The following is a 72089-nucleotide window of genomic DNA, read 5'->3' on the forward strand; positions in this document are numbered from 1 at the left end:
TTTACACTTCTTAATATTATTAATAATCAAAGGATTTAAAGCCTCAAAGTTTTATATTATAATTACATATATGAGAAATCATCTTTTAGAAATTCTTGTATTGAGAAAAAACATTTTTTTAATAGATATTGTTTTATAGTAAATTTATATTGCAGTAAAAAACTTGGTAGGTAACAGTTTAATGGTAGCAGGGAGAGCATTATAGAGTTTGGGACCATAGAAGGAAACCCCACACTTAACCTTGTATATCCTATAAAAATCTGTATATATATGTTCTGTATTTCTTGTGAAATGATCATGTACATTTTTGTTAGTGGAGTAATCGCTAATATGTTGTTAATTATGTATCAAACTGTGTAATATATAAATAATTCTCTGTAAGGAAACTATCTTTGATACCTAAGTAATAAAGAATATTAAACCACAACAATAAGATAAAAAAAAGTCTCTCCAGTTTTAGATTGGTTTTTTCTGCTTCTTTTCACCACCATCTTCCACCTTATCATGAATTCAATACTTGAAACATCTTGCTGCTAGAATCTGCATTCCTCCCATTGGATAGTGCCACAACTGGATGCTATCAACTGCTTCGGTTATCCTCTTAGATTTTTAAAGCCTGCCATCTCGCTGACCTGAGCAGTCAGACTAAGTGGCCTGCTACCAGTCAGAAGCAAAAACATTAAGATACCCTTGTATGGACACTCATTGTTAGATCATACAGATATCTATTTGTTATTCATATTTTACTAGGGACACATAAATGTAGTTGAATTTTCTTTCTTTTAAGGTTACACACACCTCTTGCTTGAAATGCTGACAACTTATAATATATGCAAGGTGTAATATAACATTTACAGCGTCTAGTTAAGCGAAAATTTGCCAATCTTCAACATTTTGGACCTTATTCCAACTTATAAGTGCAATATTTTTTCCTTTTTGGTATTATTATTTATTTACTTAGTACATGACACTCATGACAGAGGTTAGGTTGTCATTGCATTAAAGCTCACATTACATTAAGGCTTACCTTTAAGGCTTGCGTTTTCTTTACAACTTATTCAAATAATAACAATGATCCACAGTTAGATTTTGTGGTAAAATAAATAAATAGTCCACATTAAACCTCCACTCCCGCACCCAAAATGCCATGTATGAGTCCTTTTGTCACATGAAAACACTGTCACAAGAATTATCACGGCTAAAAGAACTTGATTTGATAGAAGATATGCACATAATCGGATTCTACAGAGTCTCTTGAATAATTTCACACCAATTTCAGGAAATTCTGAGCTAATTTAAGCATTTTATCAATAAAAATAAGAAGCAAGTCCGAGCCGATACATCCACGTTGACGTTGACTGCTCACGTTGACGTCATGTCATGTTGTCAAAACCGCCGTAAAACTCGGCATCAAAATCGCGGGTAGACGTCAAAATCGACCATTTTCAGACGATGATTTCGGGTATAAGAAAAGGTTTTTACCTTATGATTTGTACATGGAAAAATAGTATAAAGCCTTAGGAACAGTTTAACATCAATTCTGGACCGATTCCAATCAGTTTTAGTAGTCAAATTTCGATTATAAAAAGGGTCTTATTTTAAGTGGAAACGGGCGAAAATCGCCGGTTTCGCTGCCATGGAGACGCGCACTTGTTGGGTGCTAGACCACATTAGTTTTTATACCCTGATCATCGGGCCCGTAGGGGTACCAATATTCAGCTGACCGATATTTTGGGACCTTTCATGGAAAATTGCATTTTCTTGGAAAATGGTGATATTTGAAACAAAACGGATTTAGTGGATTATAGCCAGATAAATTCCGCGTGTTTGAGGGCAAAAATGGTCTTCGTAGGTGGCATAGCCATTGCGGTATTAGGCCTCAAAGTCAAAAAATAGTGTAGAGCAAAAACTGCTCTGCGTAGATGATTGTAGAGTGTGTCAAAAAATTGCTTTTAAAAGGTTCTTTAAATGCTCCAATTGAATGAAACCTCTAAGTGCCTCCACTAAAAAGTTATTAATATTTGAAAAAAAAAAGTGTGAAAAAGGGTATTTTCAACTGAGGGCTTCTCACCCTGTATAAACGATAGCCTTAAACTTAATACACCGTTTTATTCGGAAAGAACGCAGGTTCAATTAATCCAAATAAATTTTTTTAAAATTTTGCACCATAAAAATTTCACAGAGAAAAAACTAAAAAAAGTCAATTTTTTAAGGTTTTTTTGGTTTTTCTCCTAAACAAAAAATTTTTTTAAAAAAAGTCCTAAATAAAAATTGTAGCTCTCGATAAGGCGCACACATCTTCTGTGAGTCACTGTTTCCGGAAAGATACCGTTAAACCGTCAGAGGGGCTAGAATATCACAAATGTTTGAAACTTTGAGCGTTAAAAAAAAATACTTCCCGTGTGCTGAGAATTACCAAAAAGTATACAGTCCATCTAGAGATGAGGTCTAATCGACCCGTTAAATTTCATAAAATTCAAACAACCGTTGCGACCTGTATCGAAACACGTGGAAAAAATCGAGCAAAAATTTTTTTTTGAGTTTTAAGGCTTCCCCCTCCTAAACAAAAAAACAAATGAAAATTTGTAGATAATAGAGTTGTAGCCTCATATATCTACATTATAAAAATATAAAAATCACTTCTCTACCCTAATTAGAAAAAAAGTTATAAGCACTTTTGTCCGCCGAGTCCCGAGGTCGTGCGAAAACTCCCCAAAAGTAGCGGCCCTCCATAAGAGCTACGCTCTTATAACAAGTACGAGCTTCGCTCGTACTTTGATCAGTTGGGACCAGTAGAAAAGCTTTTGGTCAAAGGAGACTATTTAAAAACTAAAATTTATTACATGATGTTTAACAGGTGCTCCGGCAACGCGGTCAGCAATATGTCTTACAAGTTTTTGTATTTACGGTTTTTGGGGTATCACGCTTCAGAGAATCATGATGTGATAAGAGCTCCGCTCTTATCTCTCTTATCTAAGTATGCTAAAATGCATAATATGACTGCAGCATTTGACGTAAACAGTTATACTAGAGAAACCACAAAAACCAGATTCAAAATTAACTTGACATAAATATAAGAAGGATTTTTAAATAATATTATAGTGAATAGTTAAAAATATACTCTTACCAATCTTCATAGGTCATACAGTTTCAAGGAAATACAGTTAAAATACAATTACTTGCTTTCTGTTTATATTCCTTGTATTATATGCATTACAGTATAAGTTCAATAAACTGGATAATTGGGAGATGTAAATCCTGGCAAGTCATCTTTCCTAGCCAAGGCATAATTTGAATTCCTACAAAAAAAAAATATTTTAAAAGATTTGAGAAAAAGATTGAGGCAAAAACTTACTTAATGTGGATACTGAAGCCAGGCTATACTGCTGCCATATGGATATACTGCCAACATATAGTTTCGTCCTTAGTGGGTGATACATATCCGAAAAATGTTTGATATTTTAGAAAGTAACAAATAAATGTTACCTTTTGAAATATTTTTAGGTCTAAAATGTAGAAGTAGGCATAATAATTGTGACGCGGCACGAAGAAATCCACCTAAGCATACATAGAAAAGTTTCACAGGACAGCCGTGAAATGGTCGCCTCATTTCTCGAACGAGCATACGGGAAGGAATCGGTTGTACAGGAGACGTAAGTGGAACGGGGAAAAAAGATTGCTCCGTGCGCATGTTGAAGAACAGTGGGAAATACCAAACTTTGAAATTCAGCAACTTCGTTATTTAAAGTATTACAAAATTTCGGAATGCAAAATGTCGTTAAAAATCAGCTCAAAATCTATAAGAATGAATTGAAAATGAAAAATTGGATTTTTTGACGTTTAGGTGGATTTCTTCGTGCGGCGTCAAATTTTTTTTCACATATTTCTTTCTGAGAAATTTTAAACATTAAAACTGCTGGGACACCTTTTGAGAATATTAGAAAAATGACTCCACTGCAATTTACTTTGTCAAAGCCCATTAAGATTACGTAAAGAAGAAGCTGTTCAAAATTGCCTCCATAAAGCGACTTTTACATTTGAATTAGAAAATGATTTACCACTTCACGTTAGCTCATTATAGATTGAAATTGAATGATGATGAAAATTTTAATGATTTTTTCAACCTAGAGTCAAATGTGTTGGTGAAGATTAAAACAGAAATTTAAAATCGATTTAAAATACTATCCGAAGATTCTCATGTCGATGAAGTTCCAGTATCGACCAAATGCATAGCATTTGGTTCTTACTGGTACGTAAGGTGAAGGAAGACATTATCCTAACCAAAAAGCTTAACATCCCGAGTCGTTAGTTTTCTTTTTAAATTAGAAATACGATTTCGGGATGTTATTTAAAAAAAAAAGAAAAACTTATTTTTAATATTAAAAAAAAAAGTAATTATATTGCCAGTAAAATAATATACTGCTATATTATGGCAGAGAAAAAATCAAACCATAAATAGAAATTTATGTGAATCCTACTAAGAACTAGCATTCTTGATATTTGTTTATTTTATTTTTATGAAAAAATAGAATATATGTTTTATGTAGTCTAAAATATATTAGAATATGACCATATAAATATAATGGCCCATATAATGAAGAAAATACCAGATGTTTACTGGAGGTTCTCATTAATTAAACGAGATTTTAAAAATATTCTTTATCCTTAAATTCGTCCATCCTTCTTAAATATGCTGTCAAAATCTCTGTATCGATTTTGTGCATATTGGCGTGGCGTGGCTTTGAAAAAGACATTAATCCTTAAATTCGTCCAGCCTTTTAAAATAAACATCAAAATCTCTGTATTGATTTTGTGCATATTGGCGTGGATTTAAAAAAAGACATTTATCCTCAAATTCGTCCATCCTTCTAAAATATGCTGTCAAAATCTCTGTATCGATTTTGTGCATATTGGCGTGGCGTGGATCTGAAAAACACATTAATATCCTCAAATTCGTCCATCCTTCTAAAATATGCTGTCAAAATCTCTGTATCGATTTTGTGCATATTGGCGTGGCGTGGATCTGAAAAACACATTAATATCCTCAAATTCGTCCATCCTTCTAAAATATGCTGTCAAAATCTCTGTATTGATTTTGTGCATATTGGCGTGGCGTGGATTTGAAAAAATTTTCCTCATCTTGTGTGGTCGCCTGTATAGGCTAGTAGTATCGGTTTTCATGTAGGATGATATCTAGTTTCAAAATTTAACATTTTTCCAAGACTAATAAATATACATCTTCTAAAGTATTATCGAAGCTAGATATTCTTGTTATCCGATTGTCATCGCATTTCCACCATTGATCATCATAATTTACTAAAGAAGTATAATGGCCTGATTCTATGGTATTTCCATGATGTCTAATAACACTCCTTACTTTAAATATTTGATTATCCAAATGTATACTTTCAGGGGCAAAATTGAAAAATTTGGTGTTTATCTTACTACCTTGAGGACTAATTCTCTGAAGACACACCACTAAATATTTGATGCAAACAACTACTGAGCGTGTTCTTAGATTACAATTATTACAATTAGGGCAAAGCCTATCAGAGTCTTTTAACATTAACATCGAATTAAAATCAATTACGTCATCACAGTTTTCAGGAAAATAAAGAAAATATGTGTATATCAGTTGTTCGCCCCCATTTGTATAAACATCACAACTTTGGCAATTTAAGAGTTCATAGGTGGTGGCTTTTATAAAAATCCCAAAATCATCAACATCTAATTTTTGAATCAAAGCCTGGCAAAATGATTGGGCATCCTTTTGTTGATTTTCCGCAAAATCGTCACTATGTGGTCCAGTTACTAATCGACGAACTGTTGCAGTGCAATTAATTTTTTTCAGCAAAATATCATTTAAAATGTTATTTAATGCTGTATTCTTCTTTGAAATAGAAGCGTGAAATTCGGGCAAACATAAAAAGGATTGAATGACACTATTTGCATAACAGGACACCTTATCATCGTTTACTAATGCGGGTGGTTTATTTATTACATAAGGAATAGTATCCTGATCCGAACTAAGATCTATTACGATGTCATTATTTACACTTTCATTTTGATAGATGGAATCAGATAAAACATTTTGAGTTAAAGTGTGACTAGTTCTAAATCGACTTTTCATAAGAGATTTTGTTAGATCATCGTTGTTCGCTTTATCTAACTGACGCTTTGGAATAAAACCATTGTCATAAAGACTAACCACTATTGATTTATGGTGACTATATACCGTGTTATAAATATTGTGACTTAAATTATTAAAATTACTGAATAGCCAATCAATTTGGGTTTTTGATTTAGTAGTAGACTCACCAATGTCAAGTTTTGAAGTTAAGCCTTTTGATATTAAGCAATGTTTTAGACCATTATCACAGTTATTAATAATATCCTTATTAAAATCTCCAATGATTAAAATGTCCCCTTGTTGCCCAATAAGAATTTCGTCTAAACAAATTTTTGCTTCTATAACAGTCAGTTTTGGTGGAATATAAACTGCTATAACATTTATATCATTCAAAAAAAATGAAATTGCTTGAAAAAGTATACCAGAGAAGTTTTTTACATATTTTTTCACTAATTTTATTTCCACTGGTATATCTAGTTTCTTGTAACAAATAATTCCGAAAGGTTTACTGACACTTTGATCATTAATTAAATTGGCAAAAATTTCAAAGTTATTTAATTTTAAATTTTGTTTGTTCTTATGCAACCATGTTTCAACAAATATTAATATATGTGCGTCTTTAAAAATTGGATTATTACTAATAAGACTAATATTCTTTGAGAAACTCTGCACATTATGGTAAGCAATTATGCATTTAACATTTGAATCCTTAATAAATTGAGTGTCATACTTTGATGTTATAAGTTTATTTGTTTGCATACTTACTAATTCCTTAAAAGCTGCATTATCTTCGTTTGGCGGTTTTGGAGCCTTGAAGTTTCCAACAATATAGAGGCCGCTAAGCTTAGTGGCTCGACTACAAGCAACGTAGGTACTGCTTCGGGTCATCCTACTTGAAATATGGATAGCAACTTGTTCGTAGGTTGCGCCTTGACTTTTATGAATGGTAATTCCCTCGCTGATTAACAGAGGAAATTGAAGTCGTTCAACATGTACGTTGCTGCCTTTTTTAATCTTAATAGCTCTTGCGGCTTTTTCTATTGGCGTCCAAGTGGATGGAATATGTTTGGATTTCATAAGGGATTGCGCTTTGTTTCTGCATTCTTTCCCAGATTTATCGTCGAAAAACTCAATCCAAACTCGATAAGGAATCTGGTTTTGATTATAGTCTATTTGGCGTAAAATACCTGTGGCACCATTAACTATGCCGTCACTAGTATCTATATTCATGGAGATCATGTATTTGGCATCTATTTGTAGAATTAATGTTAACATTAAGCCAAAACTTTCTTCTTTTTTTAACCCTTTAGCATGTTCCATAAATAATTGTTTTAAGCGATCAGAGCAACTTCCTTTTATGATATCGCGAGCCTCACTTACTGCCCTTTCTGTTTTATATGTGGACAGTTTTTTTTCATTAAACGCATCTACTTCCTTATTAGTGGCAAATAGGTGCATTGCATTTTCAGGAATTAGATCTGTATGAATTTCTCTTGATCTTATGAGCTCTATATCCTCATTAGTCATTTTGCCAAGAGCCATATTGTTTAGGGCTACAGCAAAAGCTTTATCTTCACTCTGTCTCATTATCTCAGTCAATTCGAAATATTTAAAATGATCCCACAAATATGTGCCACATAGCTGCTTGTACGGATTTGATTTGACTGGCAAAAATATAAATACGTCCATCACTGGTGGAAGTTGGCGAATGTCTCCACACATAATAATAGGTATATTACCAAAGACAGCATCAGATTTAAATATTTGCTGTAATCTACTATTAATATGGTCAAACATTCTGGCGCCTACCATGGAATATTCATCTATTATAATTAATTTCAAATCACATAAATTACAATAAATCGTATTAACTACGTCATGGCTCAACGGAACTAATTCTTCACCATATTGAGATATCGGAAGAGATAATGCTGAGTGTAGGGTGATGCCTCCAATATTAAAAGCGGCTTTGCCTGTCGGAGCGCAAAGCAAAACTTTTAGACTGGTAGGATTGTTTCCTGGTATCGAGTTGAAATGTCGAAGTAGCGACTGAGTGATAGCCGTGATCAGATGACTTTTGCCTGTACCAGCAGAGCCACTGAGTGTACAGTAGAAAGTTTTCCCCTCTATTATATTATCCTGCACAATATTTAAGAACTGGTATTGTTTATGGTTTAGCTTACGTATAAGTGAATCATATTCCAAGTCAGTTATTTGATGAGGTGTTGGAAATACTATGTGTTTTGCCGGAGAATCATCATCTTCACCGATACAACTAAACGGATCATATGCGGGTTTGTCTAAGCCATAAACACCAAACTCACCATCAATTTCTCCATCAAATCCTTTATGTACTAATGAATCAGATTTCTCTTCAGCAAGTTTGAGGGCGTCATCAATTGTTTTCTCATCTAACACATTAAATTTCTTACGGTTTGCAGCAAGTTCTTCAAATCGATCTTCATATATAGTTTGTTGATCTATACTGTCTTGTTCTATTTCATCTACTTCATTTCTCCATGGAAGATATAGCATTATCTGCTCCCTGTAGTAGTTTTTGGGGTCTTGTTGAAGTCCATATCGACGATACGAAATAATTTTAGCGCACTTTCTTCTTACTAAGACGCCACTCCTCCCTTTTAGTGGTAAACCATTGATTTTCGTGCTTGCCTCCTTTTTGAAAAAATCGTAGTAAGCTGCGAATTCTGCTAAACAAATATTTTCCATTTCGTCAGGTCTTGCTTCATAATGTTCTATTAGACCCTCCTGATATATGTTGGTATCATCACTGTCCATCTGGTTAAGTTCTTCCAAGCTCTTTAGCATTTTTGTTCTTTCCATGATTGGGCTTGTAGGAATGTATATGTAAGAGGTACTAGTGTCATACATGTGCAATTGCAAAACTGAGTATGCTGCTTCTTGAGCACTTACCTCACTCGCATTTAAAAAAGCTGCTGCAAGAGTCTTGAGTTTGCTTTTAATATCTAAGTTGCCTTTTTTAATTTCCTCCATTGTCTTCATTAATAGGTCGGATACCCCTCGTGACGATTTGTTGATATAGCCTACAATATAAGAGCAGCAACCGTATGGCTCATAGACCAATTGTATATCCATGTTACTTTTCATCATGGAAAAGATTTCTTCATTGAAATTATTAATAAATCCGTCTTTTGGCTGCCTCTTTAAAAACAATGTTGGTTTAAATATATTGTGCTGAATAATATTTATATATTCTTCTTTAGACATACCAAGGTCAGCCAAAAAGTGTTCAAATGATAACTCTGGTTTGGCATTAAGTTTGGTCATTATCGTAAAATACTTTTCGGACATGGCTTTACGTAGTTCTGGTTCCTTCACTCTGTCAATATTAATTGGCATAAGTATAATAGACTCATCCATTGGGAGATATGGGATATGATACCTACAAACTTTGTACCCCTTAACATCTTTTTGACATGACTTAGAATGGTGGTGTGTATTAAATTGAATAATATCACGAACACTTTCTAAGTCACTCTGGCAGGTAATATACTTATTTGCAAAATCAGCACATTCCTTGAAGCTCTCTGGCGTCACACTTAATTTGGGAGCATTAGATAACCACAATAATCCATGTACATGTGGAGACCCACGATGTTGAAATTCTACCCGATAATAGTGATGTTCTATTGGGTTCATTTTAAAAGGTCCATTGGCACTCTTCATATGTTTAAACAACAATTTAAACCGATGATCAAAGTATCTAGCACATGTTACGGGATCTTTTCTGATTAAACGAGTCTTCTCGATATAGGGTAGATTACTTGCTTCCTCAAGGTTAAGTTCCTTATTATCAACCACCTTTGCTAATATGGCAATCAATTCAGGCCATGCCGTTTCTGCCGCAGATATAGTAAAAAACAAAGTTGGAATTCCAAACTGACGAATCATACATAGCAACTTTGTTTTTTCTTGTTTCCAATAAGCAGGTGAATTTTTGACCTTACTAAGAAAATGGAAGCCTTGGTCATTTCGAATTAGTTGCTCAATAAAATTTGTTTGCCTAACTTGTCCAACTGTATATGTCCCTTTCTCATTCTTCTTTTTTCTAAGGGCTGTGTAAACAGCATTTGTCAGTTGTATCAATTGGCACTTTTTAAATGCATATAATAGAAAATCAGTTCTTGCAAATCTTCGATCCATGTGTTGCAGTAAAAGTTTAACTTCATCAGAGTAACTAAAGTTGACAAAACATTCTTTTGCATATCCACAAAATAGTGATGGAAATGACAATTCATCACTATATTTGTCCATCATTAAATGTAGAGGTGTTTTTCCTTCTCCGGGTGCGAAACAAATATTTTCTGAGTTACATTTATCTAGAAGAGTTTCTTGACCACCAGGATTTACAGGCTCATCATCTTCTAAAAATTCAGTTAAATCATAAATATTTCGCTTTTCATTTAAATTATTTTGTATTCTAGCTGGCTCAAATACGTTCGTGGAAGATGTATCTTCTCCATCAACATTCATTTTTTCAATATCAATATTCAATATCTCAGATGTTTTATTTACTTTACAGAGATCACTTTGAGTTCTTATAAAATCTTCAATATTTTGTTCCCAATCATTTGAAACACAAAGTTTTATACCTTCTGGCTGGTAAAGAGGTTGCTTACATAAATATTCAGCTGCCTTCAAGATTATATTTGGCCTTACAGTTTCAAATAGATAAGCATTTTTATAATCCAATTTACGTTTTAATTGAATCTGTATAGTTTGGGTTTCATCTAAATGTCTAGGAAGTAATGTAGTGGATGTATTTATATTCACTGGTACATTAACAATTTGTCCTGTTATGTAGCATTGTCTGGCATATCCAACTTCCCTGATTTGCATAAAGGGTATTCTTGGCGATACCATCCTTTCTTCCAGAATCGATAACCCTTTTAACTCTTCTGGTACAGCATGAACCATATTATAATTGCCACACCAGAATTTGGGTAGTTTTCCCTTGTAAAGATTTGTTAAGCAAGAGCCACAAAAATTGTAACCATTATTTACAATTTTTTGTATAAATTGGGAGCCAAACTTTTCTTCCAATCGCTGGATGTTTATTGTTTTACATATAGATGGAAACCACAATCTTAAGCAGCAACTACATGCAACCGTTGGTCCCTCTCGTATAGCCAATTCAAAAGGTGTAGGCTTATGTAATAATATAGGTATGGTAGAGTTATCTTTAGAAACCATTTCAACATCATATTCTACATTGGTCTTTTTAAGTTCCTTTTTGTTAGTGTCTATTTGTTGATTTTTTGGAATCTCTATCTTTTTAAGAGTGTCTTTAATAGAACAAACAATGGGAACCTTATCTTGTATTCCATTTGATGAATCTTTGGTCAATTTTGGTTTCTTTTTAGGTGTTAATTTATTATCTGTAGCAGTTTGTTTTCTTTTATTTGTATTTTTACATACACATGTCTCTTCAATTTGCGTTCTATTTGTGCCTTGTTCTGATGCATTATTCTTTAAGGCAATAGAACTGTCCTTGCTCTGGTTTAATATATTTTCTGCTCTTCTGGCTTTCTGTATAAGCCTTTTAGTCTTGGCTGACTGTTTCTTCACTTTAGGCATCTGAAAAATAATAATGATCGATTTCTAATGCAATAATTTAACTGATTTTTTAAACATTAGCCTCAGAATTAAAACAATAATTACATATTTATTAATTATTAAATATTCAGAACATATTCCTCTACATTTTTAATAACTGGGCATAACAAATGCCAAATACCTTATGTTTTAACCTATTTTCTACTGCAAATAAAGAAACAAACAAACAATCTGTCAAAATGTTTGCATCATGCTTATTTATTAGGAAATTAACAAAGCATAATGATAGAAAATTAAAACAATGACAACAGATGCATACAGTTAACAACTGTAAATATAAAAGCTAATGCTTGATGTGTTTTGTGGTAATATTATCTGATTTACAATTTTGGTACCAGGCATTTCTCTCAATCACTTAAGTCCTTTGTAAAGTGATTTGTCAAATCAAAGTATTAGATTTACCAGTATGCGTATGAAATATACTCTATAGGTAAGGTACTAAAATGGTGTAACAGAAGCTTTTGATGTTAAAGCTTAAATATCTATATAGAAAAATAGTTTTACTATAGAAAAGTAATTTTATTTGTTTGAAAGGTGATAAAATTATGCTGTCAGTGTTAAATACAAAACAACAACTGCATATTACATATATATACTGTGAATTAATTCTGAAATCGATTCTTGATTACCTGTTTGAAAAGAACCTAGGTCCAAAACTTATAAATCTGTAATATTTATTTCTATAACTGCATCTTTTTCTAAAATTTCATTAATAATTCCCAAGATCTACAGATTTACCAAAAATAAATAAAAACATACTGGGTGACACAGGAAAAAGGAAAAAAAAACACTTAATAACTAATTTACTGTTTAACATAAACAAATGAACCAAATGAAGAAACAAATTTGGTATATCAATGGAATTATTATAAGAGCATCTTTTGATATATTCAGTTGTTTTTCATTACTTCCAGTTTAACAGGAAGTGACAATAACTTTCTTATTTTAAATGGTATATTATTATGTATTTCGATAAAGAATAATATTCTGAAAACAATGATACCGGTTTTTCCTAATTTTGTTGGAAAGTGATGTTAATTATTGTAATTAATATGTAATCAAATATAATTCAAAATAATTAAATTCAATAAGATTACTCCTATAGAGACACCTATACCAGGTGACACAGAAAAAAGGGTCCTTTTCAAGATAAATAAATGAAATTTGGTATACCTATTGATAGAATAGTTATAAGAGCACCTGTTGAAATGTTCTATTGTTTTCCATCACTTTCCAACATAAATTAGCAAAAACCAGTATCATTGTTTTCAGAATATTATTGTCTATCGAAATACATAATAATATACCATTAGTGGTATAATATACGGTGTGTACTTATTTATAGGAATAAAATAGGAAATAAAAAAGTGAATTGGATAACCCCAAATGTTCTAATAATGTAATTTACTCTTATTTTTGACATTTCATTTTGTTTTTTTAAATAGATTTATGGAAACTCAATGTTAATAATGATTAATCATTATTTTCCAACATTGTAAATTTAGTAATAATACCACAAAACATCATACCTGAATAATAATTATTTAATATGCCTCTCATGTGCACAGTAAGTCGCCAGAATGTTAATTGTTCAAGTTGTATTCTTACCTTTAATGGATATGTAATAGTGCTAACATTTAGAAATAAAACAAAGATTTTTAGATATTAAGTTATTTGAGATGTAATAATGAATAATTTCAAATCAATTATGAATTTCCATAAAAGCCAAGTCACTTGAGATATAATAAACACAGTGAGTAAATTCAATGACCAAAAATTAATTAAATTTAATCTTACCTTACAGTTTTCTGATGTTTCCCAGTGTCCAAATGTCCAGAAATACTGTGCAGCAGATTTTATTTCAAAGGAAATGACACTTAAACTACTAACTTAAAATGAAAACCACTAACCACTAAATTCAACGTCGCATCAAACCATTGGTTTGTTATTTATAGTAGGTATAATGAATCAACTATGAGGTTGAATAGTAAAAAGTTTTTTGTGAAATACTTTAATACAACACAAACTACACTCAATACCTCAAATTCACAAATTATTAACAGGATCACCACAACTTAGAATATAAAACAAACAAAAATTCCACACAATAACACAAACTGGCCAACAACAAAGTTCTTAATAAAAGATAATGTTCCTGCTGCACAGTATTAATAGTTTAAAGTCTTTCCTGTTCTACTAAACTTGGAAAAAGAAATGACTTTCTGAACTTTCCCTTTGGCATTAACTCTGGGTGGCAGTTCACATCCACAGTACACAAAATCTAATCACTATATATTTAGGACTGATATAGAAATAAAGACTTTTGATTACAATTTATCTTCTTTTTTCACAAATAACAACAATTTACATTGGAACCGGCACCAGAGAAACCAGAGATAAATAATTTTAAGACAGGTTGGGCAGGCACCATAAACAATTTGTCATGGCAGTTGACGTTGACAAGCAATGACAGTTGGGACAGACGTGAGCAAGAAACGGCCAAAGAAAATAAATGAGCAGATTTCTATTCACCATTTTACAGTGTTGTCTAGTATACTTTTTTTTTGCAATATGAAATTTAATACAAATTTATAATAAACATTTATTTCGCGGCAGAGCAAATTTACTTCTATTTAAAAAGTCATGTTCGTCTTGTTATGTTAATTTATTTAAATTATTAACATTGAAATTCTTTAATGCTTTTATCTTCTACATAATATATTTATAGTAGGCCGTGAAAACATCAAACATTTATAAAAAACAAATGACACTCAATATTAATAAACAACGCGTATTTTTTTTGACAGAAACACTATAAAAAAAGTTATTAATAATGGACGACAAAAATATGATGAATATTGATACGGTGATGGAAGATATGCAGAACTTTTTAAACGGTTCTGCAAATACAGTAAAAGTAAGTATAACGACTTTTCAATACAACCTTGTCAATTATTTTTTCAAAGCTATTCGTAATAAAAGCTTTTAATTGGCCGTCATAACTGTAATAAATGTAAAAATAATTCCTTTTTTATGTTCTTATAAGAGTACCGAAATCGCAAAAGAAGTGCGGCTGGTGGAGATTGGCCCAAATAATCCAGCTTATTGGGCGGAAATATTCAGAAAGCAAGCCAACAATTTGCCAGAACCTCCTCGTAAGTATGACAACATGAAAAAATAAAAAATAAATATTATTCTTGTAAAACTCCTTTTCTTTTATCTACCCTAAAAAACGCTTAATCTATATAAAAAAAAAAAGATGTGATCTTTATAAAGCATTTAAATAAACTTATTTTATTCGATATGGACAAAATAAAAATATGTACCTACATACTTTTATTCCAGAAACATTTTTTTTAATAATTTTTAATAAATTTTATCCTTCTCATCAATGTATTTATTAATTTTTAGAGTATAATCGCGAAATAAGGGATAATGAACAAAATAAAAGCAATAGGAAAGCCGAAGCAGAAAAAGAAGACGAAGAAAAAGAAAGACAAATCTGGATAAGGCAGAGGAGAGAAGAAGGAAGAATGAGAGAGCAGAGAATCAGAGAGGAAAGAATGAGAGAGAAAAGAATTAGAGAGCAGAGAATAAGAAGAGAAATGGAAGTGACTCCGAGAGTGGAAGAAGATACGGGGAGGAATAGGGGAAGAATGAATAGAAGTAGGAGTAAAAGTAGAGACACATACAGCAGAAGGCGACATGAAAGACAAGAAGAAAGAAGAGAAAGGGATAGAACTAGAAGTAGGGATAGTTATGAAAGTAGGAGGGGAGATAGAGGGGAAGAAGTTCATAACAGAGGAAGGATACGTGGACGCGGCAGAGGAAGGGACGAGAGGATGGGGAACGGTGGTCGATATGTCCATCCTCATCGTGGTCGCGGACGTGGGCGTCGGGAAATTGCAAACACCCAGACATCAAGACGACAGCCACAGCAAGTTGGGTCTGGTGTTGTTGGGTGTTTGCAATTTAACAACATTGCGTCTATGGTTGAGTTTACAAAACAATTTTTCAATAAATAATTTTTTCCTTAAATCTGTACTTCTTAATACTTAATATATGTATTGTTTAAGTTTTGTTTATCATTTCTTCAAAAAAAAAATCAACGAGTGCAAAATAGATGACAATTATTATTTAAACACAAAAAGTGGTGTCTTATAAGGGCCTAGAATTCCTTCAGCTATTCTATGATTGATATGGGTAAAATAAACCGTTTAAATAAAATAAGCGTCACTTGCCTTAACAACCCCTGCAATAAAATTAATCTTATTCTACTATACTTACCCTATGTCGCCAAACCCTAAATTGAAAAACAAAAACAGAACAGAACTATATGAATTTTGCTGCCAAATTATTTAATTATATAATGTATCGAACCGACCGTGCAAAAATAAATTTAGTGCGCCCATAAGATGCCATGCTGAGAAGTCAGTCAAATTCAGATGTCAATGTCAACCCAACAAAACAATAACATAATTCACCTTGAGAAATTATTATTATTTTTTAACTAATATTTATTAAAAACACATAATTTACAACTTCTTAATTCGCATACCTATATGTATTTTATCAGTTGGTTAGGTATGATTTGTTTTCATCCTGGTCAACAATTCAACAGCTATGGGACCCATTAGTTGTAAACCAGAAAGAATTGCATGTTTTAACTGCTGATTAGTCTACCATACAACTAGGAATAAATAAGCTAAATAAAGTATGTTAAGATTCCTAAGAGATCATGAAATGTGTTTGATAGGGCTCAGACCAGGCACTTAAGGACATCCATCGAGAAATCATTGAGATTCTACCATATTGATGAAATCGGGAAACCAGGAAAAACTGCCTGACTTTACTGTTGATTAGACTACCCAGCCAGAAATAAATAAGATTCATAAAGTATGTTAGGATTCTCCAGAGATCATGAAATGTGTTTGAAGGGATAGGTGCAGTGATATGAGGAAGGACACAAAAATTAGAAGTAAACAGGAATCTAAATGTGACACAAATTGTAAACTTTTTTGTTGTGAGTAAAACGGAGCAGTATTTTAATAAAGTTCCATTTATTACTGGATTTTTTCACCAGAAGATGGATGCATTTATAATTTATATACTTAATTTGTTTCAGATCTTGAATAGGCAAAAAGGCACGAGAATCTTTCAACTGGACCCAAAGTCTCTATTTTTGGTTAGATAAAACTTATTTAATGTTTATGTTCCATAACCTGTTTATTGTTTTATTAACTTTTGTCATACAGTTATTTAGTTTTAATAATTAAAGAGAAAATTGATCTATAGTAAAAGTTGTCTTTTTTTGAAGATTCTATTCCTTAAGGCATAAACCATATTTGCTCTATATTTATCTGCAGTTATTAGCATATAATTATTATCCATTTCATACACATGTTTAATTTTCATCAAAATTTCATATAATAAATAGTTTTGACAATCTACCCTCATATAAAGCAAATATTATTGGAACAGTTTTCTAAGAGCTACTGTTTATATGTGGCGATCAGTTTAAATTTGTACATACACTTAATCCGAAATATTTTATAGACAGTATTTATACCTGAATGTTCTTACATACTTAACTAAAGGAGTGCTTTATTCTTTTGCTTAATCATAATATATCTTGTTTAATCAATGTTTTTAATTTATTTAGAAAGTCATTTAAGATATGTACTTAGGTCATTAATAAGTTACAATGCCTTGCAGAAAAGCAAACATATCTGGTTTCTAAATTGGTACACTGGCTGAAAGGGAGGACAACAGAACTCCAAAGACTAACCCTTTCAGCACACTTACAAGTATCTTTTAGTTTCTCATAATGCTCTCGGTCAATTAAATATTTATTTATTCATTTATTCAATCAATATATGGGAAACCCCATTTTACAAAAGATTTGATTACAATATTAAATAAAGTAAAAGATGTATAATTAACATAATAAAAGTACTTTCACGAACATAATTAGACAGTCTTCAAAACATATACACAAGAAATAAACACAATAAGAAAACAATAAATTAAAATATTTGACCCAGTTGACCAATAAATCCAGAGAGTGAGCTTGCAAATGGATCAAGTTCAGGGTGAGAGTTGAAATAGGCAAGACTAGGACAGATTGGAGAATGTAAAGAATAGTTCAAGTGACAGATTGGTAAAGCAAACAGTTCATGTCTCCTTAGGGTGCATGCAGGGACCTTTAAATTAAAGCTGTTGATGAGAGCAGGGCAATCAATAAGCCCATGAATAACCTTATACATAAAGCTGAGGTCACTTTGAATCCTAGATTCCAACGATTGAAGTCCCAATATTGCCTCCATGTCAAGTAGGTTATCCTGCATATTCAACTTGTAGGGACAGTACTGGGTAAACCTCTTTTGGACTCTTTCAAGTTGCATTTTGTGACAATTATAAAAAGGAGACCAAATGATCGAGGCATACTCTAAATGACTTCTAACCAATGAACAATAAAGTATCTTCAAAGTAGATATAGACATGTCATGACAAGTTCATAAAACAAAACCTAACATCTGAGAGGCCTTCCCCTCCACAAGATCACAGTGTTCCCCAAATTTGAGCTGAGTATCAAAGACTACTCCTAAATCCTTTATTGAGCCAACAGAACTAAGTACTATGTCATCAATAGTGTATATATTCATTTTGTTTTTAAGTCTAGAGAATCCAATTGAGTAGCACTTATTTATATTTAAAGAGAGATCATTCATATTAGCCCACTTTACAAAAAAATATGTTAAATCATTTATAATATTTTCACTAGATTAGCTATTTTACAGTTTTATTTTCCAGCAGAAGAAGAACATGAATACTCACACAATTCTCTTAAATATTCCAAGTTAAAGGAAAAAACATTCAATATTATTTAAATCTTTTTTTTTTTTGTAAGTAGAAGTCCATTGTTGAAGTGGAGTGACTATAATATAGTGGGTTGGGAAGACTTTTCTCGACAAATGAAAATGCCAATCTTTTGTCAAGAGGTATGCATTTTGATGAGTTGATTTTTGTTGCATTATCATCAGACTCTAACACTATATAGCTGTAATGTTTACATGAAAAACCAGTAAGTTTTTCTGCCCTTCCCAACCCGCTATATTTTAGGTAGGTAAAATAAATGGTGGCCACAGTTAAATAATTAAGTAAAATCATCTTTATTTCAGAAACACTTATGTTACACTTACACATCACTTTATCTGATAGAAAAGAGAGATTTAACAAAAATAGCTGTTCTTTCACCTAATTTAAACATAAACATAATTTATTCATGCCATATACACAAAGATGCTCAAATATGTCACAGAGAAAATCTTTACACTTCTTAATATTATTAATAATCAAAGGATTTAAAGTTTTATATTATAATTACATATATGAGAAATCATCATTTAGAAATTCTTGTATTGAGAAAAAACATTTTTTCAATAGATATTGTTTTATAGTAAATTTATATTGCAGTAAAAAACTTGGTAGGTAACAGTTTAATGGTAGCAGGGAGAGCATTATAGAGTTTGGGACCATAGAAAGAAACCCCACACATACCCTTGTGTACCCTATAAAAATCTGTATATATATATGTTCTCTATTTCTCGTAAAATGATCATGTACATTTTTGTTTGTGGAGTAATCGCTAATATGTTATTTAATATGTACCAATATATAATTATTATCCATTTCATACACATGTTTAATTTTCATCAAAATTTCATATAATAAATAGTTTTGACAATCTACCCTCATATAAAGCAGATATTACTGGAACAGTTTTCTAAGAACTACTGTTTATATTTGGCGATCAGTTTAAATTTGTACATACACTTAATCTGAAATATTTCGTAGACAGTATTTATACCTGAATGTTCTTACATACTTAACTAAAGGAGTGCATTATTCTTTTGCTTAATCTTAATATATCTTGTTTAATCAATGTTTTTAATTTATTTAGAAAGTCTTTTAAGATATGTACTTAGGTCATTAATAAGTTACAATGTCTTGCAGAAAAGTAAACATATCTGGTTTCTAAATTGGTACACTGGCTGAAAGGAAGAACAACAGAATTCCAAAGACTAACCCTTGAAGCACACTTACAAGTATCTTTTAGTTTCTCATAATGCTCTCGGTCAATTAAATATGTTAAATCATTTATAATATTTTCACTAGATTAGCTATTTTACAGTTTTATTTTCCAGTAGAAAAAGAACATGAATACTCACCCAATTCTCTTAAATATTCCAAGTCCATTCTTGAAGTGGAGTGGCTATAATATAGTGGGTTGGGAAGACTTTTCTCCACAAATGAAAATGCCAATCTTTTGTCAAGAGTTATGCATTTTGATGATGTTCACTTATCACCATCAGACTCTAACACTACATAGCTGTTATGTTTACATTAAAAACCAGTAAGTTTTTCTGCCCTTCCCAACCCGCTATATATTATTTCAATCTTTTAGGTAGGAAAAATAAATGGTGGCCACAGGTAAATAATTAAGTAAAATCATCTTTATTTCCGGAACACTTATGTCACACTTACATATCACTTTATGTGATAGAAAAGAGAGATTTAACAAAAATAGCTGTTCTTTCACCTAATTTAAACATAAACATAATTTATTCATGCCATATACACACAGGTCCTCACATATATCAGAGAAAATCTTTACACTTCTTAATATTATTAATAATCAAAGGATTTAAAGCCTCAAAGTTTTATATTATAATTACATATATGAGAAATCATATTTTAGAAATTCTTGTATTGAGAAAAAACATTTTTTCAATAGACATTTGTTTTATAGTAAATTTATATTGCAGTAAAAAACTTGGTATGTAACAGTTTAATGGTAGCAGGAAGAGCATTATAGAGTTTGGGACCATAGAAGGAAACCCCACACTTAACCTTGTATATCCTATAAAAATCTGTATATATATGTTCTGTATTTCTCGTGAAATGATCATGTACATTTTTGTTAGTGGAGTAATCGCTAATATGTTGTTAATTATGTATCAAACTGTGTAATATATAAATAATTCTCTGTAAGGAAACTATCTTTGATACCTAAGTAATAAAGAATATTAAACCACAACAATAAGATAAAAAAAAGTCTCTCCAGTTTTAGATTGGTTTTTTCTGCTTCTTTTCACCACCATCTTCATGAATTCAATACTTGAAACATCTTAGTGCTAGAATCTGCATTCCTCCCATTGGATAGTGCCACAACTGGATGCTATCAACTGCTTCGGTTATCCTCTTAGATTTTTAAAGCCTGCCATCTCGCTGACCTGAGCATTCAGACTAAGTGGCCTGCTGCCAGTCAGAAGCAAAAACATTAAGATACCCTTGTATGGACGCTCATTGTTAGATCATACAGATATCTATTTGTTATTCATATTTTACTAGGGACACATAAATGTAGTTGAATTTTCTTTCTTTTAAGGTTACACACACCTCTTGCTTGAAAAGCTGACAACTTATAATATATGCAAGGTGTAATATAACATTTACAGCGTCTAGTTAAGCGGAAATTTGCCAATCTTCAACATTTTGGACCTTATTCCAACTTATAAGTGCAATATTTTTTCCTTTTAGGTATTATTATTTATTTACATAGTACATGACACTCGTGACAGAGGTTAGGTTGTCATTGCATTAAAGGTCACATTACATTAAGGCTTACCTTTAACGCTTGCGTTTTCTTTACAACTTATTCAAATAACAACAATGATCCACAGTTAGATTTTGTGGTAAAATAAATAAATAGTCCACATTAAACTTCCACTCCCGCACCCAAAATGCCATGTATGAGTCCTTTTGTCACATGAAAACACTGTCACAAGAATTATCACAGCTAAAAGAACTTGATTTGATAGAAGATATGCACATAATCGGATTCTGCAGAGTCTCTTGAATAATTTCACACCAATATCAGGAAATTCTGAGCTAATTTAAGCATTTTATCAATAAAAATAAGAAGCAAGTCCGAGCCGATACATCCACGTTGACGTTGACTGCTCACGTTGACGTCATGTCATGTTGTCAAAACCGCCGTAAAACTCGGCATTAAAATCGCGGGTAGACGTCAAAATCGACCATTTTCAGACGATGATTTCGGGTATAAAAAAAGGTTTTTACCTTATGATTTGTACATGGAAAAATAGTATAAAGCCTTAGGAACAGTTTAACATCAATTCTGGACCGATTCCAATCGATTTTAGTAGTTAAATTTCGATTATAAAAAGGGTCTTATTTTAAGTGGAAACGGGCGAAAATCGCCGGTTTCGCTGCCATGGAGACGCGCACTTGTTGGGTGCTAGACCATATTAGTTATTATACCCTGTGAGCTCCGCCCGGGGGGGTACCAATGTTCAGCTGACCGATTTTTTGGGACCTTTCATGGAAAATTCCATTTTCTTGGAAAATGGTGATATTTGAAACAAAATGGTATTTAGTGGATTATAACCAGATAAATTCCGCGTGTCTGAGGACAAAAATGGTCTTCGTAGGTGGCATAGCCATTGCGGTATAAGGCGTCAAAGTCAAAAAATAGTGTAGAGCAAAAACTACTCTACGTAGATGATTGTAGAGTATGTCAAAAAATTGCTTTTAAAAGGTTCTTTAAATGCTCCAATTGAATGAAACCTCTAAGTGCCTCCACTAAAAAGTTATTAATATTTGAAAAAAAAAAGTGTGAAAAAGGGTATTTTCAACTGAGGGCTTCTCACCCTGTATAAACGATAGCCTTAAACTTAATACACCGTTTTATTTGGAAAGAACGCAGGTTCAATTAATCCAAATAAATTTTTTTTAAATTTTGCACCATAAAAATTTCACAGAGAAAAAACTAAAAAAAGTCAATTTTTTAAGGTTTTTTTGGTTTTTCTCCTAAACAAAATTTTTTTTAAAAAAAAGTCCTAAATAAAAATTGTAGCTCTCGATAAGGCGCACACATCTTCTGTGAGTCACTGTTTCCGGAAAGATACCGTTAAACCGTCAGAGGGGCTAGAATATCACAAATGTTTGAAACTTTGAGCGTTAAAAAAAAATACTTCCCGTGTGCTGAGAATTACCAAAAAGTATACAGTCCATCTAGAGATGAGGTCTAATCGACCCGTTAAATTTCATAAAATTCAAACAACCGTTGCGACCTGTATCGAAGCACGCGGAAAAAATCGAACAAAAAAATTTTTTTGAGTTCTAAAGCTTCCCCCTCCCAACTAAAAAAACAAATGAAAAATTATAGTTGATAGAGTTGTAGCCTCATATATCTAGATTACGAAAAGGTAAAAATCACTTCTCTACCCTAATTAGAAAAAAAGTTATAGGCACTTTTGTCCGCCGAGTCCCGAGGTTGTGCGAAAACTCCAAAAAAAAAGCGTCCCACCATAAGAGCTACGCTCTTATAACAAGTATAGTCGCTTCGCTCCTATACTTTTGGTCCGTGGGGACCAGTTTGGAACCTCTAAGTCCTGTCAGTGATGGGCCTTAGAGGATTTCTTAAAACAAAACAAAAATTATCAGGTGTACCAACGTTTATATGCCAAGGAAAGAGATGACCAGTGGTTGGGGTATCATGCTTCAAAGAACCATAATTTGTTATATAGTCGCGTTGTGTGTCGATATACTGTCTTATATTTCAAATATCTGTCAAAATATATTAATTGTATTCTAAATTAAGGCTGAGTACCAAATTCCAACAGAATCGGACCAATAGCAAAAAAGTTACGGTAGTCACGTGACCTTAGCTGAAACTCAAATGTCAGTTATCTGTCATAATTTATTAGTTGTATCCTAAATAAACCATAAATACCAAAATTAGAGAGAAGTTCCCATAAGGGTCTATTTATTGAAATAGAACAAACGGGATTTTACGTCGATTTGTTTTAATTTTTCTTTTTATTTTGAAAAGTAATAGTAATAAAATATCAAAAGAATTGACAGGAGGAGAATGAGAAATAAAAGAAACCATCAACGAATTGAATCGAAGCTTTAGAAGTCGAGATATTAGTAAAAATGTGGGAAAAACAAAAGGAAACTGGTTTTTTCACACGGTATAATTTATTTTTCTTAAAATGATGACCGACAAATTATAATGTAAGTCCTAAGTTGGCAATTTCCAGAAAAAAAAACCCAAGAAAAAAAAAATTTTTTTTGCTCCAAAATCGAAAGGGGTATAGCCATGAAAAATTGCGAAAAAATGGTTTTTATTTTTTTCTAAATAAACTATAACTCTGACAACTTTTTCTCTTAAACAAAAGTTCTAGGGAATGTTACGAGGTATTTGAATGTTAAAACTAATTAATTATAGCTATCACAGATTCGGAGAAAATTGTAAAAAACTATTAATCATAAATATCGAATTATCAAGAGCCCTATGGAAAAATTTCAACTTTTTATTTTTCTATCTTGTACTACTTCAGGATACCTTTCAAAAAGGTTATTATCGATTTGACTCTAAAATGAACAGAAAACCTATTTATTTGCATTTATCGATTTTCGAACAAAATCGGGCCCAAAATGAAAATTTTTTCAAAACATGCTCCAAATTCAAAATTTCTTTTTTCTGGCTAAAGACCACTCAAAAAGTAATAAAAAAGCTTTATGACAAAATTTTTCAAAATCTATAATAATGCCACAATATTACGAGGGAACATAAGTTCCCTTTAAAGCCTATGTATTCGAACCGATGATTTCTTAATTTTTTTTTTAAAGGCAAATTTAAGAAATAATTTAACAAAATAAGATAAAAGGAATAGGGTAATACAAAATATTATCTACAAATATATACATATCATCTAATAGCCAATTTCAATCAAATAGGAAATTTTGATAGTCACGTGACCCTAGAACTCAATATTTTAAAATTTTGTAAAAAATCAACAATTGCATCTTAAATAAACCCCAAATTCCAAATTTGAACCCAATCGGATCAATAGCAAAAGAATTATGAAAGTCACGTGACTTTAAAATATAATTTGTCAATTATCTGTTAAAATTTATTAATTGTGTCCTAAATAAAGCATAAATACCAAATTTGAACCCAATCGGACTCATAGCAAAAAAGTTACAATAGTCACGTGACCCGGAAGTCAAATGTCAAATATCTGTCAAAAATTAATAATTGCATCCTAAATAAAGCCCAAATACCAAATTTGAACCCAATCAGACCAATAGCAAAAAAGTTACAATAGTCACGTGACCTGGAAGTCAAATGTCAAATATCTGTGAAAAATTCATAATTGCATCCTAAATAATCCCCAAATACCAAATTTCAATCAAATCGGACAAATAGGAAGAAAGTTAAGGTAGTCACGTGACCTTAAAACATAGTCATGTCAAATATCTGTAAAAATTTATTAATCTTATCCGAAATAGGTACTAGGTACCAAATTTCAACCAAATCGCACCAATACCAAAAAAGTTATGATACTCGACTAACCTTAAAAATCAATAATTTCAAAAAAATTTTATTTATATCCCAAAAGCAATGTTTAAGAATTGTTAACATTTATTAATAATAAACTAAATAGTAAAAACTCACCTAATATCTAAATTTTTATTTTCAATTAAATAGATCATTACGACTGACCCGTGTATATATTCGAATAATTTTAATAAAATAATCGGGCAAATTTCATTTCGTCTCACCCCGGTATAAAGACACTGACATTTCAAAAAAACGGCATTTTTCGAAGACGTCAAAATGTTTGCCGAATTTTCCTGGCCGCAATACACAATTTCCCCAATTGATATGCACAGATTCGGAAAGCCCATTCATTTTCTGATTCGGTGCTTCCTTTCCCTGATCGTTTCCGGTTCATTTTCATTCATAATTTTACAAAAAACCAAACCAAGTCCCGGCCACCTGTCACGAGCAAAAAATTTGTATCCACCATGCGTCAAAGTATTGTTCCCACTAGCCATTTCATCAGAGTTTAGGTTGACACCTCCAATTACCTGCAAAAACGCAAAAAAATGGACTTTTTTCATAAAATCGCATTTTTCGGGTACTTGTACTATCGCTGGAACCCTGAAATTTTAGTATGTGTTGTAAAACAAAATTTCGGATCCTCTAGATGTTGTTTGATCTTTTCACCATGCACAGGGACGTGGCAAATGAATTAAACGCGAAAATTCGAATTGCTCAGAACCTATTAATGTTGGAAGATTGTAATTTTACACAAATACTGGGGTTATTAAAGTATTTAATGCCTGAGAATATAAATGGTCCAGATGCCACTACGAAAAAGTTATTAAATAAAATGTGATTTTCGGGTCGGACCTTCATGGGTAAAGTTCATTATTGCTCGCCCTGTATGGCTTACGAAAATTTCGGTTATATGGCATATGAAAGGTAAAAGATGAAGTTATTTTTTGAAAAAAAAAAATTTCCCAAAATAAGTATCGTTTGGCGGAAAATTCCAAAAAACTGAAAATGCCAGAACTCGTAAAATAAATTTTTTACAAAAAAAAGCTCCAAGTATGTTAAATCTCTTATAAAACGAAGTCTTTTCGCCGAAACACTTTTTTTATAAAAAATTTTTTTTAGCCTCTGGAGAAGTTTGAATTTTTTTTTTAGTCACTTTTGTTCGCTTATAACAACTCACCCTGTATACCGATCGGGCCCAAAAAGTATACAGACATGAATTACTATAAAGTCTTTTATGCCTAAAAATTTCAATTTTTTTGACAGCGTTAAAATTGAGATCTCGTGCAAAAATGAATTTTGACCGGTTTTTTTACGAATTTTTGACTTTGAGACAGTACCGCTCCGTTTGGTGGTACCGTAAAAAAAATTCGTTTACGGATCCATCATTCCCAATGTATTGAGAGACCCTATGCCAAATTTCATCGTTTCGCTAGCCATACAGCCAAAGATATGAATTTTTATTTCCAAAAAAACACGATTTTTCGGACCCGAGGTCGCGTGCATAATATAGTCGCAGACGCTCCTATATAACAAGTATAGTCGCTTCGCTCCTATACTTTTGGTCCGTGGGGACCAGTTTGGAACCTCTAAGTCCTGTCAGTGATGGGCCTTAGAGGATTTCTTAAAACAAAACAAAAATTATCAGGTGTACCAACGTTTATATGCCAAGGAAAGAGATGACCAGTGGTTGGGGTATCATGCTTCAAAGAACCATAATTTGTTATATAGTCGCGTTGTGTGTCGATATACTGTCTTATATTTCAAATATCTGTGAAAGTATATTAATTGTATTCTAAATAAAGCCTGAATACCAAATTCGAACAGACTCGGACCAATAGCAAAAAAGTTACGGTAGTCACGTGACCTAGGCTGAAACTCAAATGTCAGTTATCTGTCATAATTTATTAGTTGTATCCTAAATAAACCAAAAATACCAAATTCAGAAAAAAGTTCCCATAAGGGTCTATTTATTGAAATAGAACAAACAGGATTTTACGTCGATTTGTTTTAATTTTTCTTTTTATTTTAAAATGTAATAGTAATAAAATATCAAAAGAATTGACAGGAGGAGAATTAGAAATAAAAGAAACCATCAACGAATTGAATCGAAGCTATAGAAGTCGAGGTATTAGTAAAAATGAGGGAAAAACAAAAGAAAACTGGTTTTTTCCCACGGTATAATTTTTTTTCTTAAAATAATTTATGATAAATTTTAGTTTTAGCCCTAAACTTGTAATTTTCACAAAAAAAACCCAAGAAAAAAAAATTTTTTTTTTGGTCGAAAATCGAAAGGGGTATACCCACGAAAAATTTAAAAAAAATGGTTTTTATTTTTTTATAAATAAAATTTAACTCTGACAACTGTTTGTCTTAAACAAAAGTTTTCGGAAATATTACGAGGTATCCGTGCGTTAAAACGAATCGGTTCTAGCTATTATACAATCAGAGAAAATTGGAAAAAACTATTAAACATAAATATCGAATTATCAAGAACCCTATGGAAAAATTTTAATTTTTTATTTTTCTATCCTGTACTACTTCAGAGTATCTTTAAAAAAGATTATTACCAATTTGACTCTAAAATGAACGGAAAACCTATTTCTTTGCATTTTTCGATTTTCGTACAAAATCCGGGGTCAAAATGACAATTTTTTCAAAATATGCTCCGAATTCACAATTTCTTTTTTCTGGTTAAAGTCCATTCAAAAACTAGTAAAAAAGCCTAATAACAAAAATTTCCACGATTTATACGAGTGGCACAATATAAAGGTAAAATTAGGTCCCATAAGAGTCTATGTATTTACGTCGATTTTTAAAATTTTTCAGTTTTATTTCGAAAGGCAATTGTAATAAAATATAAAAAGAATTAACAGGAGGAGAATAAGGAATAATAGAAACTATCAACGAATTGAATCGAAGCTATACAAGTCGAGATATTAGTAAAAATGTGAAAAAAAATAAAAGGAAACTCGTTTTTTCCCACGGTACCATTTTTTTTCTTAAAATTATAATCGACAAATTATAATGTAAGCCCTAAGTTGGCAATTTCCAGTAAAAAAAAACCCAAGAAAAAAAAAATTTTTTTTGCTCCAAAATCGAAAGGGGTATAGCCATGAAAAATTGTGAAAAAATGGTTTTTATTTTTTTCTAAATAAACTATAACTCTGACAACTTTTTGTCTTAAACAAAAGTTTTCGGGAATATTACGAGGTATCCGAATGTTAAAACGAATTGATTATAGCTATCACAGAATCGGAGAAAATTGTAAAAAACTATTAAACATAAATATCGAAATATCAAGAGCCCTATGGAAAAATTTCAATTTTTTATTTTTCTATCTTGTACTACTCCAGGATACCTTTTAAAAAGGTTATTATCGATTTGACTCTAAAATGAACAGAAAACCTATTTATTTGCATTTATCGATTTTCGAACAAAATCCGGCCCAAAATGAAAATTTTTCAAAATATGCTCCAAATTCAAAATTTCTTTTTTCTGGCTAAAGACCATTCAAAAAGTAATGAAAAAGATTTATGACAAAATTTTTCAAAATCTATAATAATGCTACAATATTATGAAAGAAGATAAGTTCCCTTTAAAGCCTATGTATTCGAACCGATGATTTTTTAATGTTTTTTAAAAAGGCAAATTTAAGAAATAATTTAACTAATTAAGATAAAAGGAATAGGGTAATACAAAATATTATCTATAAATATATAAATATCATCTAATAGTAAATTTCAATCAAATAGGAAATTTTGATAGTCACGTGACCCTAGAACTCAATATTTTAAAATTTTGTAAAAAATCAACAATTGCATCCTAAATAAACCCCAAATTCCAAATTTGAACCCAATCGGATCAATAGCAAAAAAGTTATGGAAGTCACGTGACTTAAAAAATTCAACATGTCAAATTTCTGTCAAAATTTATTACTTGCATCCTATATAAAGCCTAAATACTAAATTTCAACCCAATCGGAACAATAGCAAATAAGTTATGGAAGTCACGTGACTTTAACATTCAATATGTCAATTATCTGTTAAAATTTATTAATTGTATCCTAAATAAAGCACAAATATCAAATTTGAACCCAATCGGACCGATAGCAAAAAAGTTACAATAGTCACGTGACCCGGAAGTCAAATGTCAAATATCAGTCAAAAATTAATAATTGCATCCTAAATAAAGTCCAAATACCAAATTTGAACTCAATCAGACCAATAGCAAAAAAGTTACAATAGTCACGTGACCCGGACGTCAAATGTCAAATATCTGTGAAAAATTAATAATTGCATCCTAAATAAACCCCAAATACCAAATTTCAATCAAATCGGACAAATAGGAAGAAAGTTAAGGTAGTCACGTGACCTTAAAACATAGTCATGTCAAATATCTGTAAAAATTTATTAATCTTATCCGAAATAGGTACTAGGTACCAAATTTCAACCAAATCGCACCAATACCAAAAAAGTTATGATACTCGACTAACCTTAAAAATGAATAATTTCAAAAAAATTTTATTTATAACCCAAAAGCAATGTTTAAGAATTGTTAACATTTATTAATAATAAACTAAATAGTAAAAACTCACAAAATATCTAAATTCTTATTTTAAATTAAGTAGATCATTACGACTGACCCGTGTATATATTCGAATAATTTTAATAAAATAATCGGGCAAATTTCATTTCGTCTCACCCCGGTATAAAGACACTGACATTTCAAAAAAACGGCATTTTTCGAAGACGTCAAAATGTTTGCCGAATTTTCCTGGCCGCAATACACAATTTCCCCAATTGATATGCACAGATTCGGAAAGCCCATTCATTTTCTGATTCGGTGCTTCCTTTCCCTGATCGTTTCCGGTTCATTTTCATTCATAATTTTACAAAAAACCCAACCAAGTCCCGGCCACCTGTCACGAGCAAAAAATTTGTATCCACCATGCGTCAAAGTATTGTTCCCACCAGCCATTTCATCAGAGTTTAGGTTGACACCTCCAATTACCTGCAAAAACGCAAAAAAATGGACTTTTTTCATAAAATCGCATTTTTCGGGTACTTGTACTATCGCTGGAACCCTGAAATTTTAGTATGTGTTGTAAAACAAAATTTCGGATCCTTTAGATGTTGTTTGATCTTTTCACCATGTACAGGGACGCCGCAAATGAATTAAACGCGAAAATTCGAATTGCTCAGAACCTATTAAAGTTGGAAGATTGTAATTTTACACAAATACTGGGGTTATTAAAGTATTTAATCCCTGAGAATATAAATGGTCCAGGTGCCACCACTAAAAAGTTATTAAATAAAATGTGATTTTTAGGTCGGACCTTCATGGGTAAAGTTCATTATTGCTCGCCCTGTATGGCTTACGAAAATTTCGGTTATATAGCATATGAAAGGTAAAGGATGAAGTTATTTTTTGAAAAAAAAAAATTTTCCAAAATAAGTATCGTTTGGCAGAAAATTCCAAAAAACTGAAAATGCCAGAACTCGTAAAATAAATTTTTTACAAAAAAAAGCTCCAAGTATGTTAAATCTCTTATAAAACGAAGTCTTTTCGCCGAAACACTTTTTTTATAAAAATTTTTTTTTAGCCTCTGGAGAAGTTTGAATTTTTTTTTTAGTCACTTTTGTTCGCTTATAACAACTCACCCTGTATACCGATCTGGCCCAAAAAGTATACAGTTCTTAAGCCCCCACCGACCCTCATGTCCTAAAAATTTAAAGTCTCTTAAAGGCTTTTTATTTGAGTTCTCGCGTCTGAAAGGAATTTGACCCATTTTTTTACGAATTTTTGCCTTTGAGACAGTACCGCTCCGTTTGGTGGTACCGGAAAAAAAAATCGTTTACGGATCCATTATTCTCAATGTATTGAGAGACCCTATGCCAAATTTCATCGTTTCGCTAACCATACAGCCAAAGATATGAATTTTTATTTCCAAAAAAACACGATTTTTCGGGCCCGGGCTCGCGTGCATAATATAGTCGCAGACGCTCCTATATAACAAGTATAGTCGCTTCGCTCCTATACTTTTGGTCCGTGGGGACCAGTTTGGAACCTCTAAGTCCTGTCAGTGATGGGCCTTAGAGGATTTCTTAAAACAAAACAAAAATTATCAGGTGTACCAACGTTTATATGCCAAGGAAAGAGATGACCAGTGGTTGGGGTATCATGCTTCAAAGAACCATAATTTGTTATATAGTCGCGTTGTGTGTCGATATACTGTCTTATATTTCAAATATCTGTCAAAATATATTAATTGTATTCTAAATTAAGGCTGAGTACCAAATTCCAACAGAATCGGACCAATAGCAAAAAAGTTACGGTAGTCACGTGACCTTAGCTGAAACTCAAATGTCAGTTATCTGTCATAATTTATTAGTTGTATCCTAAATAAACCATAAATACCAAAATTAGAGAGAAGTTCCCATAAGGGTCTATTTATTGAAATAGAACAAACGGGATTTTACGTCGATTTGTTTTAATTTTTCTTTTTATTTTGAAAAGTAATAGTAATAAAATATCAAAAGAATTGACAGGAGGAGAATGAGAAATAAAAGAAACCATCAACGAATTGAATCGAAGCTTTAGAAGTCGAGATATTAGTAAAAATGTGGGAAAAACAAAAGGAAACTGGTTTTTTCACACGGTATAATTTATTTTTCTTAAAATGATGACCGACAAATTATAATGTAAGTCCTAAGTTGGCAATTTCCAGAAAAAAAAACCCAAGAAAAAAAAAATTTTTTTTGCTCCAAAATCGAAAGGGGTATAGCCATGAAAAATTGCGAAAAAATGGTTTTTATTTTTTTCTAAATAAACTATAACTCTGACAACTTTTTCTCTTAAACAAAAGTTCTAGGGAATGTTACGAGGTATTTGAATGTTAAAACTAATTAATTATAGCTATCACAGATTCGGAGAAAATTGTAAAAAACTATTAATCATAAATATCGAATTATCAAGAGCCCTATGGAAAAATTTCAACTTTTTATTTTTCTATCTTGTACTACTTCAGGATACCTTTCAAAAAGGTTATTATCGATTTGACTCTAAAATGAACAGAAAACCTATTTATTTGCATTTATCGATTTTCGAACAAAATCGGGCCCAAAATGAAAATTTTTTCAAAACATGCTCCAAATTCAAAATTTCTTTTTTCTGGCTAAAGACCACTCAAAAAGTAATAAAAAAGCTTTATGACAAAATTTTTCAAAATCTATAATAATGCCACAATATTACGAGGGAACATAAGTTCCCTTTAAAGCCTATGTATTCGAACCGATGATTTCTTAATTTTTTTTTTAAAGGCAAATTTAAGAAATAATTTAACAAAATAAGATAAAAGGAATAGGGTAATACAAAATATTATCTACAAATATATACATATCATCTAATAGCCAATTTCAATCAAATAGGAAATTTTGATAGTCACGTGACCCTAGAACTCAATATTTTAAAATTTTGTAAAAAATCAACAATTGCATCTTAAATAAACCCCAAATTCCAAATTTGAACCCAATCGGATCAATAGCAAAAGAATTATGAAAGTCACGTGACTTTAAAATATAATTTGTCAATTATCTGTTAAAATTTATTAATTGTGTCCTAAATAAAGCATAAATACCAAATTTGAACCCAATCGGACTCATAGCAAAAAAGTTACAATAGTCACGTGACCCGGAAGTCAAATGTCAAATATCTGTCAAAAATTAATAATTGCATCCTAAATAAAGCCCAAATACCAAATTTGAACCCAATCAGACCAATAGCAAAAAAGTTACAATAGTCACGTGACCTGGAAGTCAAATGTCAAATATCTGTGAAAAATTCATAATTGCATCCTAAATAATCCCCAAATACCAAATTTCAATCAAATCGGACAAATAGGAAGAAAGTTAAGGTAGTCACGTGACCTTAAAACATAGTCATGTCAAATATCTGTAAAAATTTATTAATCTTATCCGAAATAGGTACTAGGTACCAAATTTCAACCAAATCGCACCAATACCAAAAAAGTTATGATACTCGACTAACCTTAAAAATCAATAATTTCAAAAAAATTTTATTTATATCCCAAAAGCAATGTTTAAGAATTGTTAACATTTATTAATAATAAACTAAATAGTAAAAACTCACCTAATATCTAAATTTTTATTTTCAATTAAATAGATCATTACGACTGACCCGTGTATATATTCGAATAATTTTAATAAAATAATCGGGCAAATTTCATTTCGTCTCACCCCGGTATAAAGACACTGACATTTCAAAAAAACGGCATTTTTCGAAGACGTCAAAATGTTTGCCGAATTTTCCTGGCCGCAATACACAATTTCCCCAATTGATATGCACAGATTCGGAAAGCCCATTCATTTTCTGATTCGGTGCTTCCTTTCCCTGATCGTTTCCGGTTCATTTTCATTCATAATTTTACAAAAAACCAAACCAAGTCCCGGCCACCTGTCACGAGCAAAAAATTTGTATCCACCATGCGTCAAAGTATTGTTCCCACTAGCCATTTCATCAGAGTTTAGGTTGACACCTCCAATTACCTGCAAAAACGCAAAAAAATGGACTTTTTTCATAAAATCGCATTTTTCGGGTACTTGTACTATCGCTGGAACCCTGAAATTTTAGTATGTGTTGTAAAACAAAATTTCGGATCCTCTAGATGTTGTTTGATCTTTTCACCATGCACAGGGACGTGGCAAATGAATTAAACGCGAAAATTCGAATTGCTCAGAACCTATTAATGTTGGAAGATTGTAATTTTACACAAATACTGGGGTTATTAAAGTATTTAATGCCTGAGAATATAAATGGTCCAGATGCCACTACGAAAAAGTTATTAAATAAAATGTGATTTTCGGGTCGGACCTTCATGGGTAAAGTTCATTATTGCTCGCCCTGTATGGCTTACGAAAATTTCGGTTATATGGCATATGAAAGGTAAAAGATGAAGTTATTTTTTGAAAAAAAAAAATTTCCCAAAATAAGTATCGTTTGGCGGAAAATTCCAAAAAACTGAAAATGCCAGAACTCGTAAAATAAATTTTTTACAAAAAAAAGCTCCAAGTATGTTAAATCTCTTATAAAACGAAGTCTTTTCGCCGAAACACTTTTTTTATAAAAAATTTTTTTTAGCCTCTGGAGAAGTTTGAATTTTTTTTTTAGTCACTTTTGTTCGCTTATAACAACTCACCCTGTATACCGATCGGGCCCAAAAAGTATACAGACATGAATTACTATAAAGTCTTTTATGCCTAAAAATTTCAATTTTTTTGACAGCGTTAAAATTGAGATCTCGTGCAAAAATGAATTTTGACCGGTTTTTTTACGAATTTTTGACTTTGAGACAGTACCGCTCCGTTTGGTGGTACCGTAAAAAAAATTCGTTTACGGATCCATCATTCCCAATGTATTGAGAGACCCTATGCCAAATTTCATCGTTTCGCTAGCCATACAGCCAAAGATATGAATTTTTATTTCCAAAAAAACACGATTTTTCGGACCCGAGGTCGCGTGCATAATATAGTCGCAGACGCTCCTATATAACAAGTACGAGCTTCGCTCGTACTTTGATCAGTTGGGACCAGTAGAAAAGCTTTTGGTCAGAGGAAACTAATTCAAAAAAGAATTAAATTTATTAGAGATTGTTTAACAGGTGCTGCCCCGGCAACGCTGTGAGCTTAACGACCATTTGTTTTTACGGTTTTTGGGGTATCATGCTTCTAAGAATCATGATGTGATAAGAGCTTCGCTCTACTCTTTTCATTCAGCCGTCTTCCTTCAAAGATTGGTGATCCAAGTGACAAGCAACTCGTTAAACAGCTGCTCTGAAGATTTTGAATGAGCCATGTGTGTAGATCCTCGAGCAATGAAATGTGTATTCTCACTATTCACCTTTTCTCTAAATTCTTCCCTTGAAAACCAACCGATGTATTTCATTATAATCTCCTCTTATTCTAGGTCCAATACACCATAATTTGCAGTATTTTATTGTTATCATTAGCTTTATTATTAGTTTTCCTGCATTCTATTGAGAGCTTTGGTGCTCTTATTTTTTCGATTCAGGATATGTGTAGTGTTCTCTTATACATTTCGAAAGCTTTAATGCATTTTTCAAGCAAAAAATTGACAGTCAAATGCAGTCATACAGGAGGATGAAGGTTGTGAAAACTTCTAGGTCTAGGCCACACCTGATAAAGATGTTTTTTATGGCGATGAGAGTAAGTACGCTGAAATAAATAATAAGACTCTAGCACACACTTTTGCATAATATATCAACCCTTTGTAAAAATTCAATAATTTTACCTAAATAAAACATAAATTTTTGGCAAATCATGTTTCATAAAATCCTGCATTGAAATATTTCAAACTGGTTTTGCCATATATCTTTTCTAATATCCTTTATTTTACATTGGCCTTTATATTAAGGTTAATACAATGAAATATGCAAATGATAATCAGAAACGGAATAAGGAATACAATAAACCATTAACGGATTGAATCGGAGCTACAGAAGCCGAGATATTAATGAAACATTGGAAAAAACAAAAGAAAACTTGTTTTTTCCCACTATATCACTTTCTTTTTCTTAAAATGGCTATTGACTAATTTTAATGTAAGCCCTAAACAGATAATTTCTAGTAAAAAAAACCAAAGAAACACATTTTGTTCGAAAATCGACAGAGATTAAAAAAGGTTATAACCGATTTGACTCTAAAATGAACAGAAAACCTATTTATTTGCATTTTTCAATTCTCGAAGAAAGTCCGTGTTCAAGATGAACATTTTTTCAAAATATGCTCCCAATTCAATTTTTTTATTAGTTCAAGATCATTCAAAAAATAGTAAAAAAGCTTATTGACAAATTTTTTTACAATTTATGGGAGTGCCACAATAGAAAAGGAAAAGATTAGACCGTATAATAATCTGTGTATTAGGATTGGATAAAAGAATTCTTACGTCGACTGTTCTATTTTCCATTTTCATTTTGAAAGTCAATTAGGTAAATGGAAAGATCAATAGAAGCTAAAATTAAGCTAGTAAAATAAACCATTGAAATAAAATAACCGTCACTTGCTTTAACAACCCCTGCAATGAAATTTATCTACTAAACTTACCCTATGTCGCCCAAACCCTAAATTGAAAAAAACAATTAGAACTAGGTATATGAATTTTGCTGCCAAAATATTAAATTATATAATTTATCAAACCGACCGTGAAAAAATAAATTTTAGTGCGCCCATGACATGCCAAGCTCAAACAGCAATGCTCAATGACATCTGAATTTGACAAGCCAGTTAAATTCAGATGTCAATGTCAACCCAACAAAACAATAACTTGAGAAATTATTATTTTTTAACTAATATTTATTGGAAAACTTCAACACAAATTATTTGCTAAATAAAACTGATGAAAATCTCATAACTTCATTCAAGTTCACATATATTTTGCTTGTGTGGCCTTTGTTTTGTGTACCTAGAATGATTACAAGGTATGATTTGTTTTCATCCTGGTCAACAATTTAACAGCTATGGGACCCATTTGTTGTAGGAGAAGAATTGCATGTTTTAACTGCTGATTAGACTACACAACCAGAAATAAATAAGCTAAATGAAGTATGTTAGGATACCCCAGAGATCATGAAATGTGTTTGATAGGGCTCAGACCATGCACTTAAGGACATCCGTCAAGAAATCATTGAGATTCTACCATATTGATGAAATTAGGAAACCAGGAAGAACTGCCTGTCTTTACTGTTGGTTAGAGTACACAGCCAGAAATAAATAAGCTACAGGAAGTATGTTAGGATTCCCCAGAGATCATGAAATGTGTTTGAAGGGATATGAATCAGCTTTTTTGTTGTGAGTAAAACGGAGCAATATTTTAATAAAGTTTTACTTATTACTGGATTGTTTCACCAGAAGATAATTTATATACTTTGTGTTGTCTCAATGAAATATGCATATCTAATTATATATACTTTATTTGTTTCAGATCTTGAATAGGCAAAATGGCACGAGAATCTTCCAACTGGACCCAAAGTCTCTATTTTTGGTTAGAAAATAAAACTTATTTAATGTTTATGTTCCATGACCTGTTTATTGTTTTATTAAATTTTGTCATACAGTTATTTAGTTTTAATAATTAAAGAGAAAGTTGTTGTTGTTTTTTTTTTGAAGATTCCATTCCTTAAGGCATAAACCACATTATGCTCTTCTCTGCAGTTATTACCATATGATTGTTATCCATTTCATACACATGTTTAATTTTAAAATTTCATATAATAAATAGTTTTGACAATCTACCCTCATATAAAGCAGATATTATTGGAACAGTTTTCTATGAGCTACCGTTTATATGTGGCGATCAGTTTAAATTTGTACATACACTTAATCAGAAATATTTCATAGACAGTATTTATACCTGAATGTTCTTACATACTTAACTAAAGGAGTGCTTTATTCTTTTGCTTAATCATAATATATCTTGTTTAATCAATGTCTTTAATTTATTTAGAAAGTCATTTCAGATATGTACTTAGGTCATTAATAAGTTACAATGTCTTGCAGAAAAGCAAACATATCTGGTTTCTAAATTGGTACACTGGCTGAAAGGGAGGACAAGAGAACTCCAAAGACTAACCCTTTCAGCACACTTACAAGTATCTTTTAGTTTCTCATAATGCTCTGGGTCAATTAAATATTTATTTATTCATTTATTTAATCAATATACGGGAAACCCCATTTTAGAAAAGATTTGGTTACAATATTAAATAAAGTAAAAGATGTATAATTAACATAATAAAAGTACTTTCACTAACATAATAAGACAGTATTCAAAACATATACACAAGAAATAAACACAATAAGAAAACAATAAATTAAAATATTTGACCCAGTTGACCAATAAATCCAGAGAGTGAGCTTGCAAATGGATCAAGTTCAGGGTGAGAGTTGAAATAGGCAAGACTAGGACAGATTGAAGAATGTAAAGAATAGTTGGAGTGACAGATTGGTAAAGCAAACAGTTCATGTCTCCTTAGGGTGCGTGCAGGGACCTTTAAATTAAAGCTGTTGATGAGAGCAGGGCAATCAATAAGCCCATGAATAACCTTATACATAAAGCTGAGGTCACTTTGAATCCTTCTAGATTCCAACGATTGAAGTCCCAATATTGCCTCCATGTCAAGTAGGTTATCCTGCATATTCAACTTGTAGGAACAGTACTGGGTAAACCTCTTTTGGACTCTTTCAAGTTGCATTTTGTGACAATTATAAAAAGGAGACCAAATGATCGAGGCATACTCTAAATGACTTCTAACCAATGAACAATAAAGTATCTTCAAAGTAGATATAGACATGTCACGACAAGTTCCTAAAACAAAACCTAACATCTGAGAGGCCTTCCCCTCCACAAGATCACAGTGTTCCCCAAATTTGAGCTGAGTATCAAAGACTACTCCTAAATCCTTTATTGAGTCAACAGAACTAAGTACTATGTCATCAATAGTGTATATATTATTCATTTTATTTTTAAGTCTAGAGAATCCAATTGAGTAGCACTTATTTACATTTAAAGAGAGTTCATATTAGCCCACTTTATAAAAAAATATGTTAAATCATTTATAATATTTTCACTAGATTAGCTATTTTACAGTTTTATTTTCCAGTAGAAGAAGAACATGAATACTCACACAATTCTCTTAAATATTCCAAGTTAAAGGAAAAAACATTCAATATTATTTAAATCTTTTTTTTTTTTGTAAGTAGAAGTCCATTGTTGAAGTGGAGTGGCTATAATATAGTGGGTTGGGAAGACTTTTCTCGACAAATGAAAATGCCAATCTTTTGTCAAGAGGTATGCATTTTGATGAGTTGATTTTTGTTACATCATCATCAGACTCTAACACTACATAGCTGTAATGTTTACATGAAAAACCAGTAAGTTTTTCTGCCCTTCCCAACCCGCTATATTTTAGGTAGGTAAAATAAATGGTGGCCACAGTTAAATAATTAAGTAAAATCGTCTTTATTTCAGAAACACTTATGTTACACTTACACATCACTTTATCTGATAGAAAAGAGAGATTTAACAAAAATAGCTGTTCTTTCACCTAATTTAAACATAAACATAATTTATTCATGCCATATACACAAAGATGCTCACATATGTCACAGAGAAAATCTTTACACTTCTTAATATTATTAATAATCAAAGGATTTAAAGCCTAAAAGTTTTATATTATAATTACATATATGAGAAATCATCATTTAGAAATTCTTGTATTGAGAAAAAACATTTTTTCAATAAATATTGTTTTATAGTAAATTTAAATTGCAGTAAAAAACTTGGTAGGTAACAGTTTAATGGTAGCAGGGAGAGCATTATAGAGTTTGGGACCATAGAAAGAAACCCCACACATACCCTTGTGTATCCTATAAATATCTGTATATATATATGTTCTCTATTTCTCGTAAAATGATCATGTACATTTTTGTTTGTGGAGTAATCGCTAATATGTTATTTAATATGTACCAAACTGTGTAATATATAAATACTTCTCTGTAAGGAAACTATCTTTGGTACCTAAGTAATAAAGAATATTAAACAACCATAAAGAACAGATAAAAAAAAAGTCTCTCCAGTTTTAGATTGGTTTTTTCTGCTTCTTTTCACCATCTTCCACCTTATCATGAATTCAATACTTGAAACTCTTGCTGCTAGAATCTGCATTCCTCCCCATTGATAGTGCCACAACTGAATGCTATCTACTGCTTCGGTTATCCTCTTAGATTTTTAAAGCCTGCCATCTCGCTGACCAGAGCATTCAGACTAATGTGTGACAGTCAGAAGCAAAAACATTAAGATACCCTTGTATGGACGCTCATTGTTAGATCATACAGATATCTATTTGTTATTCATATTTTACTAGGGACACATAACTGTAGTTGAATTTTCTTACTCTTTTAAGGTTACACGCCTCTTGCTTGAAGTGCAGAAAACTGATTATATACTTATATGCAAGGTGTAATATAACATGTACAACGTTTAGTTAAGCGCAAATTTGCCAATCTTCAACATTTTGGACCTTATTCCAACTTATAAGTTCAATATTTTTTCCTTTTTGGTATTATTATTTATTTACATAGTACATGACACTCATGACAGAGGTTAGGTTGTCATTGCATTAAAGCTCACATTACATTAAGGCTTACCTTTAACGCTTGCGTTTTCTTTACAACTTATTCAAATAATAACAATGATCCACAGTTAGATTTTGTGGTAAAATAAATAAATAGTCCACATTAAACCTCCACTCCCGCATCCAAAATGCCATGTATGAGTCCTTTTGTCACATGAAAACACTGTCACAAGAATAATCACGGCTAAAAGAACTTGATTTGATAGAAGATATGCACATAATCGGATTCTACAGAGTCTCTTGAATAATTTCACACCAATTTCAGGAAATTCTGAGCTAATTTAAGCATTTTATCAATAAAAATAAGAAGCAAGTCCGAGCCGATACATCCACGTTGACGTTGACTGCTCACGTTGACGTCATGTCATGTTGTCAAAACCGCCGTAAAACTCGGCATTAAAATCGCGGGTAGACGTCAAAATCGACCATTTTCAGACGATGATTTCGGGTATAAAAAAAGGTTTTTACCTTATGATTTGTACATGGAAAAATAGTATAAAGCCTTAGGAACAGTTTAACATCAATTCTGGACCGATTCCAATCGGTTTTAGTAGTTAAATTTCGATTATAAAAAGTGTCTTATTTTAAGTGCAAACGGGCGAAAATCGCCGGTTTCGCTGCCATGGAGACGCGCACTTGTTGGGTGCTAGACCATATTAGTTATTATACCCTGTGAGCTCCGCCCGGGGGGGTACCAATATTCAGCTGACCGATTTTTTGGGACCTTTCATGGAAAATTGCATTTTCTTGGAAAATGGTGATATTTGAAACAAAACGGATTTAGTGGATTATAGCCAGATAAATTCCGCGTGTTTGAGGGCAAAAATGGTCTTCGTAGGTGGCATAGCCATTGCGGTATTAGGCCTCAAAGTCAAAAAATAGTGTAGAGCAAAAACTGCTCTACGTAGATGATTGTAGAGTGTGTCAAAAAATTGTTTTTAAAAGGTTCTTTAAATGCTCCAATTGAATGAAACCTCTAAGTGCCTCCACTAAAAAGTTATTAATATTTGAAAAAAAAAAGTGTGAAAAAGGGTATTTTCAACTGAGGGCTTCTCACCCTGTATAAACGATAGCCTTAAACTTAATACACCGTTTTATTCGGAAAGAACGCAGGTTCAATTAATCCAAATATTTTTTTTTAAAATTTTGCACCATAAAAATTTCACAGAGAAAAAACTAAAAAAAGTCAATTTTTTAAGGTTTTTTTGGTTTTTCTCCTAAACAAAAAATTTTTTTAAAAAAAGTCCTAAATAAAAATTGTAGCTCTCGATAAGGCGCACACATCTTCTGTGAGTCACTGTTTCCGGAAAGATACCGTTAAACCGTCAGAGGGGCTAGAATATCACAAATGTTTGAAACTTTAAGCGTTAAAAAAAAATACTTCCCGTGTGCTGAGAATTACCAAAAAGTATACAGTCCATCTAGAGATGAGGTCTAATCGACCCGTTAAATTTCATAAAATTCAAACAACCGTTGCGACCTGTATCGAAGCACGCGGAAAAAATCGAACAAAAAAAATTTTTTGAGTTCTAAAGCTTCCCCCTCCCAACTAAAAAAACAAATGAAAAATTGTAGTTGATAGAGTTGTAGCCTCATATATCTAGATTACGAAAAGGTAAAAATCACTTCTCTACCCTAATTAGAAAAAAAGTTATAGGCACTTTTGTCCGCCGAGTCCCGAGGTTGTGCGAAAACTCCAAAAAAAAAGCGTCCCACCATAAGAGCTACGCTCTTATAACAAGTGCGGCCAACAGTCGAACTGAAAAAGCCGGCTGCACACAGCACAATTTCAACCGGCAGCAACTGCGTGCCAGAATTCTGCCTAGCGATACGAACAATCACAAAGCCGGACGCACACGATGGCAGATGGGAAAAATTGGCGGTAAGGATACTGAAGACGGCACAATTTTTCAATAAAATTCATTAACAACACTACTGAGCGATCACATCACCGTTCCAGGGTAAAATTACCAAATAGCGTACTAGTTCACTGCTAACTTACAGCACACGCACAACCGTTACTATATGAACGTCGGGGTCACCACTGTAGGTTTTGTAGTCACCAGACGAGAGATCCTATACTCTTAAACACCAAAATAATACACTCGTTAACGGGTAACAATACTTTATTGTACCAATCGTACAAGAAAACAGCTACATAGCTTAGACACGTGGAAGTCAACGACTTTTACAACCAGTCTCTGTCACGACTCAGGTGCAACCTAATCCGCCATAATGGATCGAATACATCCTGACAATTGACAGCCTCCCCTCCACTCTCGGAGTGAGTGAGAGGGCGATACAAGTCCCCACAATTTAGCTGCATGTTACGACATCTTGTAGCGCCATTACGTAACTAATGCAATACAGAATTTTGTAATATTTTAGCCATAACAGCGCCATCCTGCGGCTGTGAATTGGAACAATTGTGTTTTGACAGTTAGGTTTGTGTGTCCCTACTATTTTCCTCTGTGTACTGTGAAGACAACCAACCAAGTTGGTTGTCTCTGGTCTTGGGTTGTACGATGATAAGTTAAGGTGCTGCGTTGCTGCTCTCGCGGCAAATAGCTGTAATTCTCCATATCACGTGTAAATAAAAATTGAATATCCACGAGTGGTGTTTACTTCCCTCAAATAAGAGGAAAACTCCCACAATAACTATTGGCAATCCGTCTAACCAATCAGATTTAAAGGAAGGCGTGTTCAAATCTGGCACCAAATTTAAATTCAATCAAACGCAGGAAATTCGAATTTTAAAACGGACCCAACTTGAGAAAACTACTAAATGTCACAACCTGCGGGTAGTCCACTCGATTAAAACAGATTGTCATTATTACGCCAAAATATTTCTATTTCATATTTTTTATGTTACAAAAAATATAAAATGATTTTGCACGAAAAGAAACAAATTTCCCCTAGATGAATCTATTTTAACCAAGCTATAGCAGCTAACTGTGCCATTTGCTGTAGTTTTTTAAATTGGGCAAATACACTATACAACAAAAGTAGAGAAACTTTTTAAAATTTCTTATATTATAAAAACCTTCAGTATTTAAAGTACTATTTCTTAAAACTATTGTGGCTCTTATCAACGGTGTTTTTTTTTCATTACTTTCCACAATCTTTTTTGTTTATTTGCAGTATGAATTCAAATATTTTAGGTTGGACATGGATAGGGAAACTTAAGAATTAACTAAATTTACTATTTATTTCCCTTTACGTGAGATCTGTTCTTAGTGAATATGCCTAGCGGAAGATATTTGTCTGAAGATCATGGTATTAAACTAGTTGATGCACACAAGAGTGGTGTACGACAAGTGGACATAAGCAAAATTCTTAGTTTGCATAAATCTGTTGTAAGCAAGACCATTTCTAATTTTAAAATAGGAAATTCGGTAGAGAGCATTAAAAAAGTAGCTGTCCGAGAAAAAAAACCAAAAATCTTTAAATGATCACAAAAAAATTGCCCAGTCTGATCTCCACAAATCGGCAAATAATTTTATTTAATTTATTTAATAATTTTAAGTGAATTTCTTGGTGTTAATGTTATTTGAGACTGACAAATTTACCTTCTAACTGAGATTGTGAGGTGGCTGAACATTAACGCCAGTTTTTTTTTAACTCGAAAAATTCATCCATTATCCCAAAGATGCTGGTCATACACTTTTATAAAAGGTAAAAACAAAATCTACAGCATCACAAATACATTTAATAAAATGACAAAGGCTACATGTTTCGCTCGACTAGAGTTCATCATCAGACCTAAATAATAATTAAAATGATGTAACCCGAAAAAATGAAAATTCAACAAAAACTTACCATAACATACGCAAAACATCTAACAAATAAATAAGCAAAGCTTACAATAAAGTGGCACTATCTATGTACAAAGAACTCAACTAAACACTCAAATCACATTTCAGAAATCTAACCATCATTTGAGAGTCTAGAACTATTTAAGGTTATTAAAAACTAGGTGGCCATCAAATTCAAACCTTTTATTAACACAGGACAGATCTGGGCTTTTAAAAGCTTTACTAATTTCCATTGTCTCCAACAAGTCTAGTTTTTTACTTTTATTGCACTGATGAAGTATTTTTATATTTTGGCTGTCAGGAAAATTATGTTTGGAGTCGAGGAGATGATTAGCAAAAGCCGATCTGATGACTGTGATATCGGTATTTTTAAATTTATTATATTGTGCCTTGTGTTCACTAGTCCTAGTAGAAATCTTCCTACCAGACTGGCCGACGTACACTGCAGGGCACTCTTTACACCTAATCTCATAAACTCCCGGAGAAGATAACGGGGGTAGTTTATCATTAGTTTTATTTAGATGTCTTTTTAATGTATTATTGGTTTTATTATTATAGGTATTTATTAACGCCAGGTTAATGAAAGAATAAAGTCAAAGAAAACACGCGGACGAGGATCCCGGAGAAGCTTTGCCGGTTTACCTCATGGTACGGTGGACGGTACGTTTACGGTACATGGACGCCACCCCAAAGATGAAATACGGATACCTAATTGGCCAAGACGCGGCGTGGTATAATAATTATGTTTCATACATATTAATGCATTTTCTACTTTTTTCTAGATTTCCCTGTGTATGATATTCCCATATTAATAGTTCTAACACCATACAAAGACATTTAAGGGAAGCAGGGCTATCTAGTAGAAGAGCCGCTAAAAAACCGCTAATCAGCAGGAAGAACCAGAAGGCCCAACTTAACTTTGCGAAAAAATATTTGTATTGGACAACCAACGACTGGAAAAGAGTTCTTTGTACTGGTGAAAGTAAATTTAATTTATTTTAATCTGATGGGATATTACGGCTACATCGCCCAGAACGCAAAAGATTTGATTCAAGTATACAAAGTCTACTGTAAAGCATGGTGGTGGATCCTGAATGATATGGGGTTGCTTTTCTGGGTACGGTTTAGGACCATTACATATTATTGGTGGTATTATAGACTTAAAAAATGTAATGATACTATTTTCTGAAGATAATTTATCATTGACCTGGATATATCAGCAGGATAACGACCCTAAACATAAATCAAAGGTACAGTGGAGCCGCACTAATCCGAACCCCCAAAAACATAGGGGAAGTTTAAGTTAGCGGAGTGTTTGGATCATCCGAGACAATGTTTTTTTAATAAAGAACTATGGTATATTAACTATAACATATAAATAAGTTAATATTCTAGTATTTAATTTATTTATTCTTATAGTCTTCGCACCAGCATATTATCTTGTGAATTTATGATATTTTCATCCGCTCTTTCTTAAATGCCTGTAGTGCTTTATTATCACTAATTCTCTGAATTCCCGGTTTATTATCCCCCTCTCCAAGATAGTTGAAAAACTTGCAAAAATCAGAATTTTGTCTTTTTTGCAACATAATTGCATTTTATCTGCAAATCAGTTTGGATTTCAAACGTGAAAAGGGACTCATAACGCTGTTTTCGGCTTTTTCGAGAGTGTCTATGTGTCCTTAAATTCTGGAGAGTCCGCGGCGGCAGTGTTTTGCGATTTATCCAAGGCATTTGATTGTGTAGATTATGGAATACTGCTGTCTAAGCTCAATAATTATGGCTTTAGGGGTGTGGCATTGCAATGGCTGGAATCCTATCTGTCTAATCGTACCCAAAGAGTTACAGTATCTGGATGTTTATCCGATTCCAGATCCCTTAAAACTGGAGTACCTCAGGGTTCAGTGTTAGGACCACTATTATTTTTGCTCTATGTAAATGATTTGGGTTCATTAAAACTGCAGGGCAAAGTGGTTCAGTTTGCTAATACCACCATTTTATGAAATCATAGAGATTCTGATAATGTTAGAGCCCAGGTTTTTAAGGATCTTAAGATTTAATTGGAGTGGTGTGCTGCAAACAGGCTTGTATTTAATGCGGGCAAAACCTTTATTATGGGATTTAAGTGTGAAGTTCAGGGCCTTATGTTTAGTGAAAACTCCCCCTTGCAATACAAAGAAAGCTGTAAGTTCCTTGGTATTACCATTGATAGTCGCCTTCGCTTCGAAGATCATATCTTAAATCTTGCATCAAAATTATCCTCTGGATGCTTTGCAGTAAGAATGGCGGGGCATGAGCTGGGAGGGGTAGTTGCAGGTTCAGAGTACTTTTCTCTTAGTAAGTCCCATCTTCATTATTGGTTGCCTTTTTGGGGTTTAAGCAACAAGGGATTATTAAACATAATTTTTGTGATTCAAAAAAAGGCAGATACCTATGTTCCGCTGGGTTAAGACAATCTTGTAAACCTCTCTTTATATCTCAAAAAATCCTAACACTTTTTTCTCTTTTTTTTCTTAGAAACAGCTACTCTTATTCATAAATATCCTAAACCTCCCTCTAACACTGGTCATATGACTCGCCAGGTTAACGATTTTCCCTTACCAATCCCTCACTTATATACCTAAAAATAAATATACCTAAAAATTTACAACCATGTTCCTCTATGTATCAGACAAATTTTAGAAGTTAAGAAATTCAAAAAGAAATTAAATTCACTTTTATTATCCTAGGCATATTATAGCCTTGACGATTTTTTTAATGATATATTTTGACCTGTGCTCTGACATCATTTTAGTGTTTTAGTTTTGTCTTCTATTAAATATTTTAATTTACTTCCTCTAAATTCTGTTTTATTGACAGCTTTACTTATTTTTTAATCAAATTTATCAAAAAGATGCTTTTTTATTTTTTTAATCTGTTTTGTTATAATTAATTTTGGTAATGTGTGTAAATTTTATGGTAAAATGTTTTAGATGTTATGTTTGTTTGAAATTTGAAATTTAAAGTGAATTTGGAATTTTTTAGTTTTTAGGATGCTTGTACACAAGATTTTGTTTTGTCTTACGTAATATAGCACATTTTCTTTCTTTCTTTCTTTCTATTTTCTTTCTCGCCATCTTGTTCCTGATCCCCTGTTTCCATGGATATTACATTTCTTCGTCAGGGAAAATTTCATGCGATAATAATTCAGCATCTGCCACTCCCCTTATATCTTGAGCAATTGATTCATTAAAAACACCTCCAGTAATTTAGTTTAATAATGCACTTAAGGGGATGTCATTTTCTATATAAAAATCTTCAGTTTTGAGTGAGCAAACTTCTGGCAACAGCGGTTACCATGACTTCTTAATTCAATTCCTAAAAATATTGTTCGAACAAAATGATAAAGCAAAACCACATCTGGTAAGGTAATATTTTTAAGTATTTGATCAATATCATTTCCCATTTCATTTTGAGACACAATCTAGTTCAATAGTTTATTGCGATAGTAGATTTTTATATTTTAAAGGACATTCTGATCCATAAGCTGAATCAGTGCAGTACAATGTGGAGGCAAAAAAACAACAAAAATCCTACCATCTTAACTTTTCTGAAGGATGACCCAGGGAATTATTTATTAAAAGCAAAGTCTTTTCTTCTAAATTGTTAGCTCGAAGGTACGGTCTTACATCAGGAACAAATTCATTCTTAAACCATTAAAGGAAAATTTATTTTTCAACCCATGCATTTTTTTTGGTCTCTATAAAAAATTGCAAGGATAGTAGAATCAAACACACGTGCCTTTTTTGCCTTTTCAATAATAAACAATCGAAGTTTCAATAAGTCGAAGCTCTCCAGAAGTATTTGCGTGAGGCAATTATCTACTGCAGTTTCTTCCTAAGGGTTCTATAGCTGTTTCATCAATTGAATTTCCGTTTTCAAATCAGTTTTTCATCTGCAATTTTCAATTGTCTGATCATGATGCTTTTTATCGAGCCAACCTCAGCTAGCATTGAAATCTTCAGATGGTGACATTCTTTCATGGAAAAACGAGCTTTTCGCGTTATTAGTTCCCCAGAGTTTCGGTCTCATCATTAACTAACGAAATGACGAGACCGAGGTCGACCGCTCAGATTACAGAGATTATCGGATTAGGCCGGGTTCGGATTAGTGCGGTTCCTCAGTAATTCAAAAATGGTTTTATCAGAAAAGATTAGGGCTATAAACTTTCCTGCACAAGTCCCGACCTTAATCCTATTGAAAACCTCTAGGAGGAACTAGACCGGCGTATAAGACAACATCAGCTGAGCAATAAAAATTATTTAATACAAGTTTTGCAAGAATACGGGAATCCTATTGGAGAAGAAACCATTATGAAACTTTTGGAATCTATGCCAAACCAATGTCGCGAGGTTATAGCCAACAAGGGATATACCCACAAATATTTTTATTAGCTTAGAAATAGGTATTATGTTAAAATATGTAATAAAAAAATTGTTTCTTTACTTTTGTCAGTAGAGTATTTTGTTTATTTAAAAAAAATCTTTAGTTTTCGTTATATAGTTTATTACTTTACCGAAATAAAATCTTTAAAAATATTGTTGATTTTCATTATGTATAGAACTGTCTTACTCTCGGCATATTCAAACACAACCTAATTTTTAAAGTTTCTCTTCTTTTCTCCGATAGTGTATGTATAGAAGATGATATATAGAATATAGAACCTACAAATTTAACTTTTGAAATGAAAAGAATTAAAAAACCTTCGTTCCATAAATAATTTTTTCTTTTTGAAAAAAATGTCCTCGGATAATATTGATACACATATGTCATATGCAAAAAATTATATTTCTTCAGTAATAATGTCTATTTAAATTATAGGATAGGTGTAAGAATAAAACACAACTATGTAATTTTATGTAGGCAAAAAATATTACATTTAATCATCTGGAAAATAAAAATACAAGATTTTAAGTATTCTAATACAGTATATAATTAACATTGTTAATTTATAATACAATACAAATTGTAATATAATATTAATAGTCTTGGACATGTTTTGTTTGTATACCAAAAACTGCAATAAATAAATAATTAGTTCAATAATAAAACAAGTTTGAAAATAGTAAATGTATCTAAACTTCTCAATAGAACAAAGAGTATGAAAAATACAAAATTCTATTTAAATTTAAATTTTAAATTTATAATATCCTATATATCAATATGATAAGAACTGCGATTGAAAAGCTAATTGTATCACACTAAAAATTTTTTTTCTTAAGTTAAACATGAAAAATATATTATAATATATAAGTGAAATGTAGTTTAATAATATAAAATAAGACCTAAAATTCTGTAAAAAATAAACATATAGTAGCAGCAAATAACAAAAAATATAATTGTTACATTAAAGCAGGAAAAACAAAATATACTTCAATATATCTCAACAATCACTATAAAAACAAATTTATATAAAAACTATAGTATTTATATAACTGATATGAAGTCTACATAAAAGAAATATATACTCTAAAAATCAACAATAATTAATATAAGAATCCTATAAATAAACCATGTTCGTCAATTAATAAGTTGCTGGTATAGCCTCCATTGGTTCGGGTCAAAAAATTGAAGATGTAAAAGCTGACAAATTGTACATGAAATAATAAAAGATGAAATAGTAAAAGACACTATACATAGGAATATGTAGTATTCAACTAGTTGTTTAACAACATTATATCTTTAAGTAATAAATTGACCCTTAACAACAAAGTGATATAGAGTTGGCTTGTTTTCAGTGTAGTCAATAGTTAACTCTTTTATAGTGGCTATATTAGTACTACCTTGCTCACAAATCTTTACATTTAATTTCTTAAATCTTTATGCAAGTCTTTACAGTTAATTATTAAGTTTTTCAAAACTTCTGTCTAAACTGCATGTTGTGTAAAAAATTGGACACCGGCATTTTATAAGTTTTTTAAAGATCTTGAATCATAAATACAAGAGCATGATATTCTTGGTTGAAGTTTTTACCCATAGAACTTAACTCTTTAAGCCCTGAAATTCTTTGCCTGCATTCTTGATAAAATAGTTTAGAACTTAAAAATTTTTTCATCAAACATCACGGCACAACAACGATATAGTTCACTCATAGACTCTGCCTGCAATTTAAAGTGTTCCAAAATTATTTTGATTTGTCCAGAATTGAAAAGTATATAGGAGAGAATAGCTTGAAGAATTCTTAGAGATGGTAATTGGAAAAAGTGCTTTAAATAGTAGTAAAGCTGTGGAATGCATTGAAGAATGGAGAGGGCAAATACTTCATCTTTTACTAATTACCTGCAACCAGAAAGTGGACGATTTACATTTAGCAATTGAGAGTTAATGACTTTAGTTACTTCATTAAGACTTTTTTCTATAATCTAGAACTTTCCTCATTAAACTTTTAGGCATTAAAATCGCCTAAAGCTATCAAATTATTATCATGTTTACAAGACTCTGAGTCAAGTCTAGAAATTTCTGAAAATCCGATACATTACATGATGGTGGAATAAATTAAATTTGTTATATATTTTGCTTAAATTTATTGTTAATACCAAATAAAGAGTATATTAACTAAAACAGAAAACTGCATAAAGCAATTAATTATCTTAATGAGACACAAAGGTTAAAAAAAAACTAAAAATCAAAATACGTGATGCGTCAAAATAAAATTTAATTTCTTGTATCAAAAATAAAAGATTTAAATAAAATATAAATAAATTAAAGCATTTTTTTCGAATAGAAGATCCAAAAATTTCAAATTTAACATGGGATTTTATACAACGTATAATCTTTTAGAATGAAATTGAAAATTTAATTCTAAAAAAATATATTAAGTTTTGCGTTTTTAGGGCAATTTAGCAAACGCAGCACGAACAATTAAGGAAAAATTATTAGTGGCCCTTCCTGGCCAATAATAAGCACTAAAATTAAAAATCCTGTTTTGGTAGTTGTCAGTCTTTATATTTCTAATTCATTAAATTTAAAATAACCTGTTTAACATTATATTCAAATCTTAAACTCTAATGTACATAATACCTTTCCTTAGTACATATACTTAAATAGCTAACATTCACAATGCACAATTTTCCTAACTGCAGTACCAGGTAGTTGAACACCTTTAAGGAAAGTCTCTGAACAACCCTGTGGACAAAAAAAACTTATGAAAATATAATTGACAATTTCTTCTGATCTATTATAAGTGAAAAGATTTTTTTCGTATTTTTATTTTAGGATTTATAACTTTTTGCAAAAATCTTGAAAACGGAATGTACAAAAACTAATAACAATATTCGATTTTCTCTATTTTACATCTTGTAATAAACCTTACAATTTGCATCATATTTAGATGAGTTTTTCTCTTAAAATGTTGCCTTTAGCGACATGTACAAGGTATACCTTTTTTAAGCAAAACAAGTAGAAAAAAAGATTTTTCCACCTAAAAGTGGTATACAACGAGGCGCAAAAAAAGTTTTAGCGATTTAAATGGGGGAGAGGTCCCTATTTTGGACCGGCTCTTAAATTGAAACAAGAGATCTGTTCTGATAATTCGGGAAACAACATGTGTTATGTTTTAATGCTGGCTGACGTAATTTTGCTGTTAGCTTCTTAGGGCTTTATTTTTTTACTGGTGAGTAACTTTGTCATCTGCCTATGTATACATTTTAAACATGTTGTCACCTATTATTTCGCCTAATAGTTTACCTGTTTTTCATAACAAAACTGTTTTAAAAACGACTATTTTAAAGTGAGGTTATAGTATCTTAAATTGAACCACTTAATAATTCTTATTTTGGACCAGTCCAAATTAAGCAACTTTTTTCTTCTTCAAGGTAAATATGTCACAACGTGGAAAATATGGAAAATGGAACGAGGAAGATATGAAACAAGCCTTAATTGCCCATCAAAATGGAGGTATAGGTTTAAACGAAATAGCTAGAAGATATAAAATACTGAAGGCAACTTTAAAACGCAGAATTGACGACAAAAACAAACATATTCATGGAAGTGAAAAAAAATTTGGACGAGCCGCAGATCTTCCACCAGAAATTGAGGAAGAGATAGTAAAGCATGTTCTAGAGCTTGGGAGAAGTCTATTTGGAATCACTCGTAGTGATTTAAGAAAACTCGCATACGATGTCGCCGAAGCGAATGGAATTCCGCACAGGTTTAAAAATGGACGAGCGGGCAAAAAGTGGTATTTTTGTTTTATGTCTAGACACAAAGAGCTATCGCTTCGCCAGCCGAAGCCACCTTGAGCGGCGAAGGCTGTAGGGTTCAGCAAGGAAAAAGTTGCTTTTTTTAATTGCCTCGCTGCTCTTTACAATAAACATAAGTTTGGTCTGTCGATGAGACCGACCTTTCTACAGTCCAGAGACTGCAAAAAATAATTGGACAGAAGGGTAAGCATCAAATAGGATCTCTTACAAGCGAAGAACGTGGAGTAAACACGACATGTGTTTGCTGCATTAATGCTGCTGGTATGTACGTCCCACCGATGCTTATATTCAAACGAATAAGATTCAAAGATGAACTCAAAGAAGGCGCACCTCCAGAAACAGAATTTGCTTGCTCAGAATTGGGCTGGATAACGAGTGAATTATTCGCAAAATGGCTAAGGCATTTCATTATTTTTGCGAAGCCATCTAAAAATAAGAAAGCACTTTTGATAATGGATGGACATACCACCCATATAAAAAATTTAGAATCCATAACTTTAGCAAGGGATAATGGAATTATCATGTTGTCACTACCAGCACACACTACCCACAGGTTGCAACCCTGTGACGTCTCATTCTTTAAGCCCCTTAGTTCATATTACAATCAAGCAGCAGATAAATGGCTTCGTGCGCACCCTACCCAAAATATTACGCAATTTCAGGTATCAAGATTACTGGGAGAAGCATATGCAAAAGCTGCATCAAAGGGAAATGCTATTTAAGGGAAATGCTAAGCGGATTTGCGAAATGCAGCATATGGCCTTTAGATCAAAATGTGTTTGATGACAGTGATTTCGTTTGCCTTTCCAATGTGAACATCGAGTCTACAAATGCGCCAAAAGATAACATTACCTCTTCAGTAAACGAAATGTCCCAGAGTACTTCTACTAACATCAACAGCATGCATCCCATATCCCAACATGCGTCCACATCCTCAGATATATCGGTAGAGCTCGCATGCTCCAAGCCATCGCCATCGCCCCAAAAAAGAAAATCCATTTCTGAAATATCTCCTCTACCAATTTTAAAGCGAAAATCGCGCACAGCAGCTTCCAGTTCTACGACAATAATAACTAGTAGCGCCTACAAGGATGCCCTTGAAGAAAAACAACAAAAGAAAGTGGCACCTCCTCAAACCGTTAAAAAAAGTATTTTCTTCTTCAAAGCCGACCTTCAAGGGACAGTCCTCTGCATCTAAATCTGATAAGGGAAAACGCCGTTTGCCGCAAAAGTCATCAAGTGAATCGGAATCGAAAGACGAAGAGTGCCTTTGCCTCGTTTGCCTATCTCCATTTTTGCAATCTGGTCCAGGGGAAGAGTGGATACGCTGTGTTTTGTGCAAGAAGTGGGCACACTTAAAGTGCACCACTGGTCGCAATACTGAGTTCTATGAATGTATAAATTGCGAGTCTGACAGTGACTGATTTTTTTCTTTTATATACCCAATATTTTAGGCTTATATGTATATTAGTAAGTTAATCTCAGAATTACATTTACTTTTGTACTGTATTTGAATAGTTTAGTAAACGTTTTTTCATTAAAAATAAAAAAACATAGACATGGTCCAATTTATGGAACTTGCGGTTCAAAATAGGAAACCAGTATCCTAAATTGGACCAATGACTCTATTTTGATTTGTTTTTTTTGCTAAATACAGGAACAGGTTTTAGCCTGTTTTGTAAGATCTATACGTTTATAACAGGCCTAAGGTTATGTACAATTTTTTTGTTACAATTTGGTTCACAAAATTTCATTTTACAGAGGTATTTTGTTAGGTGGTCCAATATAGGGACCTTTCCCCTATATTCTGCCCGATTGTGGCGCCTTCTAGAAGATACTCCTACTACCGTTAATAAATTTAAATTTTTCATCCCAAAAAAAAGTCAAATTTGAAAATATTAAGAAACATGTGATTTATTGGTATTTATTTAACACCCTGTTATTATGAAGTTTTGGACTAAGGCAAGTTTATTTAATCAACTTAGAGGGCAATTTTTATTTAAAATAAACAAATAGTTTTCATATAAAAAAACTTTTCATAAAAAAATGTTGTAACTGTTTTAATTTTTTAATCTAAAAAAATCGCATCTATTAAGGACATAAGGTATATTTTGGTTAAGTGTTATTAAATGATTTTTGCGAAAATTATAAAAAAAAATAGAAATTAAAAAACTCGGTTTTTTACACTTATTTGTGTTTACACTCACACTCGAATATTGTGAGCTTATATTAAAAAGTGGCTCTTTTGCACCCGAAATTACTCTCCCACATTCGCCTTTGGAAAACATTTTTTTGTTTATTTATTACATTGAACCGGATCTAATAAACTGTACGGTAATATACCTTCAAAATCAAGGCATCTTACATTAAAGGTGTATTTTTCAAACATTTCATTTTATTATTGTATCAGTTTTTTTCTTGCAAATTTACATGTAATTATTATTTACTTACATTTTATAGTGGAAAATATCGACTTACCTCACATCCTGGACAAATGCCGCTAAACGTATGCAATATGATATAAACAATTGCACATAGTAAAGCTATAGGAAAAGCTACTGTACACAGAATAACGGCCCAAAAGAGTGCTCCACAGCAATTCATTTTGAATGTTTAGATGTATTGGATAGTATTTTAGATGTGTATATTCGTCAACATATAGTACTCAACTGTTTTGTTAAAAGTCAAACGAAAATATATTGCATACCTATTTATTTTAAAATTACGTACACGGATTATTCATTCTTACGGAAAATTTAAGGTCGCGTTAAGTACTAGTTACATATATTTTGCCGCTTATTAGAATGTTGATTTAAGTGAAATGACAATTATTTCATTATACGTCTTTTGTGATAAACTTGTCGTTAATTTTGATCAAAAGTATAAATGATACCTTCTATGAAATCTTTGCATATTATGTTGGTTATTGTAAAAATATTAGTATCATCCAGTTTAAGAAATTCAGATAAATTTCTATAAAGGAAAAATTAAAAAAAAAAAACTCGTAAATCTTATAAATTTTATTAATTTTGTAAAACTAAAAAATGTCGGTTATTAATATTACTTTGGGAGCGTCTTTAGAAATTACACTCCAGAGTATCCACTCCTCAAAATACTGGATGTCCTTCTAGAAAACAATATAAATAGGGCCTAATAAAAAAATACTTGATAAAAACCTAGTAGTCTTATATAAGTCGTATATAAGTCGTATAAAAATTATTATAGATTTTTAAAGAATAGATTGCAATTATATTAGTTACCTATTTTATTGATTGTTAGGTCACTATTTAAATAAACACCAATTTAGAAACTCTCATACTCTCTATTATTAAAAAAAAGAAGAAAATAGACTTTTCACGTACGAATTTTTCATATGAACATTTACCTATTTAGAAGAAATATGAACTTAAACCTTTAACGTCGTTTCCGCGTTACCATGTTAGTAAGCGTATGACTTTGATGGGTCTAACCATATTACTTGCAATAAAATTTCGCAAAATATTACGCGAAAGTTCAGGCATTTCTGAAATATTTTTCAGTTAAATATTTTTAATAGAAATTTTATAAGAGATGCATTATAAGGCCATATTGACAAGAACAATAGTATAAAAATATCATTCTTTCATAGAGACTAACACCCTTCAATTTATGACATCAGTCTGCCTCATAGCTTTGCTTTACGATCAATTAAAAGAATATTATCAAACAACTGATGTCTCATTTAAATCGCAAACAAAAACATGTTGATGTGGGCACACCACAAACCAATAACTACTAGATATGGATCGCGTTGCTCTTCCGTCCATGTGGTGCTAACGCATCGTGTATCGCCTCCTATTTAAACCTATGTATTGTCGTACTAATGCGGTACCACTCCGTTTCTACCGCATCCGTTGAAACCGGATCAATTTCAATTACCTAAGCTAGATGCTTTAGATGCACATCTGTTTTTAAGGATCCTTTGTGCCTAAACTCTGCTGTGCTTAAACTCTTAAAGTAATTTATTGGGTTTTAGGAAAAACATGGTGTTAGTAACTTACGTCTGACAAATATATACTCTGAAAAATAAACTTAACAACTTAACCTTGTTAAGCTATCATAAAAGTTAACCTATCATAAAAGCCATTTCACACTCTCAAAAGAATTTCTGGTGAAATGGAATTCTCAGGAAGAACTTGATTTTGCAGCAACTCGCGATTTTTGGGCATTTTAAACACAAATCAACAACCCTTTTATAGAAGGTTCTTGCACTTTAGTATGGCATTTATGACAATCTTGAAGACAAAAGGATGTCCCAAAAAACTTTAAAACCACATTTGAAATTGTTTTCTCGCAAGGAATCGTTCTATCTTCAAATGTAATTGAAAACAAATTCCTACATTGTACTGCCGAATTGCCTCCATAAAATCATTTAAAAATTTAAGCTCTTCCGGTCATATTAAATTATCTCATTAAAATTCAATAGTGTCACTTAGCAAAATGAAGCATGCCCGATATTATTATTCTTATTCCGTAAAAAATAAAATACCTAGCAGACAATCGGAAGCGGCCGTTAATCAATAAAAAGAAGTGGTGTTGCCATTATTTTGGCCAATGCGTAATTTTGAATTTCTCAACCTGTATATATATGGTTAGGAACGCGATCACAAAAAATATTAGTCACAAGATAAAGTAGAGATGACGGGAGATATACGAGATAGGTCTATGTCCTATACAAGACGCAATAAGGTTAAAAAGAAGAAGAAGAAGATTGTAGCAGTTGCTTTACCACAGGATATTATATACTGTAAGGTGCAAATATCCTAATTGGCTAGCACACAAGAATAATAAAGTAAATAACCCTAAATCATAAAGGATCCTCTCTTGGTTTATGACATTGTATAATTTTTTTCACCACGAGTATAGAAAAGACTTATCTCTATAAATGGGAATTCAAAATGTTGAATTAATTACATGTTTTTCATTTAATAATATTTTGGACTATTGATTCTATTGAATTTATTAATTTTATTAATTAAGACAATAGGTCAGTAATAATACAACTGTTGTTTTGTAGCCAAGAACAGACAACTGGTTCTCTGTACTATATACTTTTAGTTACCCATTGATAAATGTTTAAGTTTAGTTTTGATGCTTTTCATAATGCTAATATCTTTACAGTTGGCTTTTAGTTCTTTTTACTTCTCTATAGCTGGTAAAGAATATAAAAGTATAGAGCATATTTCAGGATTTTTACACAAACTTTTAAACCTCTGCTACTCTCGAAAACTGCATGATTTTGCAAAATAAAATATACAGTACTGAAAAAGAATAATAAATTTCCTGCTTTATTACAAATATTAAAAAACATATTTGATTACTATACCAAAATAAATAATAAAAATAAAACATAAAAAAGATAATTTTAGCCATTCTGTAATTTAATTTAAAAACACAGGAAGCAAAAATAGAGAAACACAAATAAAAATGAAAGAGATCATAGCTAAAAATTAATATTTAGTTGCATATCTCTTGTTTTTTATAACTCCAAGACATCTCCCCTCATAGTTCCAATTAGATTCCCTAAGGTTATAGAGTGTCAAGCATCTTCTACAGTTTCAAACAATTCGGCTCTATTTTAAAATTTTTCGGGATTAACTATGATTTTTTTTGTCAACTAAATCCCCCATATGCTCTCTGGGATTAAGAGGGACAGGACTCTGAGCTTGCCACTTAAAAATAGTAATTTTTTGGTTCTCACATTTTTTTTTTAAGATTATAGCCGTAGTTTTCGTTTTCAAACAACCATTGCAATAGCATGTTTTCCATTGCATATGGCAACATATTATCACTTAATATTTCTAGATATTTATACCGATCTATAATCACGTCAATTTTGACAGTAGGTGCCATATCAATACCAGAGAAGCAACCCCAAACTTATACATTTTTACGTCCATGCTTAAGTGCCCAGAGGATACTTTGGATCAGATCTTTTAGTTTTAGGACGCCTGACTCATAAAATATAACCAAATAAATTAAATTTACGTTAATCGGAAAATAATACTATATTCCTTCTTGTTTCCGACCAGTTCAAATGTTCGTATGCAAATTGAAGTCGGGCGCTTCGATTCTTCTTCGAAATAAAGATTTTTTTAGATGGTTTTCTTGCCGGCAAGCCACTGTCTTTTAAGCGTCTTCGAACCGTACGTGCCCTAACATCTACTCCGTCTAGTTGAGATTTTGTCCACTGCTATTTTGAATGAATTTCTAAGAGCTAAGAGTTTATTCTTCTTGTCGACTCTAGGTGTGATTTTTAGTCTATCGGTTTTGGGTGCATGCCACAACATTATGGTTTTAGAAATTATTCAATTCATTATTAAATTAAACAAGCAATTATTGCTTGTTAAACACCCGATTAATATTTTGATACTATCGACTTTTTTTCACTTAACAGCAAAGTAATATTTTGGGGCATATTTATAGGCTTTAATAAATTAACCAAATATTATTGTCTATTGCATGTAGTAAGCAAATATGTACTACGGACTTCATAAATGTTTCTCTACTTTTGCTCCTTATAAAATAAAGAAAATACTTTCCTTGTGACAAGAATTTTAAAATACCAAAGATGATTTTGCATTCCTTTGCATTTAAATAAAGAATGTGATGATTTATTTATGGACAATAGTCTACCAGTCTGGCTTTTTATTTAATAAATAAGATGTTCCTCCAATTTGTATCTTATATATCTCTTTGCTCGATACTGTATACTTAATACACACATTCAAAAAATGATACGTTAAGCGAATACAGGATGTGAAACAAAATCATAAATTCTTTTATTACACGTATTATTTTAATAAAATTTGACTGAAATATTGATAAAAAGTAGAATATATTATATTTTTCTATGGAAAAATTATTTTTATATCAACGACCAGTTGCATACTTGCAAGACAGCGACCACTTAGGAGAAAAAAATGATACGCCAGTTTTCTTTCTGGAAAATAAAATGGACGCTTAGTTTTACGTTCTTCGTTCGAGTTTTCAAAATATCGCCTTTGTATAATACCCAAACCGAAAAGTATTCAATGTAAGAGTTTTCATTAAAGACATTGAAAGGTTGCTAAATTTGCAGCAAAGACTTGATTGGTAGTATCTTGTGATTCCTATATTTTGTCCAGTTGTCTCAATGCTTTGCCAGCCATTTCGATGAATCAGAGTCTATTGCTTGGCTTTTTGAATCACCGGATTTCAATCCGATTGAGTTTTATTTTTGGGGTACCAGTTCGAACTAGAAATAAATTGATAAACCAAATCTAACCTTTCTTAAATGTGAATCACAAAAAAATACAGTTGAAACATTACATATAATTAATCGATTATATGCATTTGTATGATTTTGTAGTTTTCTTCTAAAAATTCAGCATCATATCCTAACGAATCATTTTTTTAAAAACATTGTGAAGCATAAAACCTGAAACACCCTGTCTATCGGTAATTCATTTAAAAATATTATATGGGCAGTATTTCTTCTGAAATAACTATAGTTGTTTTTTGAATGAGTGCAAATAAAATAGAGTTTTAATTTCTATATTAAACAAGGGGAAACTTGCTAATTTTTGCCTTCTATTGTTTTTTAAATATATTTTATATTTTTTGTTTTATACACTTTATATAGTCGTTGGAAATCACTGCATTTCGCATCCTGATGTATACATATCAAATTTGGCTACTTATAGTTCTTGATAAATTATGTTCTATGTACGCAAAAATATCTGTACGGTCAACTTTAGTCAATCTGTTTCAAAAATTTATCACGGCCAATAATGTTTTCGGAACTACGTGTTGTAGGTAAACAGTGATTTATACGGTGGTATAACGAACCGATATAGGATGAACAATTTAAGGAAAAATTAAATGTTATATTATCTCTAACAAGATAATTTTCTCTTAAATTCTCGACTTTATCGAAAATAAATACTCCAATATTTAAATAGTGAACCATACATAATATTATATTTCTATAAATACTTATACATATGTATTAATAGGATTTTATGATTTATACAGAGTGTCCTGCAATATGTGAGCAGTATTCTGTGTATTTATATAACTGGCAGCATAAAAGAAGTAGGATTTTAATAATTTTTTTCTACACCCTCTTCCTGTGGTGTTTTATTAAAAGACATATCTAATTTTTTTTAAATACTTTATATAATTTCTACTATAACTAGCTAAGCTACTATATTGCTGCTATAACTAAAAGCATTTTTAGAATAATGCTGAGTAGAAAAGCCTCTTGAAATTAATGTACACTACCTCTACCTACGTTCACTATGGTTGTTTAACCCTGGAATGCTATACTTATTTCCGACTCTGCATCTGCTACACAGGGGTACAACCGTACTCCAAATAAAACACGTCATATTTTAGAAAAAACGAAAAATTTATTCACTTATAGAAAAATAATAACTTAAACCGAGTCTCTGAGAACACTTTTAACGCATATCCATAATAAAATGTTCATGCACACACTGAGCATAATTTTTTTTGATGTTGCTAACACACGAACTTTTTGCATACAGCACAGCTTACTCTCGTTTTTCGATCCTCTCGTCTGGGGCAAAGCACACACCTACCCACTGTTGTTGTAAGCCTAGTAGGTACTTCTTCTGAAGTGGTTATCTTGAGGACCCTACATAATATAGTTTCACGGAGTTCGCGCCTCAAAGTTGGAGCTTCCAAACGACCCATCATGTGCGGTCTAACCAGGTCAAGGGCAAGCTTCTTGAGGTATTCTCTCCTGTGCTTTACAATTTCTTTATTCACTTCACCAGAGCCACGCAAAAGAATCATTGAATTATATCCCGGAATATCCAACAAATTATAGAACAGACATAATGGCCAGCGACGTGTTTTTCTACCAGTAGAATAAGTGTGGCACAACTGGTCTAAAGTATCCACTCCTCCTTTTGTAGAATTATAAAATTGAATAATTTCTGGTAACTTGGTCGTAAATGGCTCATCACCTTTTTCGTGCATTGTCGAAAGCATAATTACTGCTTTTTTAGCACTCTTGGGTGGACAGTATGATAACAGTGTCAGATGTCCACTGTAGCAAAACATGGCAGAATTTTGATTCCTTTCTTTGAGTTCCAAAAACGACTCAGGAATTTCTTTTTTATTTCTTCTCACAGTACCAACAATGGTAATTTTCCTCTCCAAAAGGTGTTTCGCGGTCTCAATAGAAGTAAACCAGTTATCCATGGTCAAGTTCCTATTTGTTCCTTGGACAGAACTGGTTAGTTTATTACAGTAATACTGAGCTACAGGAACATCAGTTGATGTGGAATCTTTTTCTATATAAATTTCAGCATCAAGTGCAAAAGCTGTTTTGGCATCACAGGACAACACAATTTTGATTCCGTATTTATTGGGCTTTGAAGGAATGTACATTTTAAAAGGACATCGCCCTCCAAAACCAACCAATTGTTCATCAATTGTAATATATTCTGAAGGAGTATATAGGTTTTTCATTTTAACGATTGGCCTCTCAAATACCTCTCGAAAAGCTGCAAGCTTATCAGTTTCTTTTCTTTCAACTCTGGACTGTTTATCATCAAAGCGAAGACAGTTTATCAAAAACATGAAACGTGCCTCGGGCATGGTAGCATGGAATATTGGAATTTCTGTGTCTTTATCAAATAGTTCCTTGGTCAAAACTCCGGCCATTTTCATAACACCGGCATAATAAAATAGCCCGAAAAGTGCTTGGAGTTCAATGCTGTTTGTATCCTTAGTCCAAGAGGGTCTCTTACCTACTGGCATAATAACAGGTGCATCAGTATTTTGGTCATCGCTCTTATTTGAATATTTCAATCGTTAACTTGGATCTCGTTATTAGTATATTGGGTAATTTTATCGAGATTTTCTTGAGTAAAACATAATTTCCAAGCTTCAGTTCCCGATGTTATATGTTTTGCTTCGTTTTTGTTTCCAGGTAAATGCAAAACCAGATTTCGTTTTGGTGTACGATGAATTGCGCCTTTCTTACCTGAATTTTTACCCCTTAATTTGGTAGGCACTGGTAAAATGTCCACCATATCTCTGTTGATCGCCTGTATTTCTGCCAATGGTATATTGTCATCTTTCGAATCTGTATCAGATGAAAAGGTATCCTGAGTCTGTTCTGGTGCAATAAAAGAATTAAGATTGATTTGATTGCCGAGTATTTCATCCTCTTCTGGCTCCTCTCTAAAATCAGGTATAACGGCATCTTCCTCCTCGCTGTCATCCGAAAAACTGTCTGAATCAGATTCATAGAGATACGATGAATTTCTCCGACATCTTCAGGCTTTGTTAGGTCCAAGAACTCTTTCTGCCCAGCCATTATTCGTGCAGCCTAACAAATAAAATCTATAATAACTTAAAAATCAAAGAAAAATATAATAACTTAAAAAAAACTAAAATATTTTCAAAGTATTATAGACATATTTTAGAAATATTTTTCAAAAAAAAGATACTTACTCATATAATAATAATCACCAAAATCTACTGAGAAGCGAAATAATCACAGAGTATATTTAACTTAAACTGCTACACTGGGATACGCGCTAACCCCAAATATCACAAATCTCGAAAAGAAAAAACCGTTGATTGAATAATAGGTAATATCCGTTGATTGAATAATACCCAAATATTCAATCAACGATATAACCCTGATTCTAATTGATATTTCAAGCGAAAACAACGTTCTTGTGGTATTAATAAATCATCAGATACTTTATGCAAATTTAATTCTTTTGGCACCTTTGAGCCTTCCGCCTCTGGACCTCGTTGTGCAATTCGAGGCAATGTGGACTGTGTACAGCCTATACGTCCACGGCGAACTACGTGCTGGTAAGACCGCAAAAATCTGCTCATGGGTCATACAGGAATATCCTCTCCTTCTGATGGGCTTCTGATGGCTCCAGTGACAGTGGACTGCGAGGGATTTGTGACGCACATTGCAGGCAGAGAGGAGTGGCAGCATTCCAACAGACCTGCATTGCTAAATAGGTGGACCATCTGGACACAGATGGCTCCAGAATGAATAACAGAGTTGGATCAGGGCGTTGTGGCGGAATCCCACATACCAGTAGGGCATACTCGCTGGGGGAGCACGCCACTGTCTTCCAGGCCAAAGTATTCGCTGTATTAAAATACAGACAGAAAATCCCAAGCTTCGAACACCGCAATACAGTCGTATCAATATGCTCGGACAGCAGAGCTGCGATTAAGGCTATCACGGCCGTAAAGGTAAGCTCCAAGCTTGTACTAGAGTGCATAAAAGTCCTGGAAAAACTGGTGCAGGTTGGCTGCAGGGTCCAGCTCGTCTGGGTACCTGGCCACGCAGGCCATGCAGGTAACGAGGAAGCAAACTCGTTATTAAATATTAGACATCTAACTAATTCCATTTCATAATTTCGACTCGAAATGAAAATTTTAACCACTTTAAGTTTAAATTAATTTCGATTAATCGAAATTCAATAACGTTATATCTATAGTTCTGCCGAAATCAGCAAGGCACGTAAAGTCGCATTTCGACATCGCCATATTTATTTTGACTTGAACCCTGATTCTAATTGATATTTCAAGCGAAAACAACTTTTTTGTGGTATTAATAAATCATCAGATATTGTTTCATGAATTAATATTTTTTATTTTACAATGTCTTGCAGGTACTTAATAACTTACAAATAATATCATTACTTTATGCAAATTTAAATCTTTTGGAGGAATTAGCAGTTGAAGAGATTAGATGTGCACACTTATTAAAAAAATGCTCCGAGATACGCAAAACCCATTCTCATTAAGCAATACTCAATTTAGACAGCAATTCCGCGTAAATAAGGAGGCTGCTATGTACCTCTTAAGGGTATTACAAGCACATTTGAAGGAATTGTGTTTATATCTTTAAGTAACCTCATAATTGCAGTACATTTTAATAATAATATAGTTTGAACAATTATTCTATATTGAAAATTTCCAAGAAGCGTCAATAAATCAGACTATAGCCGATTTTCAGCGTTGAATTAGTAAGAACTGCGGTAACTCTTTTGGTTGACAACTTTGACAGGTAAGTGTGACGTATGTTCCCCCACCACTTAAAAATTCTGATCTAAAGAAACAGTCGCTGAAATGGTTACTAGGAGTCAAAGTTTTAATCATGTTTTTGTTTTTTCTTTTCTGTTTGATTTAAAAAAGTCGAATTTTTTAATTTTTCCAAAGCCTTTGCCACTCTTTTCTCTTGAATAAACTATTGTGGTTTTATTGGATCCAAAATAAAATATGTATAATGATCATGTAAATTTGCATGCATGAAGCTATAAACAGTTTTTTAACAAGTTTAAATGTTCTTTCCTTTAATTTAACTTATTTTTACTAAGTAGCGTATTAATACTTTACTATGAAATAATTGAAAAGAATATAAAATATGTATGCGTAATGAATATAACATAATATAAAATTTCTAAAATCGGTACCATCAAGCAAATTGCTTGTCGTTTTCAGGTCCTCAACCTTAACTACTAGGTACTTGTTCCCCTTGATAATTTAAAACTAATTGGTATTTATTTTTCTTAATTTATAAAGGGCGCACAGCATATCGTAATCCTCAATCAATTTTTTACAATCTAAGCATAGCCTTGTTCTGGACCGTATAACCGAAAAAGTAACCCAAGTCCAAAACCGGGTAATAATTGGTAAATAGCAAACGCCAAACAGCTGATCCGTGACGTCACGTTTTCTCCTATTTTGGTTAATACCAGAATCGCAGAAACGCATTGGTAAATATCAACTAAGTACGGTTTCCACGCTGAAAATCGGCTTAAGTATCCAAAGAATGATCTTGAGAAAAATATTAAAAAAGAACGGTTTTCTTATCTTATTAAATATTAAATGCCTGATTGTAGATATTATTTATTGATATAAGTACTTTTAAATGTTTCATGTTGTATCTAATATGCCATAAATAATAGACATTGTTGATGGCACGCACATAGCTATAGTTAAGCCAATGGTGAATGAACATATGTTCATAAACAGAAAAGAATATCATAGATAAGTTGTCAAATAGTAAGTAATACAAAACATGAAATATGTATGTATATGTCTGCAATTTATTATTGTTATTTTAGATTAGATTTTATATTTAGATAGATTAGATTAGATTTTATATTTAGATTATTTTAGATTTAAAAATTATAAATATTGTATCCCAATGGCCTGGCAGCACACAAGATGCATTTAGTTGGAAATCAAGCTGAATTGGAAGAGCTCTGCATGCCAACTATAAAAATGGACAACGTAATGATGGAATAATGGGTTTGTTAGTCAACTATTCAATAGTTTTTTGAAGAGTTTTGATTAACAGAAAGATTTCATGGTAGATTTTTTACAGGATATTCTGGATATTTGTGTCTTCTATGGCTGTTAATACCATTTGCTCATACAAATACATCCAAACAAAAAATTTTAATAACACATTCAAAAGTGTGGTTGAATGGTATAGTGAATACAGAATAGATGCCTTTTTGAAATATAGAGTGCTGTAATATTTATCTAATAAGGCGGCAAGAATAGTTTCACCCTGACACTTCACAATATTGCTATTTATTATAGAGTGGAAGATCCTATTCCCCTTTGGGACGAAATTGATTTAGAACCACTTCCACAACCTATATTGCATTAACAGGATATTGTTTTGAAATATTTGGAGTATCAAAGTCGTCAAGCTTATGTGGACCAATATTTCAATTTTCTATTATCCAAGCTTGTTTGTTATTAGCACCATTGCGACAAGAACCCTTTCAAGAAAATATAAATAAAAATATAAATCTCCCAATCGTTGGCAGGTTACTAGAGTATTCCATTAGTCGATTTTTATAGTATTAGGTCACGTTGTTTGGTTTCCAGGATAAGGTGTTGTGGTTTGCCCCAATTTTGATATATATTCTAATGAATTTTGAAAAATGACATATATTCTAATGAAAATTTAACATAAATATAATGCTTAATACCTATGTAAGAATTGATAATTTCATTGATTTTAAGTTTTAATTAAAGAACTTATATAAGAAATATTATTATATATTTTTAGCAAAATTACCAATTATAAGACTTGGTGACGGAGCATAATTATTATACTCAAAAAGTTGCTGCACTTAAAAAATTGTTGTAGGTCTCATCGACTTTTCTCATTAGTGTTGCTTTTAGAAAAATAAACAAAATCTTATTACTGAGACCTCGACATAGAATAACCACATGTTGAATGGACGAAGAATGACTTGAAATTATAAATCATATTTAGAATTTCTCAAACAATGATAAGAAAGCATATTTTCTTTTTAAGCTTTTTCTTATACCACTATTATAGTCCTATGGTTGAAACCTTTGGTGTGACGCTCAAATTACGACAGTTTTACCACTAACCAAAACTCTTTATTTTTACTCCCGACACGTGTTTCGCTAACGATGTCAGCATCTTCGGGAGAGTTTTAATCTTCTCCTCGAGTCGAGAGTAAAAATAAAGAGTTTTGGTTAGTGGTAAAACTGTCTCGTAATTTATACCACTATTACGATTACCAAAAAATAACGACTGTTTTAAATTTTTCAAACTGACAGACCTTTTTGCATGCCAGATTAACTGCACTAGTTGAAAAAAACACACATTTTTTAAATACATTTTATTACAACATTCATATAAATAACCTAGAAGCCGGAGGTTATTAGGCATAATATATCCGTTTATGTTTCTAATCCCTAGTCCTATATAAATTAAGGTACAAAAAATATACTTAGCGGAAAATTAACAATCTTTTGGCATGGTTTCACCGATATGTTTGATTGAATCTAATAAGGTCAATATTATGATAAATAGCTAAAACACATTTATTATCAATAATTTATGACATACATAAAGTTTCTTATACATACACCTACGATTATCTACAAGGTACATAGAAATACTTGAGACAAACCAGAATTATTTATTTATCCACAACTATTGTTTATCAACAACCAATAATAACAACCCGTACAGTAAGTAAAATATTTTGTTTTTTTGTTTGCGTCGAATATGCAACAATAGAACAATTTTTTTGGGGTATATTGGATACATTATAATTTTGGATATATTATAATACAAGGAATTGTTAATGATGTATTATGGAAAAAAATTGTTATGATCCGAAAAATATAATGTTATAAATAGATACATAAATATAATTATCTATTCCTTATTCAATCTTCGTTTTGATCATTCATCAAAACTTGACCATCTCTACGAGATGGCAAAAATCGATAGCTTTGATTAAGCTGGTCAAACTATCCACAAGGCCCAATTATTCAATTATAGCTAAAAGAGCTGTTGTTGAATTAGATAATATCAAGTAAATTATTAAAAGCAATGGCTGCTGCTTAAAAATGTGAAAGATCAGCATACCAGCAAATACCTTTTATTAAAAAAAATCACAATTAAAACAGAAGAAACGATTTTTCTGATTGCATCGAAATATCTGTTTTGAACCTTCTTTTTCAAAAAAATATAAACAGTATTATATAAAATAAAACAAAAAACATGAAAGCGCAGAAATAATAATAATAATAATAATAATAATAATAATAATAATAATAATAATAATAATAATAATAATAATAATAATAATAATAATAATAATTACAATAATTAATTGCGCCTACACAAGGAAAAAGAAACAAATTCAACCCCACAAATAAAACACATCACAAAGTAAAAGATACAGTCTGTTATATGTATGTATATTATAATATACAGGGTGATTCAAAAGTAAGCGGCATCCTTTCAGGGGCGTAATCCTTTTATGAAAATAAGGCAAAAAGTTCATATTAATATGGGTCCGAAATTGCTTCCTAAGGGAGCTACGCCCCTTTGAATAGGACCCCTTGAAGACAATTTTTTCTCTATAACTTTAAAACCCTTTAGAATTAAATTTTGAAAATTGGTGTACTGCATAAACATTTCGTTGTGAATAAGATTCTAAATTCAAATTTTTTAAATTTTATTCAGGTGCGTCACATGCGGGGGTTGGTAAGGGTAAAAACATCCCTTTTTCTCTTACTCTTTAGGTTATTGTGATTTTGTTTGAAAATTATAAAATTTTAGAGTCTTATACGTAAAAAAGGTACTCTTAGTTCAATTCGATAGAGTGTACCATTTACGAGAAAAGCGACTTCGAAAATGTTCTGATTGCGTATGTTTATTGATGAAAATTAATTCGCATTACGATCGACAAAAAAGACACTTTTTACTCACATTTTATTTAACAATTTATAGAAAGTGTTCAAAATTATTACCATTCGCGTCACGGCAAGCTCTTAATCTTTTTATTAGATTATGGTGCACACGTGGTAGAATTCTTGGATTGTTTTTAATTGTCTGAAATTCTTCCTCTATTCTTTGCCTGAGAACATCAATATTGGGTATAGGGCGGGAATAAACTAGTTGTTTTAGGTGTCCCCATAAATAAAAATCAAGGGGGTTTAGGTCAGGAGACCGTGGTGGCCATGGCACTGGACCCCCACGACCTATCCAGCGGTTTTGATAGGCATTATTTAAATGTTCTCTAGCGAGAATGCTAAAATGTGGGGGAGCACCATCGTGCATAAACCACATTTGTGCTCGTAATTGAAGTGGAAGATTTTATAATATTTGTGGTAATTCATTCTGTAAAAAAATTGTTTAAATTTGTCCATTAAGTCGTTGCGGCATAAATACAGGTCCATTTAAATGCCCGCCCACACATTCAAACTAAACTGCTGCTGATGTGCCTTCTGTACCGTAGCATGGGGATTCTCATCCGTCCATAGGTGGTTGTTGTGGAAATTGAAAATTCCGTTTCTTGTGAAGCCGGCCTCGTCAGTAAATAACATTTTGTTCTCAGAATTTTCAAAAGCAACGCGGTTTTCTTCTAGCCAATTACAGAAGGGTACACGAGGAAGGAAATCTCGCTCTTCCAAAGCCTGAACCCGTTGAATATGATAAGGGTAGAGTAACATATCGTGCAAAATTCTCCATACGGTTGACTGAGAGGACCCTTCTTGATTTGCGATGATGCGAGTGCTCAAAGATGGATCTTCTTCAATACGATCTAGCACGCGTTCTTCTAATGCTAGGGTTCTGGCATTTCTTGGTCGCCCAACAACTTCCTGTCTTTGAAATGTTCCTTAAGCAAAATTTAAGTAAATATTATGCGATATTACTCACATTTTTGAATTTACCTGTTTCCCTTTAATTACGATCTACTCTTGCGAAAACCGTACGGTGTGGCACTCGTCGATTAGGAAATGCCTTATGATACAATCGTCTTGCTTCAACACAATTACCAAATGCTCTTCCAAACATAATGTCAATATCAGTTTGTTCTTGATACGTAAAATCTATGTTTGCTTTTTAAACTTAGAAACACTAAGTACCAAATTCAACAAAGGCAATTCTTATTAATAATAAATAGTAATTTGTAAAACACTCTATGAAACTAATTTTACTTTGACAAAGTAAATTGTATTTTACAATGACATTTATCAGTCATTTAAATGCCAAAAACCAAAAAACAACCGCCAACTTCGTTTTAAATGCGTATCCAGTAATTTTATTATGTATTAAACATACGCAATCAGAAAATTTTCAAAGTCGATTTTCTCGTAAATGGTACGCTCTATCGAATTGAACTAAGAGTACCTTTTTTACGTAAAACACTCTAAGATTTTATAATTTTCAAACAAAATCACAATAACCTAAAGAGTAAAAGAAAAAGGGATGTTTTACCCTTACCAACCCCCGCATGTGACGCACCTGAATAAAATTTAAAAAATTTGAATTTAGAATCTTATTCACAACGAAATGTTTATGCAGTAGACCAATTTTCAAAATTTAATTCTAAAGGGTTTTAAAGTTATAGAGAAAAAATTGTCTTCAAGGGGTCCTATTCAAAGGGGCGTAGCTCCCTTAGGAAGCAATTTCGAATCCATATTAATATGAACTTTTTGCCTTATTTTCATACAAGGATTACGCCCCTGAAAGGATGCCGCTTACTTTTGAATCACCCTGTATAGTTTATTGCATTAATTATTTTTGTTATCATCGGAATAGAGAAAAGAAAGTAAAAAAAAAAACGAAACAACCACTAAATTATGCTTTATTGTTCCTGCAGTAATTTATTAAAAATGTATTTTTTTAAAGAATATAAGCTAAACATGTTTTCGGTATTAGTTTGGCAGCTATTTATAATTTTTGAAATTTGATAAGAAAATAATATATAAGTTTCGGTTGAGTGAAACAGAGGTGTTAGCCTTCCTTTATACCGGGTATTAATATTGTGAACATCTGTACGAAATTTTATTTTATTATATAAGTCAGGTGGAGATCTTAAATTAATTATTTTAAAAAACATTGAAGATGCGTACAAAATCCTTCTGTTGTGCATAGTCAACCACCTGGTTTCCTTAAGCTTGTGTTTTATGGGGTTGCGCTTTCTTATGCCATATATTAATCTAAGGCACGCATTTTGGAGTTTCTGAATTCTACTCTCTTCAGCAGTTCTTAAGCATGGACCATACACTGCATCGCAATGATTAAGCTGTGATAGGACCAGCGAATCACACAGTAGAATTTTTGTTTTTCTATTAAAAATTGTGGATAAATATTTTTAAGGTTTAAAAATCCTTTTTGAATACATGAATTTACGTGCTGCGTGAATTGCAGGTCACTATCCAGAATCAAACCCAAGCTCTTGCAGTGCTTGACGTGTTTTAAAGGGTCGTTATTGATATTAATTAAGTCCCTATAATACTGTAAAAAATTCTTACGGCTACCCTTGCTCCCAAACAGTATTAATGCTGATTTCATAGAATTTAATTGTAAGCAATGATTTTTAGAAAACTCGTAAACGTTAGCAAGGTCATAATTAATGGCAGCCACTGCTTGGGAACTTTCACCTGGTTCAAATGAGAGATATATTTGAATATTATCAGCATAATAGTGCTGCTTCGATGATATGAATATTTTTGCCATGTTTGATACATAGATTGAAAAAAGGATTGGCCCAAGGATGGAGTCTATGTTTATGGGTGACGTAAAGGCAAAACATAATACTACTATATTGTACTGTCTTTTAATTTCGCTAGCCTATTTTTTGATTGCTAAAGGTCTTTAGCTAGTATAATTTTTTCATACTTCTTTTTTCCAAGAGATGCTATATAGACAGCAATGGATAATTATTATAAAAAATCCTTGCTTAAAAATCAATGGTGAAATAATTCAAACAGAACACTTTGTCTGTGCCAATCATTGTGTTCTAGAATTCATTCTGCCCCCAATCGTCAGACCAAAACACTAAGTATCAGAGCACTTAAAGAGACTAGGTTGTACCAGGTGATTCATTAAAGGTGTGACGGGGTAGCATATTTCAGAATGTCTATATTATATGTAACATAAACGTATATGGATGTAGCCATATTTTCTAATTATTATTCCTTTGTAGTACTGTTTTATTATTCCACTAAAAAAAAAATTTAATACACA

General features: G+C 32.0%; 3 protein-coding genes and 3 long non-coding RNA genes across 30 annotated transcripts in view; 3 read left to right on the forward strand and 3 right to left on the reverse strand.

Moving 5' to 3' along the window:
* LOC126741058 (uncharacterized) overlaps positions 1–6638 on the reverse strand; it is a 169086-nt gene extending 162448 nt beyond the window's left edge. For all 25 annotated transcript variants that reach the window (XM_050447348.1, XM_050447355.1, XM_050447353.1 and 22 more), the window contains exons 1-2: positions 3356–6638; positions 3128–3299 (exon numbers count right to left, since the gene is read on the reverse strand). In XM_050447348.1, the coding sequence (XP_050303305.1) occupies positions 5207–6130 (924 nt within the window). In that variant the 5' untranslated portion in view covers positions 6131–6638 and the 3' untranslated portion in view covers positions 3128–3299; positions 3356–5206. The remainder of the gene's footprint in view (positions 1–3127; positions 3300–3355) is intronic.
* LOC126741439 (uncharacterized) lies at positions 6211–15210 on the reverse strand. The gene is made up of 3 exons (XM_050447843.1): positions 13583–15210; positions 6319–11746; positions 6211–6227 (listed from the first exon to the last, which is right to left on the reverse strand). Exons 2-3 carry the CDS (start codon positions 11744–11746, stop codon positions 6211–6213), a joined length of 5445 nt encoding a protein of 1814 aa, XP_050303800.1. The 5' UTR covers positions 13583–15210.
* LOC126741062 (luc7-like protein 3) lies at positions 14579–15810 on the forward strand. Its single transcript, XM_050447368.1, has 3 exons — positions 14579–14702; positions 14832–14940; positions 15197–15810. Exons 1-3 carry the CDS (start codon positions 14619–14621, stop codon positions 15808–15810), a joined length of 807 nt encoding a protein of 268 aa, XP_050303325.1. The 5' UTR covers positions 14579–14618.
* Positions 15811–36185: 20375 nt separating this feature from the next.
* LOC126741278 (uncharacterized) lies at positions 36186–37407 on the forward strand. The gene is made up of 3 exons (XR_007662151.1): positions 36186–36738; positions 36798–37108; positions 37242–37407. It is a non-coding gene; the product is annotated as an uncharacterized LOC126741278 (long non-coding RNA).
* A 4784-nt stretch (positions 37408–42191) lies between these two features.
* On the forward strand, positions 42192–48841 carry LOC126741464 (uncharacterized). Its single transcript, XR_007662190.1, has 2 exons — positions 42192–42331; positions 44823–48841. It is a non-coding gene; the product is annotated as an uncharacterized LOC126741464 (long non-coding RNA).
* A 2385-nt stretch (positions 48842–51226) lies between these two features.
* LOC126741479 (uncharacterized) lies at positions 51227–55228 on the reverse strand. Its single transcript, XR_007662197.1, has 2 exons — positions 54983–55228; positions 51227–51428 (listed from the first exon to the last, which is right to left on the reverse strand). It is a non-coding gene; the product is annotated as an uncharacterized LOC126741479 (long non-coding RNA).
* Positions 55229–72089: the final 16861 nt, after the last annotated feature.

The sequence above is a fragment of the Anthonomus grandis genome, chromosome 10 (genome assembly GCF_022605725.1).
Source record: "Anthonomus grandis grandis chromosome 10, icAntGran1.3, whole genome shotgun sequence".
Classification (NCBI taxonomy): Eukaryota; Metazoa; Arthropoda; class Insecta; order Coleoptera; family Curculionidae; genus Anthonomus; species Anthonomus grandis.

Excerpts from the sequence above, each read along its gene's own strand:
- LOC126741439 (XM_050447843.1), bottom strand. The coding sequence starts at position 11,746 with ATGCCTAAAGTGAAGAAACAGTCAGCCAAGACTAAAAGGCTTATACAG.
- LOC126741062 (XM_050447368.1), top strand. The coding sequence starts at position 14,619 with ATGGACGACAAAAATATGATGAATATTGATACGGTGATGGAAGATATG. Across the intron at positions 14,703-14,831 it reads GTTCTGCAAATACAGTAAAA|AGTACCGAAATCGCAAAAGA; the intron begins GTAAGTATAACG and ends TGTTCTTATAAG. Across the intron at positions 14,941-15,196 it reads CAATTTGCCAGAACCTCCTC|AGTATAATCGCGAAATAAGG; the intron begins GTAAGTATGACA and ends ATTAATTTTTAG.